General features: G+C 39.1%; 1 pseudogene; it reads right to left on the reverse strand.

The window, feature by feature from the left end:
- Window positions 1–33,841: 33,841 nt before the first annotated feature.
- On the reverse strand, window positions 33,842–35,064 carry LOC128074985 (platelet-activating factor acetylhydrolase IB subunit alpha2-like; annotated as a pseudogene).
- Between the last annotated feature and the right edge of the window lie 37,025 nt (window positions 35,065–72,089).

The raw sequence follows: 72,089 nt of genomic DNA on the forward strand, positions 1-72,089 counted from the left end.
GCACAGACGGTGCAGAAGGCTGCAATGAGCCAAGATGAATTAGCCTCCTCTGGCTTGTAAAAGAAAAAGAAACGTCACCTTTCAAACAAATCCTTCTGTGCAACAGCATCAGCCTTTACAGTGTAAATGCTGCCAAAAGCTTTCTCTTGGAGAAGCCCTGAGTTCATCGGGCCTTAAGCAGCAGCACTACTCAGATTAGCTGATTCACCTCATGCCCATCAAATAGCAGGATTAACCATGTGCAATAGTGTAAACACAGCAAGATGGTCATATGCTGTCTGAGAATTCATTATGAGATTGAACATCAGTGTTTCAACCATCCAGCAAAGTGAAATAGCAAAAATATCATGCAGGGAAAGAGCTATGAACCCAGTAAATACTGCCCGATCCCTAAGCTTTTGTCAGTCAGACACTCATTTCTTCCATCCAAACTGGTAAAACTTGACTCCAGCTGCAGCAACTCAACTGGATAATGTCTGTAGTTTTTTGAAAACAACACCTGACACATTTAAAACAGGTATTGTAAGAGTGACAAATATTAGGGTGTCTTCAGTAAGCGATCTTGGCAGTGGGAAGCAAGGGCTATTAAAATGAGAAGATCTAAGAAAGATATCTCATCAATCTTCTCAACACTCTATTACCTGAAAACCATCTGGGTTCAGTGTTTGCCTATAGCTCTTGCTGTGCTTCCTTTCTTTCCCTTCATGTTTAATGTGTCATTGCCCATCTTGGCCACTGAGTCAAGGTATTGGAAAGAACAAAGTAGGAACCACATCTGATGGGAAAAAAAGAAAACAAAAAACAAAACATCAAGGTATTTCATTGTAAGCAATCAGAACTGCTAGTTGAAAATTTTGCAAGTTTTGTCTTAGATTTAAGAGAGTAAAAATGCGAGATAAAAGAGCTTCTGTGGAGTTGTTTGTTTGTTTGTTTACTTGTTTGTTTGTTTTTAATAATAAATATCTGTCATTTTGGATGGGGCATGAAGTTTCCTGGGGTGTACCTGGCATTTGGAGTCACTGAGCATGTCAGCACCTCACAGTTAGGAATGGAGTGAGCTCTACTGAGGGTTTTCTGAGAGCCTTTGATGAAAGCAAAGCCTCTGAAAATCTGCAGTGCAGCTGACAGCTGATAGAAAGTCGCTAAACAACATTTCTAAGGAAGGCTGAGCTGGTGAGATTACTCTTGTGATCCCACAGGGCCTTAAGCCCCCAGAAACCAAACAGTAAAGATCATAAGAAACTCTGTGGGTAATAAAAATAGTAAAAATGTTTGGAAATAGATTAGTAAAGCCAGAGTGGCATAAACATAATTGCCTGAAGAGGAGGAGACTAAGGGAAGGGAGGATATCGAGATTATGAAGGTCATAGCAAATAAACTGTTTTTCTTCTTAACTGTGTTCTGTAGCACAAAGGTGACAGACAGAGAACTACAAGAGACAGCACTCTGTGTAGAAGAAACAGGAAGATGTATCCTGCAACCTCCTTCTGGAATTTACTGCCACAGGAGATCATTAATTCAAGAACTGTATCCAGATTTTTTAAGGTAAGGTAAGTTAATTCTCAATGACATGCACTGCCATGCAAACATACGTCATAAGTAGAGATTAAAAGCTTATTTCAAGATGTGAACAATTCACCTGTAGTCATCAGTAAAGGAATGTCCGTCTATCCCTACACATTGTCCCATAACAGCTCAGATATTTCACTAGAGAAATCTTACTTTGTAGAGACAGGTGTTACCATGATCAGAAACAGAATATAGATCTAGAAGGACTAAGAGCTTAATCTAGCATGACAGTTTCTAATAAACAGTGCATGATCTCTGAAGATGAAAGGAAAGCACACGGTAGGAAGCTTAGAGCCAACTTCTTCTATAAAGCCTATAGTATAGTGCAGAAAAATGGAAGTGGGTGCAAATGGGTGTAATTTCATTGAAGTCTATTGCCAGGTGCTGAGGATCTAACCTGTTATATTTCAAATACCATGTTGGGTTTTTATTTCACATGTATTCTTTACCTGTCGAATACGCATAATGGTGGGATACTTTATTTTGTAAATGTGACAATCAACGTCTTCTCCACATTTTGTAGAGGATTAAAAGCAGGAGTTAGAGGCACCAGAATCACTGTCAGATTTCCCAACAAGTCAGTCAGGGATGGCAGGAAATCTCTATTGACAGAGCTCAGCTTTTAAATTCGTCCTCCGCATGCAGTACTGAAAGTGTTTGCAGCACTCTTAGTATGTGTCCCAGATTATAATTAAAGCTCATTATATATCTGGAACAGGTGAAAGCAAAAATAAAAAAAGAATAGAAAAAAATCTGCAAAACTCTTCTTCTGAACCTCTAGCAAACTGGAAAAGATTTGGCAAACTCTCTTCATTAATTGGAAAATGCCTTTCCCATCAAAAAAGCCACTTCTAGTAGTTTTAGAGATAGTACAAGTGCTCACAGACTTAAAAGGAGAGAATGAAGTTCATGGAAGAATTTTGCTTTCAGTGAGAGCTGATGAAAATTTTTAAAGTCTATGATGGAAAATATAGACATTGGCCTGAGATTTCATTGCAAAGCTAGCTGAGGCACATACCTGTTGTCAAGCGGGCACCTCAAAGATTAATTGATAAAACAGATTCCTGAATTTCATGGTGAAAAATAAGCTGCATGAAAAATCACAAACATTCTTAAGATGACTTTAAATTCAAACTAAATCAAAATACATTCATTTACTTTTGCTTTGTCATTTCTTTCTAAAGGAACAACTGTCATATTTCTTTAAGACATCTGCTTCTTTTTGTGGCTTTTCCACTGTTCTATCTAATTTGATTGTATTTCAGGAAGGCAAAGGAGAGCTTAATATTTTTTTCTTATTTACTTATTTCTTACTTTATTCTATATTTTTTTTTCTTATTTTACTTATTTCCTTTAAAATTGTTTTGTTTTTTAAAAATTGAAGTTATGGACAACTGAAATGTATTTGATGAAACTCAAAGGTAATTCTAATCCGTAGTTTTGAGATAGAAGTGATAAACCCACTCCCTAAATCACAGTGCAGGAACAATCAGTCTGGAATCAGAGATGTGGGTCAGAATACAGATGAGATCAATTTACCAGTGTATTGACCTCACTAGATTTATCCACGAGTAAAGCAGCAATAATAAATGAGGATTCACTCTTTCTTAGAGTAAACCTATTACTAGTAATGACATGCATAGCTTGGAGCCTGGTTCTCTCACTATCAGGCGATGTGAGTACACAGCAGTTACACCTGCTTAGATTCCTGAGAGGACCAAGCAGTTTGGTTGGGAAATAAAATGAGTTCAGCTAGAACCTATGAAGAAAGAAGAGTCAAAAAGTTGACAGTAGGAAACCTCCGAACACGTACCTAATTTATTAGCAACAAAAGGTCAAGACGATTCCTCAGCCACCTCATTAAGATGTTAGGCTCATCTAAATATACCGGAGCTATCAGTCACCAGCAGCATTTGACAGCAAATCAGCTTAGTTCCATTGATTTATAGTGTAAACATAGTTAAGCATTCATAGTGGTGGTCTCCACTCAGCTTCAGGCACATCCACAAAATGGCATGCAGACAAGAGCAGCCAGCCATGGAGGGGTCCTGGAAAGAGAGCAGGGAAGCACATCAGAGAGTACAAATTTGATCCATCCTGCAAGTTCCTCACCTGCAGTGAGAAGCAAGAGTCCTATTTATTCAGAAAACACTAGAAAAGATCATAGAATCATAGAATGTTTTGGGTTAGAAGGGACCTTAAAGTCCTCCCAGTTCCAACCTCCTTCCATGAGCAGATTGCCCCTACCAGCTAAAGCTGCCCAAGGCCCCGTCTAACCTGGCCTTGAGCATCTCCAGGGACGAAGCACCACAGCTCTCTGGGCATCTGTACCAGGGCCTCACTGCCCTCTGAGAAAAAATTTTTCCCTGACATTAATCTAAATATCTCCTCTTTTAGTTTAAAACTATTTCCCCTTATCCTATCAATATCAGCCCACAGTGAGGTCTCTGAAGAGCCTTCTTTTCTCCAGGATGAACGAGCCCAGCTCCCTTAACCTTTCTTCATTGGAGAGGTGCTCATGCATTATTTTAGTCTGGTATTTGGTTCTACCCCTCTAAACCTTTTTCACCATGAAGCAAAATAGACTTTTTTTTCCTGCCTTCCATCATAGTTCATGTATCCAGCTGGCAATCACCATATTCCTTTCCAAACTATAACCTGAGCAACATAAAAACGAGCTTATTCCCCAAAACTTCCAGACCTTTCTCATGGTAAGCCCAAGCCCTGTTGAGTGATAACATCTTCTCCTTCAGATGCAAACACCTTAAAAAAGACTTAAAAATGATTCAACAATTGCTGGACTCGATGGACAATTCTGTCACAGCTTTGTTCTATAACCATAGGCAAGTTATATGACCAAAGATATTTAATTATATGTAAGTGACTATCTCCCCTTGCTTTCCTCTGTTCAGTAGGAATTAGGTGCTTAAATATGAGTTAGAAACTTATGTACACTTGTGGAACTATTTATTTCTTTCTCTAGTAATCAGTTTCGAAGATAAGCTGCTCCGGAAGGGTATTGTGATGATAAATTGATGGATACTTTTAATATGGTGATGGAAAAAGTCAAAGGATTTTGATAATAATATCAAAGTTCAATTAATCTTTGCTGTGCTACAGTGCTGATGATGGATGAATAAATCATACAGCCTATAATTAAAACGTAAAGAAAAATCCCAGATCTACATAGCTGCATCACGGGTCATAGATCACCAAGAACAGCAAACACTCCCTAGATCTTCCACCTGCACCTAACTTATGTTTCAAGGTGTAGAAAAATTAGCAGGTTGTTGCTGGTAAAGAAGGTCTGATAAAAAGAAAAATAAGAAAAGAAGGAAAGGGAAAAGAAGACAACTCCTGAATTTCAGTTAAGAGAAGGCATGAAGCCCATCTTGAAAGATGGGAAGATGAGACATCTGTTCCATGTTTGTTTGGTAGAGAGAAAAACAGATGACAGAATGTTGAAACTAAGAAGAGCAATTGGAAGTATAGTCAGCGTTTTGAACTTCAGGTGAAACTCAAGTTCCCAGAAGACACTGCAGTTATTGTATTTGATTTTGAATGCTACTTTGCTCCTTCAGCTACCGCACCTGGTTCAGCTGTTCACACTTTTCATTTCAGCAGCCAGCAGTAAATCCCTAGCACCCGGGACTGAGCAGGCAAAAGAGAATACGTAAGACATTTTAGCTGCAGCCCCCCAAGATGCCTAACCCCATGCTGCTCTTCCTTGGTACCTGCTGTGAATTCACAGGAACATACAAACTCTAGGTGGTTTCTTGTTGCTTAGGGAACTTAATGTCTGAGATATTTGTGTGTTACACATACTGGATTCTCCCTGAGTATTAATAAACGCAAAGGAGGAACAACTGCTTCTTCCATAAACATGCTCCAGACAAGACAATTCTGATCACAAGTCACAATGTTGGTATCCTGCATTTGCATTTGTTTATATATTTGTTTTAGAACAAATCCTACAACTGTGGTCCTTACAATAAAATGATTGATTAACGAGTCTGGCAAACTAACAAGTCTTCACAGTAATGAGAGAAAAAATGGGAGGTGCTAACAGACCAGGATGTCTTCCAGTGTAGCCTTTCCTCTAGAACAAGGCTGCTTCTAGTATCGGGAACTTGAATCCTTTGGCAAATATTAAGTTGGCTACTATCACAGAATGATAGAATCCCTTACATTGGAAAGGAACCTTAGAGGCCATCTAGTCCGACGCCCTGCAATGAACAGTGACACCTATGGCTCCATCAGGTGCTCAGAGTCCCATCTAGCCTGACCTTGAGAGTCTCCAGGGATTGATCATCCACCACCTCTCTGGGCAACCTGTGCCAGTACTTCACTATGCTTCCTTATATTCAATCTAACTCTCCCTTTTTTTAGTTTGAAACCATTCTCCTTTGTCCTGTCACAACAGACCCTGCTAAAGAGTCTGTCCCTTCTTTCTCATGGCTCCCCTTTAGATTCTGAAAGGCCACTGTCATGTTTCCTGCAGCCTTTTTTTATAAAAGCTGAACAAGATGCACATTTTGCTTCTACTGCTTAAAATAAGATGCAGGAAAACAAACAAGCAAACCACCAAAGAGTTTCAGCCTCTGAAAATTTTCTGAATAGAGTTTCCTTTTTGTCTAGCAGAAGCATTTTTCACAGACAGTGACTCCCATGACCATTCTTCCATTGCTCCCAGCTCCTTCCTGCCATTAGATGTTTCACATACAGGGCACAGCCCTGCTGCAGAAGCCAGGTATGAGCTTTACAGTCAGCATGCAATTGTAACATGATGCCTTCCAAAGGAAATTAAAGAAATGTATGAAGTGTGTGCATAATAAATAATGTTTGTAATTGTGAATCAAAACACTGAAAAGTTAGAAAGTTCTAGAATTAGTGTTCCTTTGGCAAATCTTCATTTAACCCCAATGTAAAAAAGTATCAAGATGAGAGATTATTCAGTCATGGTTTCTTGGGATAGTATTCATCTCACTTCATGTTAGATGCCTAAAATACAGATGTGAAATTGAAGCATATGGGCAGAAAGAGACTGACACCACCCTGGACAATTCATCCCATACCAAAATAAAGGTAATGCAGTGCACAGGGTGTCCAGTGAGGTGATGGAGCCAGCCATTTCTGGAGATATTCAAGAGCCATGGAGATGTGGCACTGAGGGACATGGTTAGTGGGCATGGTGGGGATGGGCTAGATTATCTTAGTGATCTTTTCCAACCTTAATGATTCTTCTTCTCTCTAAATATCTAAGGCTTTTCTAAGAGTAAACAGGGAGCACTGAATTACAGATCCTTCTCTTTGAAGAAGAGAAATACTGTGAATCCAATCCCATCCTGCTGAGTCCTTTCCCATTATAGCCAGATAGAAGAAAAATAACAGGTCTGATAATTTCAGCTCCATTCAGCCCAACAAGACTGAACTTGTTCTGCTCAGTAGATCGTAGTGTCCTCTAAAGCCAAGAGATATCGCAAATTCAAGTATTCCTATTCATTCTCTAGCATTTGGAATAGCTACGTGATCCCAGTCAACTCAGAAAAGCAGCAAGAAAGAAGGCTTTTGGATGCTTGTAGAACTTCCACTTTCACATTTCAGCAGGCAGCTGAAGTATGAAATTTCAGACTAATTAGGGAGAATCTTTGTAAATGCTGTTGCTTGTAGGATTAAATAAAGCAGATGGAGTGGCTTTCTTTTGGGAATATCATGTCAGTTCAGTGCATAACCCAAAACATGGGCAGGATTTAGATATACTATAAGCTACGTCCAGTCATTACTTGTTATGCACAGTAACTCCATATTAGTTACCTGTGGGACTTTGATCTTTTTCCACCTCTCTTTTCTTAAGCTCTTCTGTCTGGATTTCTCACAGGAATATGATATGTGGAAATGCTTTGTCAAAAGATCTTTTAGAATTGCATGCAATCTCCTACTGTTGAAAGAGTTACCCCTTCAGCTTTGCAGGAATGTACAGGAAAAGTTAATCCAGATGCAAATATGTGTATCTCAGTAGAAATTCATCCCAAATCTCCAGTTCTACACACCTGCAAATTTTACCAAAATATTTCTGAATGTGATTTATTTTGAACCTTTGATCCTAGCATATAGAGCTGAAATAGCTAATGAAGGAATGTAGACTCTGGAGAGTTTGAGATGTCTATACCAGCCAGCTGGTGAAGGCTGCAAAATAAAGTGTATTGAGCTTGAGCTCTACAGAGTAAGTTAAGGTACTCTGATATTTTTCTAATGACCTCTGAACATCCTAAATTCCTTTTCTGGAGTTTGTATATCATGTAGTGCTCTTTACAGCTACACTAAGAATTCCTTCTCAGGGATAAATAAAATCGAGCAGACAAAAGAAGCATTTCAAATGCTGCCTTTGTGTGTGTGAGTGTGTGCAGAGTGAACTGAAGAGATCAGGTCAAACTTTTACTATGTCTGAGAACTTTAAGATGTTAATATGCCATCCTTACTACAATCCTCTCTACTTCACATACTGAATAAGTCACAGAAAGTTTGTTTTGTGCCTTCTTTTTTATTGTGTGAAAGTAAAGCATATGTTCTTCTGTTTAAATATAAGGATTTCATGAGTAATATACCTGCATTTCTGCCAGTTTTGAAAAGGGGCTTAACATTTCTCTACTTTTTTTGCGTGTTTCTTCTTCCTTTCTGCTTTGAAGGCAATAACAAAATACTTATTTTCTTTGGAAAGGAGAGCCTTAATATGCGTCTGTCAGTGCATAAACAAATCCCACTGTTTTGTAACCATACCATGGAAACTAAATATAGTCTTCCTTTGATATCTAGGTTAAGTGCAAAATCCCACATCACATGGGGTCCAGGCTATTAGGAAGTAGAGTAGGAATCCAAGATTTTATTTTTTAGCCTCAGATGTGCCACATACTCACTGAATGCCAAAAAGCCACTGGGAAGATGTTATGAGATGCGCCCGACCAGGTGTCAAAGGGAGTAAAAGTGTCTTTTACTACAACAGGTAGTGGCTAGGAGACAGGGCCTGTAGGGCTTCAGTGTAACAGAGTCTTTGATTCAAGGTTGAGTGGGTTTTTTTTTCAGTAATAAAGAACTACCAAGCTCAGCTGTTTCAATATGTGATTTTGGAATAGCAGTATGCGCCTCACTACTATGAGGCTTCATTTACCTGCAACGCTGATTGCTTGGAGGGGAAAATTCAACAAAGAAACATTGTATTCCTAGCATATGAAACACTAAGGGACCAATGTACTGACAGGGAGCTCCAGTTCTCTTTGGCAATGTGACATATGAAGAGCTGAGGCTGAAAAGAGCTGAGAAATATTCTTAAGGGGAAATGTTTTTCACAGACCTCTGTCTGTCTTGGCACAGAAACAATGTGTTCTAATTACAGAAAGTATGTTCGAACAGTCACACTTTACTGTTAGGATTGAAAGAGGCTAAAGAAACGCTGGTGGAAATCGTGCCGGCTTTCTCACAAGCACTGCAGACACAAATATGCCATTTCATTTCCAGATTTGATTCATGACATTGCTTTTGGGTCTTTTTATTTTTTTATTTTTTTTTTAGGATCTGAGGAAGAAAAAATAACATCTGCTCAGCTCTGATAGTCAAAAATATCCCATACAACAAACACTGCAGGAGAATGTATCCATCTCTCTGATGGATGGAGTCATCCATTTTTCAAGCATCTTGATGCATTTTTCTCTCTCCTATTTTCCCTGTGTTGTCGTTTTGTTTCTTTTTTTTCCTCCGTCAAACTAGCCTTAAATTTCAGTCTTAGAAATCATATAAGATGTTAATGATGCTTGACTAAGTGCTGAGAATTGCCACCGGGCACAAACAAAAGGGTCAGTTTCTTCTCACATTTAGTGGGGAAATATTGATGGTAGGTGGATAGTTGAACTGGATGATCTTGCAGATCTATTCCAAACTATGATGGTGATTCTATGATTCTGTGGAATCAGAAGTGCTCCAGAATTAACTTTTTCAAACTACTTAGGGCTTCTTAAAGTATTCCACCTGTGCTATGCTTTTTATTGAGTTGAAAATAAGTAAACTTAAGAAATAAGCTTATAAAAGTGTTAAGTAGGGGATGTGCTGAAGCTTTGTGTACTCACCACACTGAGGCTACTTATTGGTTTGCCAGTCAGAAGACTTTTCACTTGAACTTCCCACTGGAAAGGTGACATTGAGAATCAGTGAATGAACTCCGAAATTTTTCTGTGCAGCTCAATTACAGGAACACCTGTGCTAAATCATTCTGTGCTGATTTATTGCGATCATTCATAAAGCTCAAGAGCCCTCAAAATGTCTCTTTCCTCATCTGCAGTGAGGTGGTGATGGTGGGCAAATGGTTCAGTATGAAACAAGAAAAATTGCTCATTCGGATCATCCTAAAAGGGCTTTTATTTTATATTTAATTTTCATGGCATCATTTGCCAAGAACACCTGGGCTACTCCACTTGTCTCTCATATATAATTTATTTTTTGTGTCAATTTTTAACACCCTTGAAAGAGGACAAGAGCTGCTACTGGCATAATTGTAGGTCATAGTTCCAAGTCAGCCTGAATAGGGATGGAGATCTGACACCAGAATAAATCTATCTTTCTCCCCATTTTCCTCCTTTTCCCATTTCCAAAACAAACATCCTCTGAATTTGCACTGCTACAGAGCTCTGAGTCCCCACATATGAGGGTTAATGTCTTTTTTTTCAGCCAGATCTACAAGGGTCTGTCAGCAAACTGAGAGTGAGACCTCTGTTCGGAGAATCACTTGTGCTTCACAACACACCTGTACTGCATCCATCCCAGCACAAAGAGACTTTTATACACTTCATGATGGAAAGCAAATGGCTTCACACTTATGTCTGTAGAGTAGCGGTTTTCAACCACTTTTTTTTTTCCACTTTGTAAAACCCTCAGTTTTCCAATATAGCTGCTGACTGACAGTAGCTATTTGAACTGCTTTTCCTAACTCCCTTGGAATTGGTCCATAAACATCTTGAAAATGAAAAAACGAAAACCATTAGTTCATTGTACACCAAAATACTTTCCTTTCTAGATTCTAGAAGGAATCCAAAAATTTTTACAGGGAACATCCCCAGGAGAAAAAAAAAAAAAAAAAAAAAAAAAAGAAGAAAAAAGAGCTTCCTCATGAGCGTGCCGTGTTCCTCAGAGAGGAGATATCCTCCTTTTGGTTTACTGTGTTATTTGAAGAGACAAGTCTGTATCTGCAATCACAACTATCAGCACCCCATATAACAGGCTAAGTAGTGCAGAAGAAATATGTAACACGCAGCCAGTTCAAGTGAACAGAAGATGTGCATCACAGCACTGAATCTGGCCCAGGTTCTGTTTTTGTTTTAAATACAATTTGTCATTTTGCAGTGGGTTTTCAGTTGAAGGCTCTCAAAATAAGGAAAGAACACCGTCACCATCTGATGGGCTGGTATATCTAGAGCATGAAATCAAGGGTGTGAGTTGTGTACACTTAGGAGATTATGGAGATCCTTGAGGACACAGAGCACACTTGAAGTATGTCAGGATACACTACAGGGCACAGAATACAACACATGGCACAGTTGCAGCTATTTCGCTGATATACACCAATAAATAATCACAGAATAATTTAGGTTGTAAGGACTCCTGTCTCTCTTCATCTTTCATGAATCACTGCTCAAGGTGGGACAGATGCATCAGTTATCCCAGGACCATATCCACTGAGGTTTTGACTGCACTGGTGAAGACTCAATACCCTCTCTGGACATCCTGTTCCACTGTTCCACCACCTTCACAGTAAAAATATATACTCTTTCTAGTTTTGAACCAACTGCAAACAGAAAATCTCAATTTCCAGGTATGACTCAATCTTGTGGGATACTACTTAACTCTCTACTAAGTATTGATAGTAGTATTGACACCTGGTTTATACCACTAGCAAAGTGCCTTGAAATGGACTTTATGTTGCTGAACAAAAGCCATTGTATCCAACTGTTCATCCATACAGTCGTCCAATTCTCTAAATCACAGTTTACTTATTATTGAGTGTTAATGGGAGACAGTGCCAAAAGTCTTACTAAAGTGAAGCTAAAATACACTGTTCCTCCCTTGTCCACCAAGCTAGCACCTCATTATGGTAAAAAATAAGGTTGGTCAAGGAGGATTTTTCCTTTATAAATCCGTGCTGACTATCCTTAATCACCTTGTCCTTTATGGGTTTGAAAATGATTGCCAGAATTATTTGCTCCATAACTTTCCAAAGGAGGCTGTTTTGACCCCATCTTCTCCCTAGGGCCACGCTGCATGGTATTTTTCCAAGCAGATCTTTACAGATGTTGAAATCTGCTGCTCTAAAATTCATGGCTGTGATACTGCTCTTCGCCTTGCTCCCTCCTGAATTGTACCCACTCAGTAGTGCCACTGCCACCAGCCTGAGTCTTGCAGACTTGTATCCTTCTCCTGAAATCCTGTCTGGGTCTAAAGCATTTAATAGCAAAGGGAGTTACTCCAGCAGCACCTGAGTACTGTAACCACCGTAACTAGTAATGTGTATGCAAACCAGAGAAATTCTGCTGGTCTTTCTGCACTGCTCAACAAACTGGTCTGTCTGTTGACCATCTCTTTGAGCTACTCTGGACCTGGCTCTAGAGATCAGGTTTGGTTTCAGAAAAATTTCAGAAGAGAGTCCAAGAATAAATCAATTTCCAGGCAATGTTGGCTGTCTGAACCACGTGTGAGCGTAGGACTTATGTTATTTGACATTGGAGATGCACTGTTTTCTATGAACAAAGAAGCGGTGAGCAGTTTATGAGTGCAAATAGCATAAACACTGTAACCATGCTGCAAGATAAAGTAGAGCCTGATGTCATGTCCCTTCCTTGCTCCAAGCTAAGAATCCTTTAGTTGTAGCTTTTACTGATTTATTCCCAAATCTGACATGTTGTCAGAAATACAGACATCTAGAAATGGAAATCCTGGTCCCAGTGAAAACTGTGCCAAAAATCCTGGTCTGTTCTGCAGTTCATTGTCAGATTATAACACCATATTATAGGAATTAGCTTTCCTTCCTGTACTTCTATTGTTCTACTTCAGCCATCACTGTCAAATCTCAAGTGCCTAACCTGAGTATGTATAAATTAATTATGAAACTGTTTTTCAGAGCAGTGAACTGAAAGCAAAAGGCCCAAGAGTTTTTAAGAGCCAGACAGTGGAAACAAAATTTCTGCCTTGTGCCTTCAAGGAAACAAGAATTCAAAATTCCATTGAATGCTCCAAAAAAAAAAATATTTAGGGTAAGACATATTTGAATATAGTCATCAGGAGTTCAGTAATGATAACCCATGTTAGTCATCAGTGATCAGACTACTGCCAATGAAAAATGACAAATGTACTTATTGGAAAATTCAGTCCATCCACATGGATACACATGGAAAATCTGGAGGATGAATAGCTGTGTGGAGGTAACTGCCCCTCTCCTTTGAGTATAGCATGAACCAGTCCAAGTAGCTCAGACCAGACATGTGGCTTTAAGGAAGCTGAAGTGAGATTAATGTAATTCGGAAAAGTCATAATATAGTCCTATACGTTTTGTCTTCAGTAAGCCTTCAAACTAAGCAGTTCCAGTCAGTATTTGAAATGGACGACCCCTGTGCATCACAAGAGTTGCAACAGATTTATTATTAAAAACATCTCCTGAATCTCTACTGAGTCACCATGCTGAGATGTCAGATGCTAGACACTCTAAGGTAAGTCATAAAACCTACAGTGACCCTTCATGCACGATAAAATTGTGTCCTTTTCACAAGAGAAGCAGTGAAGTTTCACACGAGGAGTTGTGAAGGACTCAGTGTTTTGGTCTTCTTCCAACTGAATAATTGCTTACTACGTGCTATGTTTTTCTGCACGGGAGAAGACACTATGTGCATATCATAGCTGTGCTTTGGTTACAGGCTGCTACACTTCAAGGTTAGGCTTCTTCAGTGCATATGACCTACATATGTCCTGTAGTAAAATCTGCGATCCAAGAGAAAGCAGAAAACTGTAGACTCAACAAGAACATTCATTTTAATATTCTACTGGAGAAAATAACATCAAATGGTTCCCTTGGGAAACTATCTCCCAAATCCAATGATCTCTGAGGTATGTATCACTGAGGCTTGATTAATTACATTTCAGAGGATCTTTATTTCCTTCCCAGCTCCTCCAGAAGCAGAGCTGCTGCTGGATGGATTCCCATTGCAGGCCCCAGTGACATCTGCATCAATTAGTAGTGCTTTTGCAAGTATTAACTCTGGCATGAACTTTGAAATTTTAGAAATCTGTTGTGCCTACAGGGAAATAAAAGACCAACCTTCTCCAACAAAATGCCTGTTCATCTTCTCCATCAAAGTCTCACACAGGAAGAGGAATAGCTAGGAAATGAGAGTAATCAGATTGTCAAGAAAAACCTTTGTACTTGCCTTTATCTTTTCTCTTTCCTCAGGTCGCTTAAAAAGTATGGAGTAGATTCTGCAAGGTTTGGACTACGATTTATGACTGAAAGGAATTCTCCTAGAAATGTCACTCACAGTCATTAATGCCGGCATCCCTCATCTAAAATGATATAAAATTAATATAGGTTTTAGCCATATTCACTATTTAACCTTTCAAAGTGATTATAGGGTTGGATGGGATTGTTCTTTGGCTTTTGGCTCTAGAAACCTGAAATACATCCATAGAAGTGAAAAAGAAAATCAGATGTTCTGATACATAAACCTCAGGCACATATCTGTCATTGAATAATACATCAAGGATCTCAGAATGAAACCTCTTCATAATGTAATCATCAACTCAGAATTTCTCATTGACGACATCTGCCAGGAAGAGATAAGGACAAGATGGAAGTTCAGGTAGATCTTTGTAGCCATTGATATTAAAGCTACATAAATGGATATAAAGCACAGATAGTGAGGTTTCTATCTCAGCTCTGGACTGGTGACAGTTTAACACAGAGTCTGGTAATCAGGAGAAAAAAATGTGGTATGGGTCAGTGAGTAAGTCACTGACCTTGGAATCAGAAAATATGGGCTTTATCCCCAGTCCTGCCATTGGCCTGCTGACTGACTTTCACTGATTCCCACTTTCCTTCTTCCCTCTTACAGAATTTTTCTATTTGAGTAGTAGAGCAGAATCCAAGATAGCATTTCTGTCTCTATGGACAGCTCCTTCAGTTGGTTCTACTTTGTCTTACGTAAATCGAACATGCAACTCTAGAAAAAGGGACCAGAGTATTCCACTGGTCAGCGGAATATCGGATTCTTTGTCTGCTCCATATCTAGCTCAGGGCACATGAGTTTTATATTGTTGGTTACGCAATCATTCAACTTCAATAGAGGAGCAAAGGAAAAAGGTTGTCTTCTGTTCAACCTCCCTACCATATTTCATGCGCAGTTACTTCACTCCAAGGTTGTTACAGGAGTGTACCTAGCAGCAATTTGCCAGCCACTCAGTAGTTACAGGAAACAGAATTTCAACTACATATTAACAAATGCACAGCTGTGCCAAGGAGCAGTTTCAGACTCTGCAACTCAATTACACTCAGCAACACATAAAACATGTTATGTTTTACTTAAAAAAAAAAAAAAAAGAAAAAAAAAAAGGCCTGGTTTAAACATATAACTTTTAATGCACTTCTTAGTATTTCCTCTTGGCTCTTAAAATTATTCAGCATTGGTGGCTTTGTTGACACCTTTCCACTGTCCTTCATCACTATAATTCTGTTTGAAGGGCTGAATGTAAAAAAAAAATATCAAGTTTGTGGCACAGTCTCACCAACAGGAGCACCATTAAGAGTGGTGAAATGACTTAAGACTTAAAAACTTAAGACAGCTTCACTGCAAAACTGAACAGGTTTCATGATTGTGCTTTAAGTCACAGAGGTAAGTGGGAGCAAAGCTTTTGGAAACTTCAGCCAAGAACCAAGAAGCCAGAGGTGACGAGGGAATCACATCACCCACATAACTTCATCAAAGGAAAGAATTTCTTCTCAAAGAGAAGTCCATTGTTCTGTTCTATGCAAATCACTGAATGTTGCTATATATATTTATATATTTAAATTTACATTCTTATCTGTCTGAAGTTCATTTCTTTGTACGCAGGATACCATATTCAAAAAAAAGCTCATTCAGTCCCAAAGTAAAATATTTCATTTCAGACTCAAAGATTCAACTTCTTTTGGAATTAAATTGGAACTCTGAAGCAGAACGCTTCATCTTGGATCAAAGTGATTTAGCAATCTCTGAATGGGTTTTCCGCTTTTTCTATCTGAATCTGCAAGAAATGAGACAACTGAGTAAAATATTTTAGTATTGACAAAGCTTCATTTCTTTTTTTTTTTTTTTTTCCTGGAAATTGGTTTTATTAGAACTGCACACAGCTATCAAGGTTTATTTGCAGGCGGCAGAGAAAAAATGATTCCCATTGCTTCTCTGTATGTTTGGAATTTGTGGGTAATATGAATGCAGCAAAAAATTGTTTGAGAGCTTTCACTTAACAGGCACAGAGGCTCCTCAGTATCTTTGAACTGCTAACTTGCTTCTCGTGGGATGTGTAACAGCAATTCAACCATTTCCAAATGAAACCTTCTTTGCTGGGGCCACTCCATCTTGTCAGATTGACAGGATCTCAGTTTTATCTTTTAAGAATGAGGCTAAAGAGGCAGCCACTCCTCAAAACCACCCTGCTCCTGCACAGAGAGCACCAACAACTCAGCTCCAGGGCTGTTTTGCTGTTCTCCATGTGGCCCCCACCAGCTCAGCAAGGCCTGATGAGAGCACTGCAAGGTCTGGCAGCAAAACAGAAAGCAATAAATAATTTCTCAGTGTGAGTGATCCCCGAAGATGGAAGGAGTTACAAGAGTCTTTCTAGAGGTAGTCAATAGTATCACCTGTTTTTCCCATACTGAGTAATAGTTTGTTTTCTTGTCTATAGTAGCCTATTTTGTTTGTTTTCTTGCATTAAAAATGAGTGTTTACAGTAGAATTAAATGGGAATAGCTGAACAATTTGTGATAAAAGGCCTAATCCTCCCAAGTCCCTCAAGCCATGTCTCCATTTGTATCATTTCCAGTGCTGGAACTGTTCAGAGATGTTCTCTTCGTTTGTACTTGAATAAATCTATCCAGAAGTGACATGAAAAGAGCAAATAATGCATGACGTAGAGCAAATGCTTTAGACAACTACATATAGAAGTTCCTTTGTAGACCAGAGAGATTAATTCACAGATGGTAAATTGATGTATGCAAGCTGACAAGGGTAACTTCAATTATTATATGAAAGCATTTTCTATTTCATGAGATACTTCTGCCCCTGAATTCTGCTTTGCATTATTGTTTGTTAGAGGTCTACTGTGCGCTTCAGGGCTAAAGTACTTCCGAGACTGAAAAGTGCCACTTACAGCTGCTGATTTAAAGAGAGAAGATAAAATTAGAATCCAAGATGACTTCACTTGTTCAGATGAAGTCACAAACGAGCCCTGGAGGCAGATACTCTGGAACAAAATCGGCCAAATGAAAATATTACTGAGCCACTTTTCGATCATCATTGCGCTGCAGCCAGCGCTGCAAGCACAGAGCGCACAGATGGCAAAGCAGCGGTGTCAGCTGCGAGCGCTGCCTCTGAGCTATGGGAAGCACTCATTTTCTCATTCCTCCTTCGACCCTGCTGCAACTCTGCTGTTGTAAAGCTGACACAGGCCTGCAGGAGGGGAACCAAATCCCAGCAGAAAGCCTAGGGAGTTTGAGTCTCTAACTACAGAGGGGAGAGTGCTCGCTGCATCTTAAGATCCAGGTCGAGACAGGGAATGATTTCCATTTTTCACTTGTAAGGAGACTAGCTCTTTGGGAAAAGGTAGATTGGACAAACTCATTGCAAGGCACAGCTGCAGTGAAGCGTCAGACGGTGTGTTCCCAAGGGCACAAGAAGCAGATATGTTCACGGATCTCAGAGGAGAAAAGGCAGCTCAGTGCTGCTCAGAGCTGCTGTAAACGTGAATCACAGGCTCGTACCTATTGTGAGGCTCTTCTGCTGCTCATGTAAGTGGTGAGATGTCTTGTTGCTGTTTATGTACTCCCCTTTAGGAAAGAGGAGGAATACTTACTATTGACTTTGAATTTGAAGTATCTTTAACCTCAGCATGGTCAAAGCACACTTCAATCTCCAGACTAGTCACACACTGTCAGTAATGTTCTTTTCTTTCATCCTGCAGGAAAAAAAAGAGCACAGTCTGCTTGTCTTGAGCTTTGCAGACACAGCAGCACCGACAATGGAGCTGCACAGCTTGGTTAGGGAATGGACTTTGTAGGGTAACATACAAGCAGTAACGGGTCGTAATCCTATTTGGCATAGAAATTGTGAATAATGGCAGCCAAACATTAATCAGTCCAAACAGAATTGGCTGAGAAACAGTCTGATATCTGCTTGCAACTACATCTACTTTTTGAACAGGTAATAAATCGCTATGGTATCAGTATTTTTTATTTTTTTTTATTTTTTTGTCATTTTTTGTTAAATCTTTCTTTTCTGCGAAGGATTAGGTTGGCTGCTCAAGATAAAACAAGTTTGTAGGTGTTGCTACATATGTAATGTGAGCTGACAACCAAGCTCCCTATGCAGAAAAGTAAATGCACCTCAGCACAATTAGAAACACCGAATTTCATCTAACAAACCTACAAAACAACTGGCCAGAGACAGCAGATTTCAGAAGGAAAGGTGGATGCCCATGAAATGCCCTTTCACACCACCATGTACGCACTGCTGAGAGGAAAACAGATGGATGATCAGAGTCTTGTTTGCTGGGCACTGCATACATTGCATTGGAGGCATGGCATCTAGAACCAAGCTTATGCCCCTCTATTTCACTGCCATAGTCTGTCTTGCACTATTCAGTCATTGAACTGTAAGTATAAAAATGCACTAGACCACTGCACAGAAAGAGGTTAAAAATTGGCATATGGTGAGGTAAGAGCCTTGCTATGTCATGTTGAAGTGAAAAGGAGAAAATCAATTTTTATGCAACCCTACACAGTCATCACCGCTCGTCATTCTTGTCTAGCAACTTCTTCTCCTGCATCTTTCCAACGTGTCTACATTTAAGATATCATTTTTCTTTACTGAGGTGTTTCCAGACATGAAGGATGGGGTTCACAGCCTTGCCACTATTAAACAGAATCTATGATCTTTGGCTCAGTTTCTTGTTTTATTGAGATTAGTCTACTCAACAATGCAGCTGTAAATGAAACAGCTATACAAATAGGACAACACATTACACTTCTGAGACTAAAATGAGCAGCAGAAGGGGAATTATCTCAGCCTGGAGAGGCTTTGTTGCTTGGGGGAAAAAAGCACAGTTCAGTATCTAGATATTACATGGGGATTTTTTTGCAGAATGCCTTTCCACATGCTGCAGCTCCACTCATCCTTTACTGCAATGTGCAAGCAACAAAGCTAACTACTTTCAGCCAGAGTGGAGCTTATGCTGATGCAAACTTTTCAGATCCTCTCATTAATCTAGCATCTGGAAGCCTGTTAATCAGAGCTACAAGGTTACTTTAACACTCCCAGTAGCTTACACTCCTAAGCAATGCTTGCCATTTTGTGCAATTATTCATTACTGACTGTGTTACAGACGGAAAGAAGCAGAAATTTGTCAGCAATTGTGTTCTCAGCAGTCACTCAGTTATAAAGCAACGCACCTGGAAATCGGTTGTCTGAAGTGCAACACTATGGGTGAACCCAGTCTCCTATTATGGCTTCTTTCAGTCTCACTTGTGCTTAATTTTTAAGGGTATTCATCAGGCCACTAGAGAAAATGTTAGCATTAATTTTAAAAATATTTAGAGTCTTGATCTCAAAAGCTATCAGGCTCATTTCATGGGAAAGCACTGAGGTTGCTTACAATCTCCTGAGGACAGAGAAAAAAATAGGCATTTGTGTTCATTCTTCTAAAGCTGTCTTTGGGCTCTGTCTTTGTTATCATTTAACCAGAGGGCTAATCAAACCCAAGAAGGTTTTGACTGAAGACTAAAAGCTGTTTGGGGATGTTACTGTAGTATGATATACAAGACTGTTGAAAGAAACAATGACTAAATGTAGGCTGGTTTTTCTGAAGCCAAACTGAAATTAGGATTTGTGAGCTAATCAAAACAAGCCAGAGCAGTTGAGTACTGTGAAGGGAAATTTTCCCCTGAAGACATCTCCTGGACACACCAGGGTCTTATTAAATAACACTTTTTTTTCTTCTGACTTAGTTAGACATTCACTCATGTCCTGATCCAATGATTTCAGGGATGCCTTGGGACACAAATAGGTTCAGAAACTGCCAGCATTTCTTCAACTTCACATCTAATTGCAGACAGATAGTCAGCAATATGCTCCTAAATAAAGGGAAATTATTTTTCTAAATCTAACAATTTAGTACCATATGAATGTGTTCTTCTAAGAAAACACTCTCCAAAAACAAACAAACAAAAACAAAACAACAACCAAAAAAAACCACACACAAAAAAAACCATGTTTGTGTTTGGAAATATTATCATGAAATACATTCTTGTAAACCTTCCTTATTAAAAATAATAATTATAATAATAATCCAAATTCACAGCATTCCTATAGCAAGGTACACATTTCCTAGTACAAATGTTCAAATGTTTACCTGTCCAGTTTCTCCAAAGCTACTGTCTCCAGCTCTTGCAGCAAATTTTATCTTCTGGCAGTTTAGTCACTTGGAGTGAAGAATATTATTCTGAAAACAATGTTGAATAAGTTCTGGTCACATTCTTCGGTGTTATCTTTCTGCACTTTCCTTCCTCTGCCTGCTTGTGCTTGGTCCTGACAGCAAATCCTTTGCTGTGCAGCATTACAGCTTGACAGTCATTTTGGAGAAGGCAGGACAAAGCAAGACAAGGTCCTGGCGAACATTTGGTTTCTTTAAGACATAGAAATGAACGCTGATGAGGAGATATTTGTACAAACGTTTGGGAATTTTAGATGCAAAAGGGAATTTATGTTGCATGAGGCAAATGTTGCCTTTACTGCAGCACTCTGTATTTTGAGGAGAAAGAAAAGGAAGTCTTCCTCATAGGAAATAATGAAAATTATGTATTTTATTGTGAATTTTATATGTAAACTTTGGGATTTTCTTTGCTGTTTGCTAGTTTTTTTTGTGGAATGTACTAGGATAATAACAAAAAATTCTTTGTACTATGGATTTTCTGTCAAAGTCACTTTTAACTACAAAATTGAGCTGGTAAAGATGTACAAGTAGGCATCCGAGCCAACATGGAGAAGGGAAGATGCATCATTAAGCTCTGTGCACAGAATAAAACAGGGAAAACACACTATAATAAATGTAATTATTATATGCTAATATTAAGTCATTTATATTTGATTTTAATTTATAAATATTACTTCATTATTTATCTTTCTTTTTTGGAAAATGAGATACTGCCATTTTCACAGATAAGAAAGATAATCTCATTGAAAGAAGGGCAACAAAGCTGGTGAGGGGTCTGGAGCACAAGCCTTATGAGGAGTGGTTGAAAGAGCTGGGATTGTTCAGTCTGGAGAAGAGGAGGCTCAGGGGAGACCTCATTGCTCTCTATAACTACCTGAAGGGAGGTTGCAGTGAGCTGGGGGTCAGCCTCTTCTCTTGTGTAACTGGTGATAGGACCAGAGGGAATGCACCAAGAGAGATTTAGTCTGGACGTTTGGAAACACTGCTTTTCTGAAAGAGTGGTCAGGCAGTGGAATGGGCTGCCCAGGGAGGTGGTGGAGTCACCAACCCTGGAGGTGTTCAAGGAACATTTGGATTTTGTGTTGAGGGACATGGTGTAGTGAGAACTATTGGTGATGGGTGGATGGTTGGACTGGATGATCCTGTGGGTCTTTTCCAACCTTGGTGTTTCTGTAATTCTGTGATTTTGTGATTCTGCAATCTCTAAATCACCAGTACTTGCTCTTCCAAGGGACAAATCAATTCCTGTCCATCAACTGCACTAAAGATGCACTGGCATAGTTTTTAAGAGACAAATTGCTACTTAAGGCCTCATCCTGACTGATTAGAAGTTTAATTCTCTCGCTCACCTGTCTGATAGTAGGACAGCCATGAACATGTGAGCTAGTCATCTCAAATTTCTTTTGTCTGCCCTGGGAAGAAACAGAGCCCGGTTACCTATGATTCATCTGACCGGTTTTAGGACAAAGTGAATCACATTCAATCACTTCCAGTTACTCTGCAGTGAGAGCAAAGCAAGCCAAGACAACTACACCAGATGTATGTGTGTACATCTGGTCAAATGAACCCCTATAAAATCATCCAGTGAAATCAGCAGACAGAAATTACTCCCAAATCTGTACTGAGATTAATGAAGAATGGCAGTATTTCTACCGTTGTGTAAAGAGTGTATAAAGGGAGTATTACATTACATGGTCAAAAAATACAAGAAGGTTACTGCTTTTTATTAAAATCAAGAGGATAATAATCCATTCTGCAGTCACCAGTCTCTCCCTCCATTTGCTTCATATCCATTTGCAACCTAGACCCACTTAATGTAATCCCAGCACAGTCTTTCCTGTGTCTTTTATCTCCCTGTGGTGTTGTTCTTCCTTTGTTATAATCTATTACGGACAAATGGTCATTAAAGAGGTCTTCATAACTAACCAGAAACATATACAGACACCAGAGATAGCCATGGGAAAGTAGCCTTGCACATAATTAACAACAGAACAAAGCTGCTGTCCTGCCTGTCTGACAGTTTTGATTGAGGAATTCAGTTCTTTATCTGAACACATGCCACAGACAGGGGATTTGCCAAACCCTACACAGAATATAGGGGAAAATGCACAGAAGGGAAATTTCCCTGTCACTTCAGGTGACCTCTTGCCAGGCAGTGCAACCAGGAATTGGTATCACATCACTTGGATGAAGCACATGTGCCTTTGGGTCACAAAATAAACTTATCTAAACTGGTGAAGAGTCATAGAGAAATAACTTCTCATACATCCCCCCCAGGGAACTTAGTGCAGGCCATGGGGCTGGATGTAACTCCCCCACACTCCATGGGAGTGTCTGAATGCTGAAATGCAGGTATTTCCATGTCATGTAGTTTCTTCATTACAAGCTCATCAGCACCTCCTCTACAGAAGTATAATTAAAATTCATTTCTTCACAAGGTATGCCATATAAAGCCAAGACACAAGGCCAATTTTATGCCCTGCTTCAGCTTTTACCACAGATTTTTAGTGAAGAAGTACCACCTGCCTTAGGTCTGTTGCAGTGACTGAATCTTGTTTTGTGAAAGAGTGTTTGGCACAATCTTAATATAGATTCTAATCACTGTTCTTGTCTGTGCTGAGCCATTAATGTCGTGGTCTTTTGGTTTTAGTACTTTACTATCATAGCAGATGTTTAGAAAATTGTGTTCATGGGATTGGATCCATTGCATCTGCTTCTTCTGAGACATGCTGCTTTTCTTGCTCATTGCACTTTCTTAAATTAAAAGAAAAGACAAGAAATCTGATCTCATTCTTGATATTAATCAGAAGAAAACAAAAGAAAACAAAACAAAACAAAAAAAGGAAACAATACTTACATGTTTGTTTAAGAACTTGTTTGCAAACCAGAACAAGATTCAACTTGAAGAAGTTTCTCCAATTCTCTGAAAGGTCATATTTTATGCCCATCTGTTGATTAAAACTATTTCCAAATGAGGAGAAAAAACATTATCAAATGATGATAAGGATTAACATCATTACATGGCAGCTGTCTTGGGAGGTGTGGTAGGCAAGTCATCAGCAGCAGAGTACTGCTCTCTGCCTTTTCTTTGTCCTCTTCTGTCATTTTGTATTCTGGTCAAAAGGCTTTAGATGGCTAAATCTAGGTGAGGTCAACCTCCTCTGCAGTGCTAAATTTCGGTCTGGCTGGATGCAGTTTCCCACACACTATAGTATTACTCGAAATGTGCTCAAACATCCTGCTTATATGCCAGCTGCTGTTCCAAAAAGACAGAGGTCTTGAACAGGTCCTGAATCATACCTTCAAATCTATCTACCTAGTCTCATTATACACCTGTATGTGGGCAACTAACTCAAGTCAATGTCAGCACTGGCTTTATTTCAAGGAGATGTAGACAATCATAGAAACAAGTAATCTATTCTGCTTACAGCCTGTCCACAGTTCCTACAGTATTCCCTCATTTCAACGCCGGGAATATCTGTTTATCCTATAATTTCCACCAAAGCCCATAGAGAGGAGTTTTTACATTCGCTTTCAGAAATCCAAAAATTCACTTTCCAAGATGTGATTCAGCATGAAATATAAAGACATAGATATATCCAGATCAGAATGGCAGGAAATTATTCCAAGTAGCTCTGTGAAGAGAATCTCCATTACACTCAGTTTATATATAAATACAAGAAGAAACACATAGCACAGGCATTTCAACACCAAATAATAAAAGAAAAGGAATGTTGGTTTCAAGAGCCATGCTGTGGCTGAGAAAACAGAAGAGGACACCCAAGCAAGAAACAAAGTGCAAAATGCTGAACTTAAATGGAAGAATTTTGCAAAATGCTCAGTAAAAGCTTAAAAGTATATTAATTATATTGAGTAATCGAGTGTATCAATATAAACATCACCTGTAACAAAGAAGGAATATGCACTTCTATGAGAGACAGAATCACACACAGTGATTTACATAAGAAGTCAGGAAGAATTGCTGACATCAGTCTGGAAGGTCACTGTTGAGTCTAGTTGAGATTTAAGTGAATAACCATCTTGGGTTATGCACTTTTGATCAGTGCTTTGGAAATACTGCTGGAACACATACATAACTATGGGTACTGAAATGCAACACAAGTGCTAGTTAGGAAGGCGTCATATAAGATGTCAGGTGCATGCCTGCTATTGATAACCACAGAAAATTCATCACTAAAAGTGCAAATAATTGCTCTTTTTCTCATTGCCTGGCTTTAGTCTATGAGCTCTGAAAGTTTGTAAAGAAAATACTGAAGAAAGTATATCCACATAGATGTGCCCCTGAAAGGTTAGTCCATTGATTGAAGTAAGGATATTCAAAACTGTAAGGTTAATGAGCTAAGGGAAATTGTAGACAGAAAGACAAAACTGGAAAACTTTCCAAATAACTTCATATTTAGAAGCCCTTTAAGCTTAAGATTTCTCCTCATAATAACATCAATGAGATGCAAAGGGATTTGGGCAGAAAAAGAATTTCTTCTCATGTCAATGGCTTTAAAATTTCAGTGTTTTTCTTTTTTGTTGTTTGTTTGTTTGTTTTTACATTTGCATGCAAATGATATGTCAGAAGAGTTTTTCTAAATATTAAAAGGGAAAAGAAGAAGAGACCAAGAAAATACTATGAAACCTGTAATTCCACAGCTGTTACTGATCCTACTGCTCTTGAAGACTGTGTCCTCTGAATTTGCCCTGAGGTTGCTGTATTCCGAGCTGATTTATGAGCAACAAATCTACTCTTCCTAAGTCCTTTGCATTTTTTTCAGGCTCTTCAAATCCCTTGCTAAAGTCAAACATCCTTTGAAAAGCAGAAGTATATAACAGGTGAGAGATCTGTTTACCAGATGGAAATTTATTAGAGAGGGAGGAGATGACAACTTGGTACATTAAATTTTTGTTTTTCTTAATAAGAGGAAAAGGACACGTGGCTATCATGCAATAAAGGTGAGATTCTGCCTTCTGAAATATTTGTTGAAGAAAACAACAATGAAGTCCGAATGCAAAAAGGTAGCTTCCACAAAGGTTGACTTCCAAGGTTGGTTCTCTTGTTAGCCAAGCCACAAATGCCTCTTTGTTTTTTTTTTTTTCTAAAATTTTCTGCAGCGTCAGAGACATCTAGTGGTTGAAAAGTGTAAAACAAAGACATAGAATAATGCAATAGTTAAGGCTGGAAAAGATCTCTAAGATCATCTAGTCCAACCAGCAACCAATCATCACCATAGTCAATAGCCATGTCCCAGCACATGCAGCTGCCTAATCCATCTCCCTGAAATTCAGTAGAAATCGTGGATCAGTCAATGAGCCCTTCCTATTACTGCTACCACACTCCTTCATCTCCCAAAATATGGAGCTGGGAAATGAAAATAGATCTCAGTGAACGAAAATACAAGAGAAATGTGAGCATGGGAATGAGATGAAGTTCTGTGATATATTGGTGCCTTTACCTGGAGCATAAAGCAACTCAAATGAACCATTTGAAATATAAGCTTAAATCTCACTCACAATCATATGCAAAACAGAACAACAACAACAACAAAAGTTTCTGTTTGTTTGTTTTCCTAATTTTTTTTTTCACAACCCTTGGAATTGCCAACACGGAACATGACTGGAAATGTTAAGTCAGGTCATCAGCTGTTACTGGAATTCAGAGAGGTTTCTGGAAGAGTCGAGCAAATAATTTCCTGTCTACTGCTGAGAAAATCACTCTGATGCAAACTAAAAAGACCATGACAGGATGGAATTCAACACTTGGCTGGACAAAATAGGACAGTTTTCTTCCTGCTGCAATTCTGTTGAAATCAGGGGAGATACACAACAGATCAATTTGGTCAGTGCATTTCAATAATAACACAAAGGTTCCTGCTTTAAAAAAAAAAAAAAAAAAAAAAAGAAAATCAATCATAGTTCAGAGCTTGACTTCTATTATCTGGGAAAAAAAAAAAAAAAGGCTTACAATGTGGGATTCCATTCCAGTTCACTAGAAGTTAATGATTCCTAAGGGAAACCACAGAGGAGAGATGTGGTGCACACCTAACATCTTATTCCTGAAAGGAGGAGGCACACTGAGATATACATATACAGCACTCATCAGCTTCATAGTGTAGATGAATTCTACAGACTCCCAGGCAGTTTTGCTATTTAAGGAACTAGTACATGTAGAGACAGTATAGCAAATGAGATACTTCATAAATACAAATACATACTTCTGTACATTTTCCTCTAGGTAACTACATCCAGTCCATATGAATAAGATAGAATGTCTGTTGTGTTGTCTATAAGTCACACAAACGTATACAGGAGATAAGGTGGGTGTGTTTTGCTGGCTTGCAAATTTTCTTGCTCTCTGTATTCTAGGCACCGACTTTCCTTGCTGCTTCATCCTGGGATATCAGCAGGCCTTTAGGGAGAAAACAGGACAAGGATGCACCTTCCCAAAGAGCATCTGAGGATGTTGAGCCAGGGGAAGCATCTGGGATTCCAGGTGAGGCTTGGAACAGGGACAGCGAGGAGACATCCAGTACCCACAAACTGGGAAAGGGCTGAGAAAGCTGAGGAATAAACAGCTCAGCCAGCCTTGGAGGAGATGGAAAGCAAAGAGATTTATTCATAGGTCACCCATTTAGCTTGTTACAAAGAAAAATCTGTCACTGAAGATACAAAGTCCTCCATGTGATTAGTGTGCCAGTGACCAAGAGTAGATGCACTTCAGAGCTCCATGAAAGAAGACCCAGTTCTGCCCTGTACACTACAGGCAGAGTGAAGCCATGGTGGAATGAGCAAAATGCAATCATTGCTCTTCCCTCAGTTGTGCAAGAAAGGAAGTCTGGGGACTGATTCTTTCAGTCTCTGATAAAGCTTTAGGCATTCACATTATCTGTTCTTTCCAGAGAATCAATGATACAATTGCTCTTGCAATTTTCTCTGTTCTTCTGTATGCAAGCCAGGACAAGCCAAGCATGTAAGCCCACCTATAAACTGGAGAGTTATGTGATGCATTGAAGCTGCAAATTAATAATGAGTTCTACATTTTCTCAAAATGGTAAATATAACAAGCTCTTTCTCAGCTCAGGTGCTTTGTTTATTATTCTCTTACCACTGAGGATTTTGTTACATCTACCAAAACTATCCTTTGTCTCAGTCTTTTACATGTAAGCACCTGGTGCAGGTTATCAATACAACATATCAGCTATCTGTTCACTCTACAGAGCAGCCTTCCAGTGGCAAAGACACAGTGGCCCTCATTGGGAAAGAGTTAAAAAATCACTTGGCTCTGGCATCACCATAGATGTCTCAATCTGCTGCTGCTGTCTTTTTTTTCCACGATGCCGCTGTGTTCCTGTCAATATCATAACTGCCTCTCCACAATAACTATTATGTTCTGTCATGTCAGTTATCCAGAGCACCTGTTAAGCTGACCCATCATACAGCAACTCTGAGCTACTCGCGTCCTATTTTTTTGGCTGGTGACCAAGAGGCTCACATTGATTTTTTTTTACTAATTCCCGGCAAGATCAATGCACAACTGAAATTCAGTGCCACGCGGCTCTCTTCATCACTGTAATCAGATAGCTGGCTGCAGCACGCAGCAGACACAAGGGCAGCAAACAAAGAACAGGCTGAATTGGAGATAAGGAACACAGTATGCTGCAAAATGTCTCCATCAGCCAAATGGCTTTGAGCTTACTTCTCATCGCTGTCTCCTCCAAACCAATGTTCACACTCTGTACGAGGATTGTATCTCTGTTCATGTACCAAGCAGCTTAATTTCTCTGTTGGTCTGTAGCTCTGTGAGGGCTCATCTCGGTTATCTGCATCTGTGGATAGGATTTGACTATATGTGAGCAGAAACTTGCAGAGATACATGATGCAACACAGCAAGGTACCTTACTTCTTATTTTGATCCCCGTTTTTCATCTCTCCAGTGGCTTCCCTTTATCTGTTATGCTTTGGACCTACCCAAGGCACTGCAGAAAACAGAAGCAATATTTTTCTGCCTGATTTAACTAAGTGACAGAAAGGCAAGATGTTGGTGACTCTGGCTGTTTCTTTGTTAAAAAAATGACCAGGGCAAGTACACAGCTTCAAGCAGCTGTCGAGGGAGGGGGCTGCCGAGAGAGGCAGAGGAGTCACCATCCCTGGAGGTGTTCAAGAAACATGGAGATGTGGCACTGAAGGACATGGTTAGTGGGCACAGTGGCAGTGGACTGATGGTTAGGCTAGGTTATCTTAGAAGATTTTTCCGACCATAATGATTCTGTGACTCTGTTTCAGCTACCAATGACATCCTTGGGCAGCATCCACACACCCAGACCAGTGCTGTGATCAGGGAGTGGTAGCAGTACTTGGAGACTGGTCCCTCTTGATTAATGGTTAGACAAAAATCTAACCATTAACTAGGAGGGTTAAGTTGTGTGCCTGTGACTGTTCTGAGCTGCTGAACCAGCTCTGGCTTAGTTTTTCTACTGAACTCAGTGCAGATGACAAACATCAGTCCTGCTCAGCAAGCGGTCCCTCAACGACCTTCCAGATATTAGAGCTGATGTTAATAGAGAAAAGTATCCTGTTACAAAGCACTACTACAGACTGACCAGAATGGTTGTGGAATCTCCTTCTCTGGATGCTTTCCTGTGCATCCTGCTGTAAGGAATCTGCTTTTGCAAGAGTTTGGACTTGATGATCTCCACTGATTCTATGATCTTTTTCAGGATGAGGACCCAGAAAGCCTTAATCATTCATAACCTTTTCTTTTGCATCTATTTATTCAACTTTCCAAAGAACAGAAGCAAACATACAAATAGATTAATCAGTTTTCAATTAGGCTTAGGCTACTGAATGGAGAGCCGCAAGCACCTTTTAGATATTTTCCAAAATCATTCTTGGAGGTTTAGGGGTTGAGGAGAAACTGCACAACATCTGATGTATTTCTGCAACGAAGAAGGAATTGGACTATAATGACTGTATTATAATAGCTTTTCTTTGCTCTGTTTTTCTTCTTATAGGTAGTTCCAAAAGTAACGCCTCCTGTTTTACTCCATGGAAACTACAAGAGGTACAAAGAGCATAGCAGAGCAAATTCTCAGCTACAAAACACTGCTTTTCAACATAATTACCTCTGTTAGCTATACATTTTCACATACATTTCAGTGATGAACAAGAGTCTGCATGCCACACTCAAAAAAATCAGGAGCAGTGGAGGTGACCCACTGCCATTGCCACCACTGCTGAGACGCACCACCCACCACCTCACTGTGCCCACATCCACTGCTTGATCTCCATAAACGTTCATCAAACATCAAAGAATGCCAACGAGTACCATTTTTTCTACATGGAAATATTCAGTTCCACACCTTTGCTTCATACATGCTTCCATGTCACTCTGTTTTCACAGACTGCCCCTCTGCTGCCATCTGTCACACAGAAACAAATTGGTGGAAAGGTGGGAAGTTCATTGGCTGCTATGTGGCTACAAGCATATCCCTAAACATAACTAGCTGTGAGATCAAAACTTGTTTCAAATAGCCAGTAAGTCAGACAGACTCATATAGGTCGGTGTATGCCATCTCCTATGGCACTGCAACAGTATTTCTGGCAAGTGCTCACAACACCAGGTATCTGCCTAAACCATCTATGCTTTACTATTTGTCACAATAAGCCCTCCCTCTGTAACTGCGTTGCTCCAAATTATGTATCAGTAAAGTCCTGTTGGGAATTTCCACATTTGCTTTGCTGAAATTTTCCATGTAGACGATAACACAGCAGTTCTTATAAGCCTATCTGCTGGTGTTACTAGGAAAATAAATCAGATCAGGTCTAACGCAGAAATAAATCAAGCACACCAGCTGACACTGACAAACCTCAGTGCTTTCATTAAATGTCAGCAAGCTTTTCATTGCTTTTGCTTATTTTTATTTCATTTTAAATTTTTCTCATAAGTGCTCTGTACTTAATGTCTTCCAAATCCACTACTCTCCCAGTGCTTCGAAACAGTATATCTCCCCTGCAAAATCATGCACCGAGCTTCAGATAATATATGTTTCAACCTATTGCATCATATTCTTACTGTTCTCTAGTGGGTCTTCCTAGGGCAAAAAGTAAATTTCAAAATAACCTCCTCCCAACCAACCAAATAAATAAATAAATACATACATACATAAATAATGTGACTAAGTAAGCCATCATAAGGCCATACCAGTTCTGGAGGTTAACACAAAAAATATTCCTATTTATAACTGCCTCTTGAAATTATAGCCTGATGAGAATTAAAATAGTAGCTTTCAGATAACTGAAGGTCATTAATCCTTGGCTGTATGTCAGTTCACACTGAGAAAAAAAGAACATAAATAATCATTTCACACCTTATGTTAGACTGCAGGTCGTATCAATATCACCAGGATTCCTCTCTTGAAACAAAATGATAGATTTGCTTGTAAGGTTTTTCCTTAGCACACCTCAACCTACAACACTTGCACACATCTCAGAGAAACGATTTCCTGACAGATTATTTGGAGTGAAAAATACTAGCTCTGAGCTGTATTAAAGTGTGCCATTAATGGCTGCAGAGCTTTTTCAGTAATCTAATGTTTCCAACGTTTAAAAATTCAATTTTCTGAAACCTTATGTTTGTACATTCGGATTGCCCACTTACATAATTTATTGTTTTTAAATAATGTTTCCACACATTATATCTCCCTTTCTTCAAGAGAAAAAAGGACATATTAAAAACCAAGTGCAGCAGATGAGTTCTTTTTGAATATGTTTCTTCTGTATATGGAAAGTAGTATTAAAAGTATTAAATCATCCTGTCTCTGGGAACACATATGAACTGTAAATGAATGAGGTAGGCAATTTTGCTTAATTAGAATCAATAGTATCATCCTTTAATTAACCAGTATTGATTGCATTATGCAGAGGGCAGCCTTGCAGAGGATATGTTTAAATGTTATTTCTGTATGACTTGCAAAAATATGTCAAGGGTCAAACTGAACTTGTATGGAGAGTATTCCATCTGGGCGGGGAGCAGTCGCCCAGAATTTAAGGGTCCTTCCCATATAGCATGCATGAGTGGGAAGCCAATGTTAAATCCTCAAAGGAGAAGAGCACGCTTTCACTCAGAGATGAGAGGTTTTTTAGTCCTCCTCCAGAGGAGTTCTGGAGAAGTACATATCCCCTTCCCAAACATTCCCTGCATCAGGAAGATCAGTAGAGTAATGCACAGATCAGGACCCTCACTGCTTTTGTAGCATCTCCCATAAACATACAATGCATGATTTCTTGTCACTGCAGTGTATGACATGATGAGAAAATAAACTGGTCTCATGTATCTTCTCTCTGCTCTGAGTGCAGCAGCTCCCAGCGATTAATGGCACAGGGGTGCTGATGTTCCCATTTTCCTGCACACACTCCAAGTCAAAGTAATCACAGAACTGTGGACTGCTGAGCACTGAAATTGTATTAAGCCAGCAATTAAATGCTGAAACACACACCATTTCATGTCAATACCTCTGACATGAGGAATGCTCCTCAAAAAACTGCCTGTGCAGCTCCCAGACACTTCTTTACAGTAGCCTGATAGGCCATGCATCACTGGTAAATGTGAACTAAAAAAAGGCAAAAAGCTTCTGAGTGCCAGTCTGTGAAGTCCATGCAGACTGGAAATTAGCTGGGCCTCCCAAAGGGAAAGAAAAAGAACTATCAGTGTATGAATACATCTCACAAGGTATTATAACACCAATAGAAAATTTCATGTTCAAACAAACATGGCCTCTAATGGGTAACAGCAGGTCATTGCAGAACCTATTTGTTTGCACACTGTAACTCTTGACATTATTTGTCATTATGCGAATTTGAAGACCATAAAATTCTACCCAAGATAAGGCTCACGTTATATATGTGTATGTATATAGATACACACATATACATACATGTATATACATACACATGCTTGGCACACAAGCTCTTCTTTATCGCTTTTCATGGTGAAAATTCATAGTTAATGGTAGTGGAAGCACTATTTTATAGCTGAGAATTTGCTCTATCAAATAGTATTATTGTGTTATTAGTATCAGTTGTCATTTCCATGGGGAGAATTTGGAGGCATTACTTTCAAAGTAACCCACATATATATACATTTTTAAAAAGATACAAACATACCAAGAGAGGCAGTCCTGGTTCCCAAAGGCCTTCTAGAGAGGGACTGAAGGAGGAAGGGAAAAACTAACTCAGAGAGATGAAAAGCCTCCCAGCCTCACAGCAGATCACAGATGAAAAGTCTTGCAGGCTTCAAAGCCTCACTTCAGTGCTCTCAAACTGTCTTCCCTCCTTTCTTTCTGGCAGCAGGGACTGATACATCAGATTTGGCTCTGAAAACACAAGTAGCTACAGCACCAGACAAATGGGAGTGAGCTTTTCTCCTTACAGTCTGTGTCCAGCAGTGGGATACTGCAGTGCTGCAATGTAATAAACACGTGGGCACACACAGCACCACACAGGGCGGTCAGTCTGGACATCCCTGTGCTGATTCTCCCAGTCCATCAATGGAAAGGAAAACATTTGTGCTCTCCGTATGGCTGAAACGTGGCTGTACACAGACACACCTGTAAGAGTGGGCACCTGCCAAGGGAAAGCATAAAGGCCTGTCGTTAGTTCTGTCAGTGAATGGGATAAAGGTGTAACATCCTCTCTGGCAACAAAACTAAAAGGTGCCAGGGATGTGACCATCACTCCATCAGCAAAGCAGCAAGGGCAACGTGAACAAAGATACTCCTGTTCGTTTCAATATATTATATTGATTGGGAGTAACATTCAGGTCAATTTTTCCTCTAGTCTTTTCAGTGAAATTATATATTTATTTGATTATTCACTTTCTAAGTAGTCTCCATTCCCAAGCTTCCCTTTCTGGATTATTTTCCACTAGCTGCCATTAATACAATCCTAAGGCTAATGAAGCACTCAATAGAATATAAATACTAATGAGGTGTGCTGGACTCTGCAGGTCTGTAGGGGAAAGAGAATCGAACAGGTGAGTGAAACCATGAAATTACACAGCTGCTATGCATTAGATACTGTTTAAGTTTGTTGTCGTATTCCTTATCCTTTCATTTCTGTTGTCCACATGAGCCTTTAAGTCAAGAGCAGCTCAGAAGATTTTTTTAGATTTCTAAATTTCAGTTTCATGCTGCTTCAGAAATAAAAAGTGAGAAAGCAACATGTGCCACTTAAAAACCCCAGCAAAAGGAAAAAAAAAATAACAAAAGCAGAAACCTTTCAAAGGTGGGACTGAGATTGGAAAAAGCTCTGTTATTAGGAAGTGGAATGCCATTCTTTTTCACAGGCCAATACACAGAGCACAACCCTGACAACTGGGAACAGTGAGCCAGGAGCTGTGTATAGGCTGTCAGAGACAAAGTTCTGGGACAACCACAGAACAACAAATACAAGAGAGGGGCACAGAGTGGCAGTCCTGTTCCCATTTTAATTGAGGAACGGTTTAAACGTCAAACTCTTCTTCAGTTAATTTCCTCCTGCAGTAAAACCAACCAATAAGTTTGGCCTGTGGCTGATGGGTATTTATCAGGTACACGATAGCATCAGTTCTGCCTGCTACTGTTTTCATGATGGGTAGTGTTTTTGTAATGATTTGTTCCAACTCAAATAATTATGACCTTTGATTTAATGTTGTTCATTTCACCATTCTTCAGCCTCCACAGAAGATATTCAGTGGTGTCTCCACCAATCCCAAAATTCAATGCATGAAGTGATGAGAAAGAGCACTCACCATATCTCATACTGCTGAAGTAACTGCACCATGGGGTTCTTTCTCTTTGCAGTCCAAGACAGATCTTTTATGCTGCAACATCTGTCTGTCATCTCACTGAATATCCTCAGCAGCATGATAATCAGAGGGCTGGAGCACCACCCCTATGAGGACAGAATGAGAGAGCTGGGCTCTTCAGCCTGGAGAAGAGAAGGCTCCAAGGAGACCTTATAGCAGCCTTCCAGTACCTGAAGGGGGCAAACAGGAAAGATGGGGAGGGACTTTTAGAAAGGCAGGTGGGGACAGGATGAGGGGAAATTGTAAAGTGGAAGAGAACAGATTTCGACTAGATATCAGAAAGAAATTCTCTACTGTGAGGGTGGTAAGACATTGAGACAGGTTTCCCAGTGAGGTTGTGAATGCCCCCTCCCTGGAAGTATTTGGGGCCAAGTTGAATGGGTCTGTGAGCATCCTGGTCCAGAGGGAAGTTTCCCTATCTACATCAGGGGGATTGGAACAAGATGATCTTCAAGATCCCCTCTAACCCAAACCATTCTATGATTCTATGATTCTGTGTGGAACTGCTGCTGGATTCTTGTCTCCTTGGCCCACTATTAGGCAGCAGTGGCTCCCTCCTAACTCGATGGCTCACTTGAAAAGCTGTTATAAGTGGAAAAGTTGTTGCTGACATAGTTAGAGAGGAAAATAATGTAGTTCTCTTGCCAGAGTAGATAAGTCTTCCCCTGCAATGACATGAGCTATTAAAGCAAAGGTCTCTCTTACTGTTGAAAGTTGGGTATATGGAGAGTTTGTCGAGATAATTATCCCCATTAGAGACTAATATTTTCATGCCTTTTCCTGTCATGTGGGCAGAATTTCACAGAGTTCAGCTGATATTTATGGGAAGATATCTCTCATGTAATCTTACCTCGGTTTTCTGCAGTAAGGAATGACATTGTAGCTCTGCAAAACCCAAACAGGAAGAAATGCCCTGGCAGGGATTCAAAACAGCTTTTAATTTGCTGCATGGCAGTGGTCAGGAAAAAAGAGTTCCTGCGAACACCTCTAATTAATGACAAAAGCAGAAACAACCAGCAAAAAACAGTCTGAAAATGTCTAATTAGGCAAAAGCGATGGCCCAATATCTCTTCAAAGAATATGGTTCAAGTCCACCTATTCCCCTTTGACTCTTAACCTGTCTACTGTTCTACTAATCTCCTACTAGTTAGAGTCCTACTAATCTACTATTTGGGCCCTACTAGTCTCTCAGCTGCAGATATGCTAACTAACAACTGAGCAGCACCAAACTGTGGAGACAGTAAAAGATAGTTGTGATTGACTGACAATATCTTATGTATATGGATTTGCAAATGCATGTATTTTATCTAGTAATGAGGAATGTATCTCAGTGATTAGACTGAAGTATGACATATGGGATTATTTGTTTTTGTTGACACAGATTTAGGCTAAATGGGTTTCAGGAGAATTATTTCTCTGTACCTTGTTTTCCCAACAACACAGTTGCTTGTAATAAATCTGCCTTCTGATTTTCAGGATGGAGTAGCTTGTTACGTGTACCTCTAAAAAATTTAGCGTGGGAAAGAATCGTAGTCATAGAATCACAGAATGGTTTGGGTCGGAAGGGATCTTAAAGCCCACCCAGGCCCAACCCCTGCCATGGGCTGGTTGCCCCCCACCAGCTCAGGCTGCCCAGGGCCCTCCAGCCTGGCCTTGAGCACCTCCAGGAATGGGGCACCACAGCCCTCTGGGCAGCTGTGCCAGGGCCTCACTGCTCTCTGTGTAAAGAAAGTGTGATTTCAGCCTAGAACTGAAGACAGTGAGCTTAAAGCAGTCTCCTAAATAGCCACAGAAAACATGAAAGTATATATATGGATTTGATGATAATTTTTTTTTCACCTCTTTCCTTGTTGGATACAGTCCTCCTCATGGGAAAGACATTAGAAAGGTGTGCAGAGAACACATGAACAGTTTCCCAGCAGAGGAAACTCACAAGCAAAGAATGAATAAGGTAGTCTCCGTGCTTTCAGCCAGCACTGATGTAATGACCTTATCATATAACACACAACAGTGAATTAATTCCCCTCTTTGCCTGTTAAAGACATTTGTTCTCTCTCAAGTTCCTTGTCAAAACCTACGATCTAGGCCAAAAAAAAAAAAAAAAAAAAATCCTAAAAAAAACCACAAAAGTTGTCAGTCTCAGTCACCATCCCATCTCCTTTTATTAATAGAACCTTGACATGGGAGAGTTTTCTGGCCAAGCATTTTTCACACCCAAACAGGCTCAAATAAAAAATTATTGCCAACACAATGATTTAAATGTAAGATGTAACACTACAGCACTTGCCTAACTTGATTTTTTAATGTCAACTCCAATGTGTCTGACACATGTGAGGCATAAATGAATATCCATATTTCTTAGGAATTAAAGGTTCCCTGACAGCTCACGGTATGGAGCATACGGCACTCCCGATGGGTCGTTACTGAGGACTGGCATTATTTTCACCTCCTTCATTCTTCCCCAGCCAGCTTCACAAATGGGAGCCAGAAGAATCTCCCCTCTAACCTCAAGGGCAAATGTCTCAAAATATTTGATATAAACCAGCCTATGTTATATTTGCTAATTACATTTGTCAATCTCCCTTGCCAAAATTTCCTCAAGTAACAGAACCTTTGGCAACAAACGTGGAGATCTATGTATTTTGATACAGAGAATGCTTTTTACTGTGCATGAGCTAGGGGCTATAAAAGAGGAATGACTCCTTGTTTCATACAGTTGGTTTGCAGAACTGCCTCAACCCATGCAGTGTCAGAATTGGCACCTTTTCCATTTTAAAATAACTTTTTCTGATGCACTTCTACTTGGTTTCTTTCTCTGCCTCCTAATCTCTTTGTTCAGTACTTCCTCACAACACCAACTCATCACTCCATTCATCTGCATCAATCTGTCTGCTGCTTGCAGACTTTGCTGGGTCTGCCTCATCAAGTGCAGGCACTAAATTCATATCTTTTTTTCAAATCAGTAATTGCCTTTAGCTTCACGCTGTCATTTTTGCTTCTGTTGATGTCTATTAGATTTTGGTCTACAGTTTCTGGGTCTTTTGAGTCATGTAAACTCCAGTTCTGCCATTGATTTACAGTCCCATCTTGTTTGAATTTGTTGAAATTATGTTTCAACATATGAAATTTGCTGTTCATCATGGAAAAAGTGACATATGTAGCACCTGTAGATGTGCATTCAGATATCAAGCGCAGAATGTATCTTCTCTAATTCTTTAGACTGAGATTAATTTAAAATTAAACTAGTAGCTGAATATGCCTGCATATATTTGTCTACATGTGAAGCAGTTTCAGAGTCCCCATTATAGCAGCACAGACTGACTAATTCATTTGTTCTCATGTAAACCTCTAGTGCTCTTTGAGATGCCCTAAAGCGTTCTATGTGGCTTCCAGACACATGTTCCAAGTCCCTTGTCAATATAGGAAGTAGAGTCTAGAGCAATTCAATTTATCCTAAGTCTGGCAAAAGCCGTCGGGTCAGTCGAATTGCTTTTCAGGCTCCAGTGCAATGATTAAATTTTCATTGACTAAAGCAGGAGCTCAGGCACTTAACTCACATGTAGGCACCTACACATGGGCATCTGAATTTAAATGCCTTAATCTGGAGGTGACTTCCACTCCACAGCCTCACTTTATGGTGAACATATCATGCAATTTGCAATGCTTTAGAGTGTCCCAGTCATCCGTATGAGACTGACAGATATGGCACATCAGCTACTGGAACACTATTCAGAGCCACGTGGAATACCCTGGGGCATCTCAAATGGCACTAGAAACTATGCTTAGGCTACTGAATGACTGCATGTCTACAGTATAAATGCCTAAACAGAAACGATTGTGTGAAGCTCTGAGTTAAGGTTTGAATTGTGCCTAGGAAAAGTCTAATCATTCAGGGCCTAAAAAAGACAAACATAGAAAAAATAAATAGAGACTTTGGCCAGAATATCTTGGCTGTATTCTAAGTGAGGATCTGTTGTCATCTGAAAATTAACTCTGAAGTCTAAGTAAATGTCTAGACTTGCTTCATGGTTAATGCAAATATAGGTTCCTACAGATGACAATTCATACCACAATAATAGAGAAACTGGATAAATTGCCCTCTAGATAAATTGCTCTCTACAAATTATGGAAGGAACCCAACTAAGTATTTAGATATGTGATACTTAATGGACTAATGTTGAGCAAGATTCCATTCTGCCTTTCCCTTTGTGATTTGGTATTAATGATGCAGCTCCCTAGGTGTCAAACATGGGAAAGCATAGGTGCAAGATTTAAGCACTTGTATAAAGGGTGATTTTCTATCAGCTGACTACAATTCATCATTATAGCTGCCATCATCACTTCCTTATAAATTCACTATGTGTATGGTTGTGGTGTCACTATCCCTGGAGGTTTTTGAGAAAAGGATAGATGTGGTACTGACATGGTCAGTGGGCATGGTTGAGATGATGGATTGTTGGACTGGATGATCTTAGTGCTCTCTTTCAGCCTTAATGATTATTTGATTCTTGTTTCTACGATCTATATCTGCATCTGATACTGCTGTTTCTGAAAAAAATAAGTTATTCAGTTATGGAATTCTTCATCATATGTTGATGATTTCCCTCTATTGAGCCATGAGAACTCGTGTTGTCTAGTTGACCGAAACGTCACAGAATTCTACACAGGGACAGGATAGCATTCTAATAAAGACAAACCTTTCCTTAAGAACAGTGGATCTTTCTCTTTTAGTGTAAATCACACCCAAAGGTGCTCACCTTCCTCTAAACTGAAAAGGGATAGATGAAGGACTTCGCACACTAACTAGTGCAAGCCACATTCAGTAAGTCACTATGAATGTGTTATCAATTCTTACCATAAACCTACTGCCTCCATAAAGATAAGAAATAACAACATACATTTGTGTGCAAGTTACACAGAAATAAAGTAAAATTCAGTCTCTTTGTATGACATGACAATCACTTTCATCTTTTTTCTTTATTATTTTTTCAATTAAATTATATGCGCTTGTCAGCATATGCATAAACAATGCCTTAAGTAATTTTCTTAAAGTAAACAGTACAGAATTAACAGATTTTTTGGGTTTAAATAGCGTTATTCAAAAGCAGTTAATGTGTATGATTTATCCATCACCTTTGTGTGAAGTCTTTGAAAAGGTTCTTTTGTTCTAAAGTTAGGGGGTGGAATAAGAATAACCACAATAATTCATAGCAGTGAGACTTAGGGAGGAGACATTCAAATGGCATTCATCCAGTCACACTGCTGAGATGAACAAAGGGACTTCATCATTTGTATTTTCTGAATTGTGTTGTCAAAGGGCTTAGCCTAGAACAAATCCTCAGGCCCAGGTTAATTTTACCAAACTTAAATAAATATACAAATAAATAAAAATTAGATGTCTAGAACAGATTTTTCATATCTAAAATGCTTATCTAGTCCACACTAATCCTATACATCCTCTTTAGGCAAAGTGAAGAGATGCAGATTTCTGGAGGAGAGTTTTCTTGCCCAAAATCGAATGTTTAAGACTAGAAAAGAGTAGACCTCTGGTTTGTGCATTTTCTTTCTGACTTCTCTGCAGACTGCATGTCTACTCTAAACTTAATTTCTAACATTCAGACAAACATAGTTGAGAGAGAGAAGCTCCTCTGAGGTAAAGTGCAGTTCTGTCTTCAGGGAATCTTTTCCCTTCCCTAGAAATATCTGTACATATAGCTAAGATCATAGATGAAAGGAAAGTAGCTTCTCCTTACATTTTTCTAATATAAAACAAACTTAAGCTATTTTGAATAGTACCAAACTCACTATTTGATGTTATTACCTGCATTATTTGTTTGAAAGATTAATCGTTTGAACACAACAATTCATTCTTAGTCATAACCTCCATCTGATTATCACTTAATGCCACTTTTGATTAGCTTAGTGAGCCTGTAATATATTTGGCTTAACAACATGTATAAGTGTGTATTTGTTGGTCCACACTGCTTTACAAAATCTTTTAAAATACACACAATAGGCTTATCCATCTTAAATATCATGTGGATCACAAAGGTGTAATGAATGCATTCCCTTTAAGAAATCGACAAACCACTTTGTCCTAATCTTAAATTAATGAATGGTTGTGTTCAAAATTTTAAACTATAGTTTAGAGCTGATGCACACTAATGAAGAGCAGTGCATTGTGGTCATTTCTACATCCAAGACTCTGAGGGGATGATCAGTTGAGAAAAGGACTGGGAGAAGAACACGTCTAAAAGAAAAAAAAATACTCTTCCCCTCTTCCTCTGCTTCCCTGCCTCAAGAACAGCAAAAAATCCACAAAGAAAAAAGGATGAATAGATGACCCCAAAGTAATTGTTGTGGATTTTGATATGAACTTGAAAAACAATCTAATCTGGAAATATATATATATATATATATTTTATATTACATCTATTTTTCTATTTTACTCTCAGGTTGTTTTCATTTGTTTCATGCTAATTGTATATTATAGGAGTAATTGAAACTCTAGTATATATTTGGGATGGGTTTACAGGTTTTCATGAATGTGATGTGTGGTATGAGAGTATATGCCAAGCAGGCCAGAGATAATTGTAGGAAACACAATTCCTTTATTCCTCCTCTCCATCCTATGTTGTTAGAAAACAAGCTTCATCCCTGGAACATGGCTAAATTTCTTTGTAAACAAGAGTACTCTTCAACATATTGAGGCACAGAAAGGAAATCAAGTACAGTGAAGAACAACTTCACAGGAGCTCACTGGGCTGTGAAAAGCAGAAGCAAAGAAATAAGCTGACTGTTGCTTTCTGATACACAAGGTTTCACTTCACCTCTGGAAAGCTGAAGTGGCATTGCTGTATTCACAAATGTCTGAAGTGATGATTTGAAGCATAGGGGAGAAAAAAAAAGTAGTGCTTTTGATTAGACCAAGTGATATTTCTGGATATAACAAGTTTTGGGGGACACAATATGTAGAATACTGAATATCCCTGCTCCAAATAGATGGAAGCCATGACAAAGTAGCAAGGGTTTACATCACAAGATGCTTGGGACAAGGTTTCCTTTGGAGCAGATCAGGTATATTTCTGCATCTTTCCTTGCTTTCTTCAATTTTTCCTTTTTTCTTTTTTTTTATTCTCCTTGGCACTATTCTCTGCTGCTGTCCTACTTAGTGAAGAGAGCATTCACTCTTCTCTATCCTACTTGAGTCCCTGTGCTCACAAGAAAAGTGTGATGGGCAGGACAGCCTTCCGGTTTCTGACTTCTTTCTCTTACTAGGAGAGATCTGTGATCAAGTAAGTGTTCAACCTATTCCCTCAGATACGATTTTCCCTACCTTTGCCCTACCACTGCCATCACACACATTCCCACTGAGCCATGGGGAAGAACCGTAACACCCTACCACTTGGAGGTCTGTGTTAGCTGCACACGTGGGATTTTTTTCAGCTCTGTCAGGTAATTCCATTATTGTACCTGAAATCAATGGTGTCTGGGACTGATAGTCTATACTTTTCATTTCTTTGATCTTGGAATGGGTTTGTTATGAACAATTGCACATTTATTTAGAGAGTAAGGAAGTGTAAGAAGCATTGAGACTCTGCTTATGGCCTGTCACGTTCTGTTACTGTGCTGCACTTTTTTCTTCTGCCTTAAGAACATTCATTCCATCTCCCAAGGATATTGGTTCCCTACCTCTGAAGCTAAAAATATTCCCAAAATGCCCAGTGGGTAAATATTTTTATGTCCTTCCACTTAGATGAGGCTGTTTTAGAATGATGCTGACTCACACGTGGTCTCTCTTGCATACTAATCAACACAGCAATAATTCAGATCATTGGACTGCTAAGCATGTTCTCTGATGTATTAATCTTTTGCTGTTAACCTGCAGTATCCTCAGTATCCTCCTTCATTCAGAGCAAAGGAACACAATGAAGCAATGGGAGGATGAGGATTGTTAAATTGAAAGTAAGGGATGAAGTTTAGGTTATTTGTATTACAATACATTTAGATGTAGGAATTGAACTCTGATATCCTGAGTCACAGTCCACTAGCTTAAATCACAAGATTGTCCTTCTCCTCTTTTCTGCAAGCAAAGGAAGCTTGATGACAGTGATGGTCTCTGCAGCACTTATTTGATTATTTACAGCACCAGCATCCTGATTAACCTTTGTCCTGCTTATACATGTTTTGTAGACCCATATAAAGAGGAAAAAAGTCGACATGTGACTTGGAGAAGCAACAACATTGTTTGAAAAAGCATGTTCAAAACCAGCAGCACAAAACCCAGTATGAAACTAATTCATCAAATGTCTGCATGAAACATCTGGGGAATCAATTCAGAAATATATATATATAAATGTATTCACAAATCATTCACACTCAAATTCAGGGAGAATATTTTAATGAGTTCTGCACTACAGCTGGGCTGCTTTGCTCTATTTACGTGTGGTTATGGTCACTGCCTTTAAAGCTTCTAAATGTAAATGCAAAGGCTCTGTATTCAAAATAATCACTTGGGTGATGGTTCTTGTTTATTTTTACATAGGTTAAAGAAATTAATTGCAAAATCAGATCAGAGTGAAAAACTTGTAATTCCCAAGGCAAGGAAAACTATGACAGTGTAGTGAAGGTGACAGCACATGACATCACTTTCCATGTGAAGCATTTTCTCCTTAGCTGTGTTAAACAAGAGAGTTAGCTTATCATAAAGAATTTCTACCAAGCCTCATTTTATTTTGGTGGAATGATAATACCATTCCTTTCTCTTTCAAATTCAGTGTAGTATTCAATTAAATCTGTTCAACAGGAAGGCCTCTTCTTTGTTAATCATTCAGTGGATGAGTCCATCACAGCTGGATCTTGCTTTTCTGAGCTGATGACGCCACCGAGCCAATCTTTTTTTACATTTGTTTTTAATTTAATGTTTTCAGTGAGGGGTATTTTAGGGAAGTGTATAAATATGTTTCCTTTTTATTTTGTTTCTCAGTAACTGATGCTTCCTAGGTTTTACAGTTGCCAGCTTCCCTAAATGAAGGAAAGACAATCTTCTAGGGGTGGTCCTGCCTAGTGCTAAAACTGTGTATTAAAAGAAAGAGCTGTTCATTAGCAATTGCTTTTTTGAGAAGAAATCACTGAAATATTTTTAAATATTTACATCCATTAAATTAAATTTAAATCCACGAAATTAATTCATATTATTACAAGAAAAGATGCCAGTGAGAGACAAATTCTCACTTCTGGTTCCTTTTCCTTCTCAGATCCTAGTCCAGCTCAATTTAGAAGAGAATAGCTTTTTGAGGTTGTATTTCTCCTATGGCTGAATAGGAAACAAAAATGACTATACTTCTAAATTAAATACTTTCATTTTGTCTCAAAAAATGATGTATGCCCTGATTGTGATGGTTCAGCACACACTGAACTGTAGAATCATAGGAAAGTGACCCCAAGATGCCTTCCAATCCAACACTTACTACAAAGATTACCTGGTATATCTCAGGTCTGCAGTGTGAAGAACTGAAGTTTACCTTTTCCCATTTAACTGTCATCCCACACAAAATGTTTTGTGCTACACAAAGATGAAATGCAAGTGAATTAATTCCAGGGTGATGTAAATGTTCCATGAGAACACAAAGCAAAGTTTCCATTCCAACTTCACCTCTTGCATTATGGGCATACATTACACTTAGACATAATATAGGCATATGGACATATGTCATTTTGTGTACATACATCTAAAATAACATTTTCAAGTGGAAACAAAACCATTTGGAGACAGACAATCAAAATGTCCTTTATTGAAATCATTTTTATCCTGTTTTCAAAATGAACTTAAATTAAAATGTATTTGTTCCTATGAGGCACTTTGCCAAATTCTGACAAGAAAGAGAAATGTTTCCACTCTGAAGACATTTTACAGCACAGATTTGATCTATCCATGGTCTTTTCTAAGTTCACATTTATGGCTGTCTCACAAAGTGCGTAGTTTTGCTTATAGCACCCAGAGTCACTTGTCAGGATATGAGATTCATTGTGCTAGACACTGTGTAACATGTAGAACAGTGTTAAACTGTCTGGGCAGGATTCAGCTGCCTTTTTACGGGTTCGTAGTGCAATCGGGGACACTCAAGAGTGTCCTAAACATGTCCAGGGGGCTGGGTCTGCAAGATCTGCAGCTTTCAGAAGCAGCAGCTGGAAGGATGAAGATACCCCTCTATGCTTACAAGGATGCTGAACTCCTGGTTTTAGGCAACAGATTCCTGCCCTTTACCTTATGAAACAGTCTACAGGAAGCAAGGATTATGGGATTACAGAGTATGCATTTAGAAAACAATTGATAATGCAGCAAGAACAGGAGCAGTAGGAGTGGGCTGACCATGATCCAGTGGTGTGTCACAGTGGGGCACAAACTGGAACACAGAAATTTCCATACAAACATAAGGAAGAAATTCTTTACTGTGAGGGTCACAGAGCACTGGCACAGGTTGCCCAGAGTGCTGTAGTCTCCTTCTATGGAGATATTCAAGACCTGCCTGGATGCCTACCTGTGAGACCTGCTGTAGGGAACCTGCTTTAGCAGGGATTTGGACTTGATGATCTTGAGAGATCCCTTCCAACCCCTGCAGTTCTGTGATTCTGTAAGATAAAAGAAGCACCACAGTGCTATACCTGAGATGCAATTAGCCTGTTATCCTGTCTCTCACAGTAATCAACAGTAAATGAAAAACTGAACAAAACCAGGGTACATCTACAGAGAAATTTCCCTGCAATATAGGAGTGCAACTGAAGAACTTAATAGGAACTGATTAAATTGCAGTCAAAACCTAGCAAGCCATTCTTTTATGAACAGAAATCTAATGATAAATTGACTGCTTGCAAGGTATCTTGAGAAGAAACAAAAAGTTGGCTTTGCTTAGTATTTCCAAGTATAAAATCCACTGTTAACCTGTAACCTCTATGTTCTGGAGCAGAGCACTCTAATGTTTTGCTAATGGTGACAGAATTAGCAGCTATTAAAACTTCAATTAAGCAGGGCACGTCTAAGAACCTGTCTTTAGCACACAGCACTGAGTAAATCTAAATGGTAACAAGCCACCCAGTTCCAGCTTTCACAGAAGGGTTAGGAAATACTCTGTCTTTCAAAGGCTTACAACATTTTTATCTGTAGTGGAGCAAGCCAGAAAAAAATATTCACACAGATATTATTTCTACTTTGGTTAAATATTTCAGTTTTCTTACAGTTTGTCCTTTGGAAGCTCTGAAACTTTAGTAAAATGATCTCCACACTGAAAATCTTTCAGGGTTTGATAATCATGTTATGGCAAGAATTTTATTTGGAAAATTGTCTCCATTTTCTGAAAATTAAATGTTGGTTTTGGGTTGCCAGTTTTTGTAATGTCAAAATAACACCAGGCTCCTCCTAAGAGGCCCTTCAGATTCCATTTTAATTCAAATACTCAAAATACTATGTTAAAAATACTATGTTAATAATTCTTGTATCTTCTTCACTGGGAAGTTCAAGACTGTAAACATCAAAATATATTTTTTTAGGAATTGTGTGTCTTTCTGATGGTGACGCACCATATTCTGAAGACATAATGCTGATATTCTGCTCACAAGGCAAAATATTGACCTTACAATAGGACAGAGTCGAGGGAATGAAAGATGACAAAATGTTCCAGTTTTCTAATATTTCAGGAAAAAAAAAATTATAGAGAGATATTTATCCTATGTTCAGCAACAGTCCATCAGCGCTGATCGTGTTCTGCCTGAACTTGGCTTCATATCACCAGGATCACCAGGGGTTTCATTCTAACTCTGTACCAAGTTTAATTCATAACTGGTAAATGCAGCATACACCTGGATGTCTTGGACGACAAGCTTGGCAGTGTATCACAGAAGCACAGAATTGCAGGGATTGGAAGGGATCTCGAGGTCAAGTCCAAACCCTGCTAAAGCAGGTTCCCTATAGCAGGATGCACAGGTAGGTGTCCAGATGAGTCTTGAGTATCTCCATAGAAGGAAACTCCATAACCTCTCTAGGTAGCTTGTGCAAGTCTGACAGTAAATAAGTTCTTTGCATTAGTATGGAACTTGCCCATTATTCTATTCTTGCTTGCCACCAAAAAAGTCCTCCCCCATCAACATGACTCCCACACTTTAGATATTTACAAACAGTGATGAGATCACCTCTCAGTCTTTTCTTCTCTAATCTGAACAGTCTGATGTGTATCAGTTTCCTCGTATAAGAGATGTTCCAGGCCCCTTATCACCTTTTTCACTTTCCACTGGACTCTTTCTAAAAGACAAAGTAGAATACTGCAAGGTCCAAGTGGCTTCTAAATCTAACCCACTGATGTTCTTACTGGACAAATGGCTTCTTATCAGTACACAGTAGATAAGGAGATAGATAAGGAACACCAAAACTGTCCTTGCTTCAGAGAGGTGACAATCTGGAAATCTGCCTTCTAAAAGGGAGGGAAAAACACCATCAAGGACTGGTGCATGTCAATAATTCCACATTTTTCAGTCACTGTGTGGAAAACGTAGCCCAAGTGCTCTCCAGGAGTGAGGTTAAATATAGGGTTCCTCTGAAGTATGTCAAAATTAATATACAGTTGAAACCATTGTATGTGGTTATATGTTCAAAGGACAACTCCAAACACTGCACTTTTCGATTTCTGGTCTTCTGGACTTTGTTGTACTAGTAAGTAGGCTGGGCTCCTCAGTTCAATTACATCAGTGTTTTGAATGTGAATTTCTGTTTCTACCTTTCATATTGTTATGATAGGGCCCGATAATTATCACCCCTGTCATCAGTGGTACATAGAAAGGAATGACAAATGGAGGTCTGATGTTGCTAGGCATTGCACAGTTTCTTCCCTGACAAGAGAACACGATGACCTCAGAAAAGAGAATTCATCAGAGAAAAGTACAGAGAAATTACCAATTAAGGAAATTAAGATTTATACAAGAAGGGAGTAATGAGAGAAAGGAAAGGGCGACAAAATTGATTAGTAGAGATTCAACTTGAGATACAGTGTCTAAGGGCGAGGAATGTGCAAATAGCCCACCAACAAGCTTTCACTCCCAGATGTTCAGATGCTCCCCATTGGCACCATTATGGTCTCTTGTCTACCAGTCCCATTGGTCTTGTTGCTGCTCCTCCAAGTTAGATTCTTTGGATGACTCTTTTACAGTTTCTTTCTCCACCATTGCAAATTACGTAAGTCTATGGGGGAAATATGTGTAGTTTTTTTCCGTGACAGCAGAGTCTGGACTCTACAATGTAGTGGGAAAATGCACATGGAATAGGAACGTTGGCAGTGCTGTTCCAGAAAGGAGACAGTATCAATTGAAAGTAGACAGTATTAATTGAAAGTGATGAACTTTGCACCAGCAGTACTTGTAATAACCATGCATTTTTAAGTTAAATGTAGTCTTAACTATAATTGCTATCCCTTTATGAGTACCTGAGCATATAATCTCAGCTACATTTTCCCTTGTTTTGTCTGCAGTGAATAAATAAAGGCAAATAAGAGGACAGGAAGTGAAGGAAAAAGGATTAGCCTGTTGGAAATCAGAAGCAGGGAGGCTATTAATGATGAAAAGTTCCCAAAATACCCCTTTTGCTTCTTGCACTAGAATGTAATCCACACAGCTGCTGAAACACCAACTTTCTTTGCAGATAACCCACAGGTTATATGCATACAAATTGGTAATACAGAAGAAAGCATCTATTAGAAATTATCATGGCCAGAAGCTCTAAGTCTTTGGACACTGGAAATGAAGCAGAATGAACAGTACAGAGCTTTTTAATAGATTAACCTCTTTTGTAAGTTCATAAACCTCCTTAAGAAAGTGAAGAGATGGCTCTAGGGTGACATCTGTTTCAGAAATGGATGGGATACACATTGTGGAGTAACTCTTACCTGCTATGCAGCAGTTATTGAATCCAGTTACACAAGGAGCTGATGTTTGTATGCATGAATGGCTGCCCTATATGGAGAGAACTCACCTCATTTCTCATTTCTGAATATAGATAGGAGTCCACGAATGTTTTTTAACTCTTATTACAATGATGTCTATGAAAAGAAAAAGGACTATGAAAAGCTAAAATGCTTTTTTTCCTCCCCAACAAATTTACTGTTAAAAAAAAACCCACAGAAGTCAGCTAATGTCATAGATGAGGTCATCTGCATTCATGTTTATGTAACAAGTTTTATTATATAACTTGTCCCTAAGACAATCAATAATTGTCTTTGTTCTGCTTCATGTATGACCAAAAACATTGCGTGGCCTTCTCCCACTGATTCCTTGATTGCACTTGTGGGCATTCAAACTTTGCATGGCTGAAAGCAGTCTGGGGAACAGAATAACTGATCTGGCTGAAGATCAAAAGGATCTTGCCTTAACATTAAAAGTAATAAATGAAGACTGTTATTTTCTTTTCTTTTTTTCTTTTCTTTTTTTTTTTTTTCCAAAAGGATATTCAGGGAGATCTTTGGAGAAGACTTGAATAGGAGCTAAGATTTCAGCAAGCCTGGACTAATGTGTTGAGAAACTGGTATGCTGGGAGCAGATTCCAGTTTTGAAGCACTGTGAAAAGGCCTAGAGGAGGCTGACAAGAAGAATGAACTACAGGATTCAGGATGCAGTTTGAGTGAGAGATCCAAGAAGCTCATAAAATATGGAGCAGGATCAGCATATAAGCTGCTTTATACATGTGCAACAGTGAAAGTTTAGGCACTTAACCCTCTTGAGTTAAGCAGCAGCTGAGCAGTGGGTTTTGAGGGCTTTAGGTAGCTTAAGGCGCACATATGCATCTCATTCCACCCACAAAAAAATCACAGCCTGTACTAAAGGAAATAAAATCTCATGTTCTTTTATGTCCAGGCCATCTTGATGGTTTGGAGTTTTATTCAGTCTCCTCTGGCAGGACTTATCAAAACAACAGATCTCTTTGGCTAATTAGTCTGTATTATTTAGAGCACTGTGGCTTCTGAATTCTTCAAACAAGAATGTTAGTTGTGGCTGCCTGTTACAGAAAATGGCATTATTCTGAAAATCTAAAATTCTCAGACTTGTCAGAAAGCAGATAGGATTCATTTTTCTCTGACTTTTAGAAGGATGAGACACTGTGCTGCAATCCTCCTGAGCTGGACATGGGAAAATGGTTCTGGGCTCCACATGAAGGCCATTTCAGCAGCAGGCCCAAGCATACCTGCTTGCTCACTCCCCTGTATGTCTGCACCATCTTCTTGTCCCCAGGTACTATGACAGCACAGTCTTGTCACCAGACATGTGACAGAAATTGCTGTTAACACCTGTGCTTGGCACACTCGTGCCTCAGGAGCTAGAAAAGTGTCCCCATGAAACTTAATATTCTTGTATCTGAAATGCCTACAGGAGTCACTTGGGAATTTTACTATATTTCCCTTTCAGTCATGGTGTATGGAAATACCGTTGCATCTCCTTTTGTGTCAGACTGAAAATGAGAACAAGGTTCCATACAAAAAAAAAAAAAAAAAAAAAGAAAGAAAGAAAAAAAGGAAGTTTACACAGTAACACAAGCTCCAGAGCTACAATAACTACCTCAAGGAAGGTCTCTAAAGATCGAAAAATGAGACACTGCAGAGGAACAGATTATGCCATGTCTGTGTTGCTGGGGTTCATGCGTCCTCTGCAGATGGTGCTGGTTGCTGTTAGAGACAGGATGCTGGGCTGGAGAAAGCTGAGTGTGTTCCAGTCTGACAATTTCTGTGTTCCTAAGACTACCAGATAGAGAAAACATAGCTTATTTATTTAAACGACCTTAATTTTTCCCTTTCTTCCATGCAGATTTAATTTCCTTCTGGAAAGCAGTTACCCAGCTGTGGCTGTGAAACTAGTAGTATGCGCACAGCTTTGGTTCAAAGGTGACCTAGCATGGCTCATATGCTTAAAATAATAGAGGATGGGAAAGACAGGAATGGGGGTTGGTTATGAAGGCACTTTTGGTGTTTGAAGTGATCATCCAGGGAGTACATCAGAGTCGTCAGAGTGAAACAACAAGTTCTGTTCTTCCTCAAATCGTGCCTTTGCAAAACAGACACAGAAAGCTTGTTCTTTCTGTGAAGAGAAAGCCAGGAAAAAAGCCTAAGTAGCTGCATGCAAAATCATTTCAAAGCTAATTTCACCCCTTCCTGTGTAACACTTTCACTTTCCTTAATAACAGCAGAATGGGATCACAAAACTTTATACTTTTAAAATTATCACTCTTGCCTCTGAAACTGAAGGTTAGATCTTCTGGTGAGGAGAATTGAAACAGATACATTGATTGAATGAGGTTAGACCAGCTTGCAGAGACCAAAGCTCTGGCACTAGTTCCTTTTTATACAAAAGGAAATGCATGTGGAAAATCTGGAAAATCTCAATGGCCAAAAATGTCCTTCTTGCAAGCCTTGCTATTGAATTCTAAGAGCAGAAATCTCATGTGTAATCTCCTGTCCTTTCATTCCTTTCATTCCAAGGAAAGTTAAAGTAAAAAAATTGAGGATCTACTGGAAAAACAAGTCCAAGCATTACACTGTCTTGTTTCTTTAGAATCATTTTGTTTGTTTGTTTTTCTCCTTTCCCCAGCAAACTGTTGCATAGTTGCAACACAGAATGTTATGTCTGTGCATGATGGGTATGAGAAGGCAGAGTTCAGACTGAATCCCAGTGCTCCATCGATGTAAGACAAGGCCACGTTTGGTAGTCAGCAGAGCCATGTAACTGAATGGAGTTGGGAGAGTGGAATGTTCATGACTGCATGAGGGGTATGGTGAACATTATAGGATAAAGGGGAAGATCATTTTGCTACTGCATAGGATGTATTGTGAAATGCATGAGACATGTATAAGAACACAGAACAAAAAGGATGGAACAGTCTATAAGAATTATTGATCACCTTGTAAAGGGCAGAGCCAGTGTCTCGTGGAGAGCACAGGGACTGCCCGTGCTAACCAGCGTGCTACCAGATATATGCAGGCACAATCCAAGGACGGCAGGAATGAGGGATTGTTCTCCAAAAGCATTAAGGTCAGGACAAACCTGCTGTAAGTCTATCTGTACACAGAAACCATGGCACGGTTACATGGCATTGAAATTTATCCTAGTGGCAGAGAACAGGACTCGACTCTTCTTATTTCAAGTTTCCAGGTAGCCATAGATGCTTCCCAATAGATGGGAAGAAAGAGGCAACACATGCATGCAAAGAAAAGCAAAATTTCCACCTGAGAACTCATAAATTGAGAAGATTGAGCTAACAAAAAATTGTACATATTAATTAATCAAGCTGTGATAATGATAAATATATACGTACTGCATGCATCTATGTGTGTGTGTGTGTGATGATGCATTTTCATGCAGCCCTCTCTCCTACTTCTTGCATTCATAATTTTCCTGAATTTCACACTCTTTGCTGTGAGTAGCTGACAAATCTTCCTCAGGCCAAAACATTGCTATGCCTCACACAACACCAAACAGTATTTGAAAAATAGTGATAGTTCTATCAGTTCTACCTTGGCAATAAACTTTGAAGGCAAATCTGGGATCTTTAAGGAGGAACAAAATGTCAGTTATCAGCATTCCATGAGATTTTTACATTGCCTGCACATTTAGGATTAATGCATAGTACAGAGAACTACTGGTTCTATCACCAGTATGTGTATACACATAGATTAACAGGAGCAAAGTTCCACTTACCTCAGAATTTACATATCAGGAGTTTCTGAATCACTTGTGTATCACTAGGTTAATCAATTATAGCAATTTCAAAGGTTTGGATGAGCCCAGGTGTTGCTCTCTCACAAATGTCCTTAAGAGCATCTCTGCTATAGCTGATAGAGACATAAATCACAGTGGAGCTGATGCCTTGGAGGGTTTAGTCTCAAACTCTTCTAATCAATCTAAACTTCAGTTGACAATGTCCAGACACCCCAAACACCACACTTGCTGTCTGCTGCTGTGCACCTTCCATCATTACCATTTAATGAGGCAGTAGTCCAGAATTGTACATCCGATTTTGCTCAATGAAGTGTGGCTTCAGAATCACTGAGAAGGAATCCATTTTCTGCTCAGTACTCCAAGAGTTTTATCAGTGAATGCATCATGTCCCAAAGCACAGTGCTACTGGGCTATAAAATATTCCAATGTCTTATTAATAAGTTAATTGAATCCACTGTAATTTTCCTAGTACTCATGCAGCTCACTTTGTCATTGATTGACAGAGATGAATTTGAAGATAGTTAAGAGTTTCACAAGCAGATGAACATCTATATCTGAATTATCATGAAAGAGGAATAGTTAATGAGGGACTGCAATAATCTTTCATTAGAAAATTTAATGTAGTAACCATTGCAAACTTAATCCTGTACCTAGCGACAAAGAAAGGATTTCTATCTACAGGATCAGTGCCATTTTGATTCAAAAATGTCTGCTTTTTCGTTTTCGTTTTCCTTTCCCTTTGTCTTTCCCTTTGTCTTTCTCTTTGTCTTTCCCTTTCCCTTTTCCTTTGTCTTTGTCTTTGTCTTTTTTATTTCCCAAAAGCCAAGAAACTGCAATCAAGTGAGACAATTTCCAGAGGACAAGAGAAAAGTTGGTAAATGTCAACTGCAACTAAACCATCTTCTTGGTGGGTAACACATTTAAATCCAAGGTAGATGAAATATAATCCAGAACTTAAGGGTTTTTCATGGTTTGAGTGGTATTGCAGGCACGTCAAAGCTTCCAAAACTTGCACAGGGATCTGTTTTTTTTCTTTAGCATCTCACCACTTCACGTCCAGCATCATGATGCAGTCACATCTGTGTGACGCCTTTGTTACTGCTTGGGACAGTGTTCTGTATCAATCCTTCATTCAGGGAAATAACCCAGTGCTTGGTTCTGACCATGCTACACATGTGAGAGCTGTTTCTGTATGGTGTTTCCATTGCATGTTGCTTTTTAATGTTTGTTTTACAGTTATAGAGCAGGTCATTACTCCATCCATTTCTGTGACTCAGCACTCACTGGCACAAGTTGCCCAGAGATGTGGTAGATGCCTGATCCCTGGAGATACTGGAAGTCAGGCTGGACAGGGCTCTGAGCACCTGATGGAGCTGTAGGTGTCCCCATTCACTGCAGGGAGAATTGGACCAGATCACCTTTAAGCGTCCCTTCCAACTCAATCAATTCTGTGATTCCTAAAATTCTGCCATCAAGAGATGACAAAGTCAAGGCATCATCTTTAGTAAGTGCCAGTAGAAGCCTAAAATCACACCATTCATTATATATTCCAAAAAAGATAGTTAGAAACTGAGTGGGATGAGAACACTCAAGGTCTCACATAGCCACTTCTGGCTAACAGAGAGGTTGGGAATGAAGAAATGAGCAGTGGAGGAGTCAAACTGCCCAGAACATTCCCAGTAAGACTCTTTTTCCGGGACTGTAGGTTATGGAATTACAGTTCACGCCTGGAGAACTTGAGTTCAAAATGTTGCATGGGACATTAAAAGTAAAAAGAAAACAAAAATCCCAAATATTTTTTCACACGTTCACAGAGAACACTGAAGTGTATTGGTTATTTCAATAGTGCTGATTTAACAGTCCAAAGCAAACTGATTCATGCCTCGCTTCTGTGCATCTTCCAGACTGTTTTGCAAACAGCAAAAAGAACAGCTAATGAAACAACTCTGCTGGTTCTCTCCTTTCCTATAATATTAGTTATAGAGTCTCTTTTAATACAGGTGGTGAGGTTAATTCAGTGAGTACTACTCTAGACAGTACTGAGTCTTGTGGAAATGAATTAAATCCATCTTTTGGTTTGGTTTGTGTAAGGATAAGGCAGGACTGTTGTACTCATAGTACAGTGATCTCCTATCTAGTAGTATGGGACCACATCTCTCCAGAAAGATTCTTATACCTCACCTTTACTTTGGAAATTGAAACTACCTACAGGACAGGAAAGACTGATTTAACTTTGAAGAGTTACTTATGTGTGTAAACATCTGCAGAGTCTGCAGATCACTGTGATAGGACACACCAGAAAACCCACTCAATTTACATCACCAGGATGTCCATTTTCTGCTTATAACATATTCACTGTAATTCATCATCTCCAAATTATATCTTCTGCTTTGTAGCCAACTATTAAACTTTACTGTTCTGATCAAATAAATAAATGAACAGTTAAGTTGCCATGGAGTATGTATTGTTTATCTTTTGAGGACAGTTCATCTCAAGTTAAAGCATAAACTTGATACACTGCTAGTTGCATAAAACTGAAGAGTTGTTTCTCTACTTTCCCAGGAAACCGCAATTCTCATAGAAATTAAGAGCTATAACTGTAGAACTTGGAAGCTTTGGATGCACAGATACAAATTTCCTTTTTTGGAAAGAAGCACCAGTTGGGGACTTATCTTCTCAAATATCATTCTGTACTAATTTAGTCAGTCTTCAAGAAAGATCAAGTGAAAAAAAAAGAGGGAACATTTTGAGAATAACTAAACAACACCTGATCTACCAAGGCTGACTTTCCATTACTTTCACTTCACCTTTCCTTCCGGTTATCTCTCGCATCATCCCTGGGAGTTGGCTTTTCTAATCTGAAAGCCCAATGGTCATAACCAAGATATGACTTCTGTCCTCATACAACAGCACACTGTTCAGGTTCCTTGTATGACACCTCCTCTTGTAAGTAAATGCTATGAGTAAACTTGCTTTCAACACTTCCCTCAGAAGAGTGAGTTAGATAAAACCTTAAATAAAAAAAAAAGAGAGAGAGAGAGAGAGAAACGCAGAAACATTTTCTTTTTGATATAAAATTTGGTTTCCCATAAGGAATTTAAATTAATTGGAATCATGAGAACATTATTTCTGTGGGAATACATTTCAGTGCATATTTTAAGGTGCAAAACAGAGTATATCTGAAGGGAAGCTTTTTTAAATTTAATTTAATTTAGGTGTGCATTCTTTCCCCTGCTGAATTAAAGGAAGGATACTGGGCTCTTTGTATTCTTTTCAAAGGTGTTTTAATTCAAGATCCAAATTCCCAGTCTCTGAACTGTATATTTCTCCACGTTTAAATTAGTTCACAACATTTCTGTTAAAAAGATTAGTATTGCTCAGAATCCTGTGCTGAGCCATAGATCTAAGGACTGGCACACAGCTTTCACAGGCCACAATACTAGGCAAAACCTTGAGCTCTGTTCTACAGAAGCCCGTCCTTTCATCATTAGTATGCTTCTAAAGCCGTTTGACTGACCCAGTCCTCCAGCCAACAGCCACGCATGACTCAAAACATCACTAGGCAAGAAACTCCTTCCAGCAGACTCCATGAGTGAGGCCAACCTTCCTTAGGGAAGAGGAAGGAGTTCAGTTGTCTGGATACAAGCTGTTTCCTACCTCTTGTTTTCAGTGCTAGAGAATGGAACCAACCCATCTTATCTGACTGTTCTAGGTATGTCCATGTAGGGTCAGTTACACAAGTTTAGTAGGCGAGAAAGAGCTCAGTCAATTTGAATTTAAGCCTATTACAGGTGATTCACTAATCTCATAAAAATGCAGGAAGATAATAGGCGTCTCCAAAGGACAAATCAAAGAACTGAGAGCAAATGCTTTGGGATAGACAAAAGAAGGATTGTGCCATCTCTCTTATGTAAAGGGATGTGCGATCTGATTGCTCCTGAAGTCTTGACAAGAGCTATAGCAACAACCATTTGTAATGAATTAAGAGGCATTTCTTTATCCACGGTCACAAAGTCACTGACAAAGAGATGCATTCCACTTACTGCCTACACACCCCAGAAGATTTATCAGAGTGTGGAACATATCCCAAAGCACAGCACTAACAGGCTTTAAAACATCCCGATGTCTTATTAATAAGTTAATTGAATTCCACTGTAGCACTCTCAGTATTAATGCATCTATGCTTGTCACTGACTGATAGACAGAGATGAATATGGAGATATTTTAATGTTTCTTACATGAACGGATGAACATCCATATCTAAATTATCATAAAAGGAGAAAAATTATTAGAGGAGTGAAACACAAATGAAAAGGAAGTTGATATGGTAACCATTGCAATCAAAGTTTGTTTTCTGTGACGTCAGGAAGAAAATGTGGGTTGACTTGATGAGGACTGGAATCAAAAGCTACAGTTTATGGCAGCAATTAGCCCTGAAATTATTTTACTGGGAGACTGACTGTTCCTATGCCTTTGTCATCTGAACATCTCAAAGAAAGAGAGAGGAAGGCTGAATGGCTGAGAAATGTGCTGCTCTGACTACAGTAGGCTTTCTCCATCCTGCTTTCGTGGTGAGTTTGTAGCAGCTTATGGTCAGTTCAAGGATCTACTCTGATGTCCTCCAGTACACAAGCTGTCGGATATTTCTCTTGGATATCTGTCGAGCCCAAAAAAAGTGACTGACCCAAAAGCAAAATTTAATCGCTTGAGGAATGAAATGCAATACACAAAGGCAAAACCAAGATACCAGACAATTCTAAAACGACCCCTTTCTTATGCTGGTGAGTGGTGGAGTAAGGGCTACTACTAGTCCCCCCAGCCAAATAATAACAAATTATAAAACCTCCCTTCAAGTAAGCAAAAGAGCTTTCCCCTGGCAATTCGCCCATGTAACTTCAGAGAATATATCCATCAAAAACTTTATTGTCAAAGTGATTCAAGGCTCTTGAGGAACTCTTTTCTTGCCGAAAGCACATCTACACTATGAAATGTAGGAACTAGATTGAGCTTCTGAGCCACAAGCAGAACAGCCATGAGAAAAAAAACAACTCATCATCCAGCAAAGTCATTTCAGTAAGATGTATGTATTGCTCCTGAAATTCAGACAAATACCTCATCGTCCTTGTCTCCTGTGATATTTAGACAAGCTAACAGCTTCTGTACTCTTACTTAGTGATCCCATACATCACTGCATCTTGCTATGGAGTAGTGCATTTCATAAATGCAATAAAGCCAGGCCCAGAACTGGATTCACCATCTGTAAGTTGGTTGTCCCCCCAGTTTGTTCCTTTTGTCAATCTTGTCTCGTGGTCTTTTTTTGTAGCTAAAGATAAAAGCTTTGGTCTCTTTCTGGCTTTACTCTGAGTTGAGCTTCTGTCATCTGTTTTAATGACAGAGAACACTAAATCCCAGGCCCCGCCTTCCTGTAAATTCAAAGATTTGAACACAGGATAGTTTAAAATTTACATAAATTTCTCCTCACATTTACAACAATTTCTTCTCAAACTGTGCACTGAAGTCTGCTATGGGCCTTCATATACCCTTCATATACCCTTCATAACTATATATTTGATGATCAGACTTGATCTTAAGGGCCTTTTCCAACCTAAATGATTCTGTGATTCTACTCTCCAACTTGCAAAGCTCCTTATAATGTTAGCTTCATAAGATCATCATCTTCCAGATGACAGTTCAACAGCACACGTTACACTGCAGCAAGAACTTCTTCAGTTTGTTCCTACATGGAAGTAGCATTGTGCTATGAGCTATGGTAGCTGGAGGAGACAGACAGGTATTTTGATTTAGGGAATCAGTTTCTTTTTTTCCTTTGCTGATGAGTGAGAGAAAGCAGAAAGTATTTCTTCCTCACAAAGTCTAGTTCTGCCAATTTTAACAAGGATGTGAAAAGAAGACAACCAAACCAGATTCATCCTCTGCTCCTCTCCACTCTGGCTCACAGTGAGATGTGCTGTTACACTGAGAGGCAGAAAACCCCCACACAATGGCATGATGAGAGAGAAGAGTGCATGGAAGGATTTACTTACCAGAAGATAATTTCCTTCAGAGATATGTTAAAAACTGCCCATAAACCTCAAGGTGGTGCCTATCTTCCTGCTGACTTTCTCATGTTTTGGATGCAGGAGTATAGCAGGGAAATGAACTCTATGTTAAATATTTTCATGGAGAGTTACAAACTCCTGGGAACTGAGCATGTCACTTATCCTTTTCCTCTCTTTCTCCTCATCTCACTTCTGAGCTGAAGAGCAAGATGTGAGCCCTCCAGTGGCCGAAATAATGTATTTCCAATTACGTGTTTGATCATAGTGCACCCTTCAAGTGCTACTGCAGCTCAGAGAGGTATTCTCCTATGCACTACAGCCATGGCTATGGTCTGGGAACACAAGTGGCAGGCTGACTTCCAATGAATACATGAAAAGTATTGGAAGGACATGATTGCTCAGAAAGCATAAATAAACATCAAGAGTATTGTAGCAAAAATTTCCACTACATTTGTAAAATACATTGGGAACAGCCTCTGGGCCTGTGTTCCAGTACAAGAAAAAGAGATTTTCATTGTATTACCAGACAACAGACAAAATTATCTCCTTTAAATGCTCTTCCATGTTTCCCTCCAAGTACATTGATTATTCAGCATCCAAAATGTGCTTAGTGCTCACAGGATATAGAAAAGCATTTGCCTTTATCCAGAAGCATTACTATTCAAATTAGACATTCACAGAGAAGAGGAACGATAGATGATAAATTAACAAATATTCCCATGTAGCTGCCTCTGTGACAAACCTGTTCCTCTGCATCTTTCTTGACAAATCACCTTTTCCAGACTCACTCCCAGCAGCCATTCAGCAAAAACAAGAGAGTGTGAGACAGAGGTTTCCTGGTATGGTTTTCAAAGCTCTGACTTTCTGCTCCCAGTGACCAGGCACCATTATTCCAGTGCCAGCACATACCATAGACTTATAAAGATGAGTTTTTAAAGTTGGGGCCCACAGTATGGTGCTGTGGCATGGCATTTCATTCACTGCAACTGCACAGTTTGGACAGAAGGGAGCTTTGCACTGAGTGCACTGCTAATCCCAGCAGAAGACATCACAGCCTCTAGTCAGGAAACTGCAAGATTTATTTGTAGTTGCATCTCTGCCACGCACTCAAGAATTTAGAGATAGGTACGTGAGAATGAAAACATAGGCTAATTATTATTATTACCTTTCAGGGTTAATGGCTGTAAGGTAGACACAAGACTGAAAAGGCTAGGTGTTAAAAGATTGTCTTTTGATCCAGAATTATTAGCTCCCAATCCTTATAAGGTTGTACTTTCGTTACAGTTTCCATCATCTTAACTCATTTTTTCATCAGTGCAATTACAGAGTATTTCAAACTACTTTTCTAAAAACCAATTATATCTGATTAGAAAATGCCCTGATTTATCTCTTTTTTTTAAATGAAAACTCAGAAAGAAAAAAAAAAAAAGAAAAAAGAATAAGTAACACATCTAAAGACATATCTGTTTTTTAAAACATTAAAATGGAGGTAGCCTTTTAATATGTCACCTTACACTTTGACATAATTGAAGCTGGCTGTGTCAGTAACACTACGTCATAGTAGTGGATTTGAATAACAGTGGACTTACAAACACAACTCTACGTTGTGCTATGTGAGAACAGCATTATAGTTATATCTACCGTTTATTATTATTATTATTATTATTATTATTATTATTATTAATTATTATATATTATTTTATTTAATTTATTTATTAATTTATTTAATTTATTTAATTATTATATTATTATATATATTATATAATTATATATTATTATTATTATTATTATTAATGTGTTTCCATGGTCAGGGCAGAAACTAAGAGTCAGTGCTTGAGGTTCCTGTGGCTCTGACAATGACTTGCCACATCAGGTAAGACAGGGGCCAGACTATGAACAGGCACTCAACTACCCTGCCTCTTCATTCAAGGACGACATCTCCACGGATGCTTCAGCAACCTCCAGGATGAGGTCCACCAAGCTCAGGGAGATACATACAGACCTCTGAACAAGGTAAAGAAAGGCATTCAGGAAGGTGATTAATCCATTGTCTTTTCTTTTTACGACCATACTGTTATTACAAAGCTACAGCTGGGACCATATGTCTTCTGTGGTGACAAGCATTTGCTTCCACTACTGACAAAATTCTTTTTATCACTTACATGCTCCCATTCACGTGGCTGTGAACACAGTGAGCATGTTCACACTGCAGTCAACAGCTTAGCATGGGACTATTGAACCATAACACCTGAGTGACCAGGTTCAGAATAGCTGGACCACCTCATCAGACTTACCAATCCAAGGCAGCACTAGTTGAGCCTCATGCTGCTGTAGATGTACTTGGAATCATGAAGCAGGACCTGCCGTTCCAGACTGTGAAAAAACAGATTGAAGCACAGACTCTGTCTCAGGGAAATTACAATGTATAAGTAAGAGAAACGAATGGACCCAGATGCATCACTGCTGTGAAAGATATAAGAAATGAAACCGAGCAATTGGCTCAGTAAAAGAGCATCATGCAGTATTCGTTTACATATATATATCTTTCACTTAAGGAATCTTAATGGTCTTTGAGGATTTCCCAGTGTATCATGTTAACAGCTGTAACAGAGACTTAAAATACCAGTATGATACTAATGGTATTTTAAATGCAATTTCTTTCTATTCAAGCACTCAAGCTTCTCTGACAATTCTGATTGAGCTCTTGAGGTCTGATGGTACAGAGGGGAGCAGAGAGCATGGAAATTCCACTTCTGGTTAAGAACTTCACAAAATCAGCAATGACAGCTCTGATATCTCTGACATATTTTGCATCACGCTGTTGAGATCAAAACATTTCAATTTTTCCACCTTTTAAATTATATCATAAAAGATGTACAGTATATTTGCAAATAGATAGTATGGAATATTATGAATGTAATACACTAAAATAAAACTACGTACAGTAAAATACAAAAGTTAAAACAAAAAAAAGTGATTATTCTCCCCCCACTCAAAAGAACCGAAAAAACTATCATTTTTTCTGAAAAGGTACGTTTGCATACTATGAGAGGGTTCTTTTTATTTTTTTCATATAACGTTCCTTTGAAATCAACACTACCTTATGAAGCATTTTCACACTGATGAATGCTTTTATAGAGAAACGATTCAATCAGTTTATCTTTCCAATTAATCCTCCTTTCTAGCTCTATTATCTGAGTCACAATCTCCAGTTTCAAGCAAGATAGTGGTAATAAAACACAGAGAATTTGTGGTTTCCATGGGATTTTAAGATACACTTGTGTCTAACACACTGAGCTGAAAAACTACAGGCACAGATGAAGCAACAGATAACTGCATGACTGAGCAGTCAGCAAGGAAAGGGAACATCAAGGGAGATGCACCTGTCATGGAGAAGGCTTCTTATTGTGAATGCAATAATTTAAATTATTTTATTGCACACCGTGGACTTAAAGAGTGATCGTGAATCTTTAGCATTAGAGAACAGACAGAAAGGGTTGTGTTGTTTTTAAAAAGAAACCAAGTGCTTGCAATTAAAAAGTATGTAATTTTCACTTTCAGATTGTTAAAATTAGGAAATGAAACATCAACATGTAGAGTTTCTCTGCAGCATGCCATTTAAACCTGGTGTCCAGCTTCCCAAAATGCAGGCTGCTTGCACATTCTGCAGCCTTGTCCAGCTGCTTAGTAGGCAAGAGATGCCACAGCCTACAACAGTGACTGGAAGTATAGCTTCAGATTTTGGCCATCCAGCAGCACAATCCCATAAAAGGACAAGCTGGTGATGTCAGCAAGGACTCTCTGCAGCTCCCTGACAGGAGGTTGTAGTGAGGTAGGGGTCAGCCTCTTTTCCCAGGTAACAGAGGTAAGATGAGATTCAATGGCCTCAGTTTGCACCAGGGAAGGTTCAGGTTCACTATTAGTCATCATTTCCTCTCCAAAAGTGTGATAGGTACTGGAACAGGTTGCCCAGAGTGATGGTGCAGTCACTGTTCCTAGAGGTGCTCAAGAACCATGGAGATGTGGCACTGAGGGATGTGTTTAATGGGCATGGTGGGGATGGGTTGGCAGTTGTACTGGATGATCTTATGGTCTTTTCCAACCTTAATGATTCTGTGATCCTATGGTTCTGTGACTGGAGAATTAAGTTTCAAGATCCTGCCTTCTAACAACCTGAGAAAAAAAGAAGCAAATAAATGAGGGTTTTTGGAGTGGAACTTAAAAACAAAACAACAGTAACAACAAAATCTAAGGAAGTGATTTACTGTTCAAGTGATACTGTCCTTTGCCTTGAGCTAATCCTAATGACATTTGAGTGTCTGCCTGTTCAGTGAATCCTAAAACAAAACTTCTGAAAGGTCCTGGTCTCAACATAGCAATTCTTCATAAGTAATGGTGTGGTTTATCACTGCATTCCAACCAAATTTTACCATGGACAATTTTATCCTGCTAAATATCACAAGCAGCTACTTTCCAGCTTAGTTTTCTGCCCATTATTGCTGTCTCACTTCTAAAACAACTGCATTTCAGCAGACTCAGGTTGATCTCAAAATTTACATACAGCCTAAGTGCAGCCATGTTCAAAAGAAGAGCACATTTTCAGGAAGCCAGTTGCAGTCATGCACGTTATCTCTGGAAGACACTGAAAAGATTTTACCTTCATGAATTGTGAGTTGTGCTATTGAAGAGCAGGCAAAAAAGAATAAAAAGAAAAAAAAAAAAAAAAGAAGAAAGGAAAAATATCAAAGTGGGAAAGAGATTATGACTGGAACCTTAATGCATTTAATTTGGAATTATACTAAATCCAAACAGAATTATTTCATTATTACCAGCTTTCATTGGAATATTCTCTTGGTAACAGACTAATTTTAATGAAATTGCATATTAGAATTCAGACTAGGAAGAAAATGCAGATTCTCTTGAATATATATATTCACCGATAATTGTTACCTAGTGAAGAAAAAGGAGAAAAAAAAAAAAAAAAAAAGAAAAAAAAAAAAAAAGAAGATATAATTAAACTAGAATGTAATGAGTTTTGTAACTTCAGTGATTTTTGAAAGAGTGTGACACATTTGGTACGCCTATAGGGACTGAAGGAGAAATGACTTTGTGTTGCAACTCTCGTAGCCCATCAAGATTTAAGCCAAACACGAGTTGCCAAACATATTGCATACAGTGCTGTGAAAGATCAGCCACAAACACTGCACTTTCCTCCTGAAGCATCTCAATACTCAAGACTGGGAGCATGCAATGTATATGAAATCTATACCTCACACTGTTTCTTAAAGAACTGGAGGAGTGATGAGGGAGTGGATGAAAGAGCAGTTGGCACAATTATCCTGAGTGTCATGCAAATGTGCTATCAGGAAACACTCAGCAGTGCTGCTGAGTCTCACTGCAGGCACAACTGTGCCACTTACAAAACCTTGTATTATGAGGCCGAAGACTGGATTGCTTTAATAGCTCATTTTTCCCCCTTCTTGCTTTCATCTTCTAACTGAAACTGTTGCCTTATACAGGGTGCTTATTCCCTTCTAGTTCTGCTAAAAAGAGTATACCTCGCATTCTCGGGAAATCACCAGAATGCTTTCCAGGTGAAGGAGAGGTTCCCAGGTTTTTATGTTTCCTTCACTCAGTGAGATACAGAGGTGGCCAGAAAAGAAGGTAAGCTCCCTGTGAACAATTGGAAACTATCTTATCGATATGGACATGCTTTAGTGGGTGTGGTGCTGATGGGCTGATGGTTGGACTAGCTGACCTTAGTAGTTTTTTCCAACCTTTAATATCTTATGATTCAATGGATACATTGTTGAAATAAAGCCTCACTTTGCTGTGTGGGTTCTGCACATCTTTCCTCAAGCTCAGTTTGCCATAGCCGTGCTTTCATTTGTATCCATGATGTGGTTCTGAAGCAAATATCCAAATTTTCTCAGCATGTTGTTCACAAAGTTCAAAGAGCAGTTTTGGTGTAGGCAGGATAGGAACTTGCAGAAGAAGCCAAACCAGAACTCTTCAAATTTTTCAGACTGGAAGAGGGGAGATTAGATTGGATATAAGGAAATTTTATTGTAAGTTTAGTGAAGCACTGGAACATGTCCCTAAGAGATGTAGTAGAAGCTCTGTCCCTGAACACACTCATGGTCAAGCTGGACAGGGCTCTGAGCACTCGATCTAGCTGTAGGTGTTCCTGTTCATTGCAGGAGAGATGAACCAGATGATCTTTAAGGGTTTCTTCAAACTCAAATGATTCTATAGTTCTACGATTCTATGATTCAGGTGCAGATTAGATGTTTCCTCACTCTATCCATTAGGGATAGTCTGAACAGTCTTGACACTGTGAACCCCCCACAGGTCCTTCAAGTAAGATCACATCAAATGCGTCGTGAATCCAGTTCAAAAAACTAAAACTTCTCTGTGTAAACTCATTGACCTGGATTTACTGTAGATGAAGACAAGCAGAGGATAAGTCAATGAATGAAAAGGAAGAACTTGCAAACCAAAGAGGGAATCAAATCATCTCACAGTCACCTAAGCCAATTATATTTCTAAAGAAGAATCAATACAGAAAATACAAATTATGCTTGCTAGCTGAAACCTGAGCTACAGAATAAAGAAAGAGGGACTTCTCAAAAACATAATTAGAATAATATGTTCTCCTCTGTTTTATATCTGCCCCAATTTTCTCTTATATTATTTCTGTCTTTCCAGCTTCTTACAGTAACCTGAGAGTCCTGCTGTATTATTGTTTCACCCTACTAATTCCAGGTTTTGTTTATAATGGGTTATTTAAATGATTTTTTTTTTAGCCTCTTCCAGATGAAAGCAACACAGTGTGATAAAAACCATCCAGAAAAACAACAGGTGATGTTCTACCAACAAGCCCTTAATTTTGTCCTGCTGTGTCTATGTAGTACCTTCTCCCCATTTATGATTAAGGGCCTTTGCAGGTAGCTGTTGGAAGCTACAGTCATCAAGGACACAAGTGAAGAATGTCACTGCGGGAATGGTAAACCTGCAGTGTTACCATTTGGAGGTATTGAGTCCTTTAGGGTAGGTTACTGTTTACCTGAAAGTGCTTACTGGATTACCCTCCAGAGAACGTTAACATCACAGGTCCCAAAGATGCGTGGCAAATGCATGGTGACAGACAGTCCCACGTGTTTAGGGCTTCACTGAATCAGGTATCATTTTGGGATTGTTTAGTCTGGAGAAGAGGAGGGTCAGGAGAGACCTTATCACCCTCCACAACTACCTGAAAGAAGGCTGTGGTGATGCGGGAGTCAACCTCTTCTCCCAGGTAACAGCAGTAGGATGGCAGGAATAGGCCTCAAGATGCAGCAGGGGAGGTTCGGACTGAATAGATGGAAAAAAATTCTTCTTCAGAAGAGTGGTGATGCACTGGCAGAGGCTGCCCAGGGAGGTGCAGCAGTCACCATCCTTGGAGGTATTCAAGATCCATAAAGATGTAGCACTGAGGGACTGATGAGTGGGCATGGTGGGGGTGGGCTGACAATTGGACTAAATTATTTTAAGTACCTTTTCCAAACTTGATGATTCTGTGATTGCATGACTTTATGATTTCTGATATATGTAACTTCAAAAGCTGCGACTGAATACGAGAAACCTCTGTTGTTTTATTCTCTGTGAGGTCAGCTTAAATGATCCTTCTGATTTTAGAGAAATCTGATTGGACATAGAGGAGGCATCAAATGGAAACTTAAACTTTCCAGAAGAAAAAAAAAAAAAAGGCTTAGAAGGAATAGCATTGAATCAGAAATTTATCTGAGTATATTGACTTTGAGTATATGGCTTTAAGTGAAAGAAAGTGAATTTAAAAATCCAGTTATCTGGATTTTTCTCCCAAAGAAAGAAAAGTTCAGAAAGAAAAAAAATGCTTTTTAAACATCTGCTTAGATGTTCAGGATCAAAACCTTCTCTGTGTTTTACACAGACGAATCAAAAGGAAAAAAAAAAAAAAAGCACTGAAATTATTAGAAAGAAGAAAAACACTCAGAGCTCTTCCTCCCCACTCCATCAAACACAGGGAAAAAGGAGACAGGTGTCTATCTGCTCTATTCGTACATATTGCAACATGACTAAATACAGGAGTGCTGCTGGCAAGATGACATCTAGGCAAATTGCCCAACAGATGGTACAACCTATTAGTGAAGTAACTTTCTAAAGGATAACAAACTAGGAAGTGCAGACCTTTTCATATTTCAAGGTAGGTGCTCTGCAGGGAAGTCGAACCCACTGAAATGTGTGAGATACTTCTCACTTCTCAGCTCTATCTCAAATTATGAAAAGTGCTTACCTCTGTGTTCCAGGGGTGCTTCAAATGTTATGCTCAGGGTTTCAGGCATATCTGAGGTAAAAGAAACATAAGACAACACACCTGTGATGTAGGTGATTAGGGAAAAGACAGCTGAGGATTTGTTGCTCTTCTCTTATTGTTGCTTTCTTCAATGCAGTGGGATAATTCCGTTTCCCTTTCTCATGGAAAAAATGATGAGAGAAATCTAAGATCTGGATGGTGTTCAGCTGTAAACTTTATAAGACAGAAAAATTCCTCTGAGATCAGTGAAATGGTGTTGATTTCTGCCAGTTGAAACCCCTTTCCACTCAAAGATGAATGATTTTCTGAAAAAGTTGGATTTTTCAATATTCCTTTCATAGAACTGGCTGGGTTATCCTCGCAAGAGCTATGAGGCTGTGAGCCTCTAATTACTGTCATTCATTTTATACTGTAACTATAGGTGCAAAGAAATCTTGGTAGTAGTTTGCTCACAGTTTTTTTCTTCTCGAGCCATTATATATAAAGCAGAGCCAAAAAAAAAAAAAAAAAAAAAAAAAAATCATTTCTTTGTAAAAATGAATATTTACACTCTAAAAGCAGTGGAAGAACCTGCCAACCCTGAGTACGTTCGTGCTGCGGCCAGCCAAACCTAACAATGCACAAACAAAAAGCACTGAACACAAGAAACGCGGCTCAAGCCTATGTGATATTATAATACAAGCAACAGCGGTCTGGCACAAAGTGTTTTATTGCTGTTGGCTAAAAGTTCTTTGAGTATGCGTACTCCTTTCTCCAAAACAAAACAAAAAAAACAAAACACAAAAAACAAAAATGCTGTGGATGAGAAATCATTGTTGCTTTGTTTATTCTCTGGTTATACACTCAGAAAGCCAGAGATTGCTCCGCTATTGATTCAAACAGCCCATTCTCAAATCTTTTCCTTAGGACAACACTCATTACTCACCTAACTATTCTTGCTGCAGCAAATTTTATTCTGAGCAGCATCCAACTAGGACAAAGCAGAAGTAAATTTTAAAAGTCTATGTATCCCAGCTTTTATTCCACTGACTTCAGTGGTACCTCTTATGAGCTTGACCTATGATTTGTACGTGTTTAATTTAAGGTGAGATATATAAATTGTGTAAACTCTGATTTTATACGTATTTATAAAATATGTGTGTAATGAATGTCTGCCAGCAAACTTGTGTTAGCCAGCACGAATGGCTCTGACTCTCCTCTCACTCTCTGAAGTTTACAGCAGTTGCTCCACTGGGCTCATCTCAGGTGCCTCACCTAAGTGCTGTTAAAGCATCTCCAGATGAAACTCTAGCCTTTTGCTTTCTGTGCACAGAGCTGAGAGCAAGAAGGACAAAGCCCCCAGATTGCTGTACATGGGCTGAATGAAGTGGTCCTACAGTCGCTTTACTGTCTTGGGCAATTAAAGCTATTTACTCATTTGCCTGAAATGCACCTGGTTTTCTCTCAGTGGCAAAAAGAATTTGTCAAATTCCAGAAGCAGTTTTTATATGCATTTATATCCTGCTTTAATGTACTCAGAGCTTCAGGAAGAGGCTGAGATATGTCTTGTAACAATTTATGCTAGGTTTTAGCTTCCATTTACATTTGAATATTTACTTCTAAATTACAAGAACGTTAAGTAAGGTGAGCACACAGCTCAGCACGTACGGCAGCCATAGAAACCTGTGGAGAAACTTCCACTACACTTAACAAGTTGTGGATCTGCCATTCTATCCAAGCTGAAAAGAAACAACTTGGTAATTATGCTCATATATGATTTGCTGTAAAAAAAAAAAAAAAAAAAAAAAAAGTCTCTGGCCTCACAGTATGTGGATTTGAGAATACAGTTATGACCTCGTAAGACTGACATGATAGCTTAAGGTTGTCATTAGAATACATGAGATAATCCTTTTTTTAACCCTTTTTTTACATCAGTCACATTTTGCATTACAGAATTACACAGAATCACAGAATCATAGAGGTTCAAAGGAACTTGTGGAGATCAAGTCCACTTCTTGATTCAAGTAGGCTCCCTACAGCAGGTCAGACAGGTGGGCATCCAGATGAGTCTTGAAAATCTCCATAGAAAGAGACTCCAAAACTTCTCTGGACAGCCTGTGCCAGTGCTCTGTCACACTCACAATAAAGTAGTTGTTCCTTGTGTTTGTATGGAACTTCCTGTGTTCCAGTTTGTGCCCACTGCCCTTTGTTCTGCTGCTGCACAGCAATGAAAAGTACACAACCCCATTCATTTGACTCCTGTGATTTAGATATTTATAAACCTCTCAGTCTTCTACGGGCTGAAGAGTCCCTGGTCTCTCAGCCTTTTTTTCCTATGAGATAGGTTCCAGATCCTTACTCGTCTTTGTCATCCTCCACTGGACTCTTTCTAGAAGATCCCTGCCTTTTTTGAACTGTGGAGCCCAGAACTGGACACAGTATTCCACATATAACATCACCAGGGCAGAGTAGAGAGGGAGGATCACCACCCTCAACCTGCTGGCCACTCTCTTGTTGATGCATCCCAGGATACCATCAGCTTTCTCAGCCACAAGGGCACACTGCTGGCTCAGTGGCCAACCTGTTGTCCGTATCCCTATCAGAGCTACTCTCCAACAGGTCAGCTCCTAACCTGGATTGATGCATGCAGTTATTCCTTTCCAGGTGTAGGACTCTACAATTGCTCATTCGGGTAGTGTTTACATAGAATCATGTTTTACTTGTGGGAACGTATGTTTTGCTATCCTGAGCTGAGGTCTCGATCGCAGGGGTTGGCCCACCCTTCTCTACCTGCCCCCACATCTGGATGTCCAGTTTCCAAGCACCAACTGCAAGAGTAAACACGAAGATGCTTCGTATCCAGGTCATTTTCTAACAAGAAGTAAAGATTTTCTGTCCACATGTGGTCGAACCACATTTTGGCATAATTTACCCTAAAAGGAAATCTAGCAAAGGAAACAAATTTTGCTGTCTCTGGTAGCATTCACTGATTCTTCTGGTTTGGCTAAACTTTTCAAGGATCCATGTCATCCATGTCCTGTGCAAGTTGTACCACCTGAGGTGGGTTTGCATTAAGGCTCACCTGAAGGGTGTCTGACTCTGTCAGATTCCTGCTCTTTCACAAATGCAGTAGTAGAATGTAAAAGAGCATTAGTGAAGAGCTCAGACAGTAAGAGAACAATGCCTTTAATGTTTGCTGAGCAAAGCACAGATTCTGCTTTCATTTCCTCATTGTGCTCACAGCCTCTCAGAGCAATGCATTGGCAATCCAAGATTTTCCAGGTAAATGCTCCAGTTCCTATCTTCACATTCTGCAGAGTTCAAGGAATTTATGTATGTAATCCATCTTATTCTCTATATTAGAAAAGCAGTTAATAAGGCCCATAAATCAAGAAAAACATCAATAATGAGGAATAAATAAATAAAATAAAACAAAATAAAATAAAATAAAATAAAATAAAATAAAATAAAATAAAATAAAATAAAATAAAATAAAGCTAGAACACAACCAGCAAGAACTATGACTTATGAAATAAGAGTATGGATCGTTGCTAGCAAGAGCAGTTTGCAAGACACCCAAAGAGAAGTTAATCCAGGACTGTGGCTGACATTTTTCTGACAGCAGTAACAATTGTTCCTCTAGATGTTGACAGCTGAAGACAAGTGGCTAGAAAAGAGACATTTGCTAGACTCAGTTCAGAAAGCACTGCTACTTAAGTCAGTTGAGACAAGTTTCTTGGACTTCATTCTGTGAGTTAAATGTGAGTTACAATAAGCATTTGACAAATTCAATCGCACTTTTTTCTTCCTGACACCTAACAGTTAAAGGTAATCTTTGCAAGCCATCTGGCCAAATCATAATCCACTTTTGTTTTTTTTTTTGACAGATCAATGAGTGAACATTCCACAACAAGAGGTATACAAACTAATGAACATGCTCAAAGGCATGTTTTTTAATTTACTTGGAACAAAGCTCAAAAAATATGTAAGACTGAAACAACTTATTCCCATGGAACTCTACATCCATAGATTGTTAAATGCCTTTATTTTTATTCCTGAATTTTTTTAACTGAACCTTCAAATGCATGAAAAAGAAGCCCAAACACTCACAGGAAAATGCAAAAACTGTTCTCAAATTTCAGTCAGTTGCATTCTCTAATTAATATGCTTTAGAACCTTTTTTTTTGCCAATTACTCTCCTTTTCCTAGATGGTTTCTGTGGCCAAAATACTATTTATAAAACACATTAATCATATACAGAGACAGGACATCAGCCCTAAGACCTAAAGCCAAGGTTGTGCCTTTTACATGACAAACACATGGTAGCTTCTTTTAGACATGACATAAAACCAAGACCCTGCCATTTACCATCAGGAAAGAAGCACAGCTTGGCAGTGAAGGGATGGCTGCAGTTGGCATCCCATTAATTGTAAACTAAATGATTACATTTTGCTTCCATGTGATAGACTGTCCCTCTAGGTACATTCCCCTTCATACATTGTTCTCTTCAGTGACAATACTGTCAATTATAGGAGTAGGTTCCCAGTTGCACTGACTGTTCAATATATCAGGCTTTCCGGGTTCAATTCTGAAGAGATAGTTTGGGATAAAAGTGAGCAAGGAAGAAGTTTATCAGCACATTTAACTGTGTGGATAAACAAGCAGAACAAGTAGTTTAAGCAGTGCTGACACTATGCATAGTCCTCTATGTTCAGCCCTAAAAGCAAATGTAATGCCCCCAAGGACACCAGTTCTTAATGATTTTCTCTAAAATCAAGTGGTTCTGCTGATTAAGACTGTGTCTGTGCTTTACTTCTTTATTATTTGGTTCATTGTGTATGGCACACATAAATAGTGTAGTCATAGGACCGTTCAAATAATCTGCCTGTCATGGCAGTGTGTGACACGCAGTAACTCTTCTGTAACACAAAGCCACACTTTTTCTGTGTAAACATGGGACATTAAAGATATATCTCAGTTTTAGTTTCATAAAAAATTAGAAAAATGATGTGAGTGTTCTGACTCAGAAAGAGGAAGGCTCTCCATGATCTGATGACAAAGGTATATATCGAATTCTGGATGGCCTAGGAATTCAAAGGTGGCGACATCTTTCCATTCAGGGGTTGTAATAAGATATCCTCACAAGTTTAATCATCTGTATTCATCAATGCACTGCTGAGATTTCCAGGAGAGAAGTAAAATGGTTTGGGCTGCTTCATCCACTCTTTCAACAGCTGACTTCCATCTCACTTTCTACATCTTTGAGCAGTTCGACAATGTGATGTTTCATAGAGCTCAAGAGCCATTGCTTGGGGCAACAAAGTCAAAAGCTTAATTTAGCTGAAGCCATTGCATTATTGGTTAAAATAAGAATACAGAACTTTACAACCACTGTGACGAGGAACTGTGAAAGCTAAAGTTAAACTGCAGAAATGAATAAACACTTCAAATTAAGAGATCACTTCTCAAGTTCTGTCTAAAAAGCTTTGTTTTCATAGCTGCATTATTGCCTTACTCTCATGAGGTGGCAGAGTTCCAGTGGCTTTAGAAATTTATTAAAGTTAGCAGTAGATACATGGCAGGAGAGACACACAAGACCAATATTGTAATGAAAGATTGTTACAGCAAAGGTGTCAGCATCATAATATGTCCATGCAGACATCTATGCAGGCACAAATGCATCTACATGTTTCTAACTGGTTCCACTAAAGCAGTCAAGTACTTCCTGAGTAAAATTAGCCTTATATATTGCATAGAGTTTTGGGATGTATCAGGCTGGAAGGAC

The sequence above is a fragment of the Tympanuchus pallidicinctus genome, unplaced genomic scaffold (genome assembly GCF_026119805.1).
Source record: "Tympanuchus pallidicinctus isolate F22 unplaced genomic scaffold, pur_lepc_1.0 scaffold11, whole genome shotgun sequence".
NCBI lineage: Eukaryota > Metazoa > Chordata > Aves > Galliformes > Phasianidae > Tympanuchus > Tympanuchus pallidicinctus.